Source organism: Coloeus monedula, assembly GCF_965178545.1.
Source record: "Coloeus monedula genome assembly, chromosome: 3".
Taxonomy (NCBI): domain Eukaryota; kingdom Metazoa; phylum Chordata; class Aves; order Passeriformes; family Corvidae; genus Coloeus; species Coloeus monedula.
Window position 1 is genome coordinate 28744985 of NC_138783.1, and position 67772 is coordinate 28812756.

The 67772-nt window shown below is 49.8% G+C and overlaps 7 protein-coding genes across 9 annotated transcripts in view; 5 read left to right on the forward strand and 2 right to left on the reverse strand.

Annotated features, from left to right (window-relative positions):
• Positions 1–986: 986 nt before the first annotated feature.
• Positions 987–8759, forward strand: ATN1 (atrophin 1; the record flags this gene model as incomplete). Its single annotated transcript, XM_082278315.1, has 9 exons — positions 987–1028; positions 1227–1364; positions 1735–1848; positions 3131–5148; positions 5282–5504; positions 5613–6330; positions 7609–7752; positions 8021–8201; positions 8726–8759. The coding sequence occupies exons 1-9, from the start codon at positions 1002–1004 to the stop codon at positions 8757–8759; spliced, it is 3597 nt and encodes a 1198-aa protein (XP_082134441.1). The 5' UTR covers positions 987–1001.
• Positions 8760–10317: 1558 nt separating this feature from the next.
• On the forward strand, positions 10318–11380 carry LOC309570947 (protein C10). The gene is made up of 3 exons (XM_082278032.1): positions 10318–10626; positions 10733–10909; positions 10990–11380. Exons 1-3 carry the CDS (start codon positions 10569–10571, stop codon positions 11136–11138), a joined length of 384 nt encoding a protein of 127 aa, XP_082134158.1. The 5' UTR covers positions 10318–10568; the 3' UTR covers positions 11139–11380.
• A 269-nt stretch (positions 11381–11649) lies between these two features.
• On the forward strand, positions 11650–27585 carry PTPN6 (protein tyrosine phosphatase non-receptor type 6). Of its 2 annotated transcripts, XM_082277324.1 has the most exons (17): positions 11650–12680; positions 17780–18934; positions 19171–19293; positions 19602–19796; positions 21824–22043; positions 22805–22921; positions 23090–23206; positions 23596–23692; positions 24090–24169; positions 24261–24410; positions 24518–24649; positions 24924–25078; positions 25378–25445; positions 25823–25974; positions 26695–26792; positions 26904–27025; positions 27140–27585. In XM_082277324.1, the coding sequence occupies exons 2-16, from the start codon at positions 18927–18929 to the stop codon at positions 27010–27012; spliced, it is 1821 nt and encodes a 606-aa protein (XP_082133450.1). In that variant the 5' UTR covers positions 11650–12680; positions 17780–18926; the 3' UTR covers positions 27013–27025; positions 27140–27585. The 2 variants fall into 2 exon arrangements, with proteins under 2 accessions (XP_082133450.1, XP_082133449.1); XM_082277323.1 differs by having other exon boundaries at positions 26904–27585.
• A 3633-nt stretch (positions 27586–31218) lies between these two features.
• Positions 31219–37882, reverse strand: PHB2 (prohibitin 2; the record flags this gene model as incomplete). 2 transcript variants are annotated; one of them, XM_082277606.1, is made up of 9 exons in its annotated part: positions 37709–37865; positions 37544–37628; positions 37373–37452; positions 36783–36967; positions 34536–34665; positions 33962–34065; positions 33458–33535; positions 32841–32917; positions 31219–32613 (listed from the first exon to the last, which is right to left on the reverse strand). In XM_082277606.1, the coding sequence occupies exons 1-9, from the start codon at positions 37833–37835 to the stop codon at positions 32604–32606; spliced, it is 876 nt and encodes a 291-aa protein (XP_082133732.1). In that variant the 5' UTR covers positions 37836–37865. The 2 variants fall into 2 exon arrangements, with proteins under 2 accessions (XP_082133732.1, XP_082133733.1); XM_082277607.1 differs by lacking the exon at positions 31219–32613 and having other exon boundaries at positions 32837–32917; positions 37709–37882.
• Positions 37883–38092: 210 nt separating this feature from the next.
• EMG1 (EMG1 N1-specific pseudouridine methyltransferase) lies at positions 38093–42230 on the forward strand (the record flags this gene model as incomplete). Its single annotated transcript, XM_082277404.1, has 6 exons — positions 38093–38230; positions 38359–38460; positions 38760–38901; positions 39261–39319; positions 40913–41062; positions 41838–42230. 6 exons carry the CDS (start codon positions 38093–38095, stop codon positions 41949–41951), a joined length of 705 nt encoding a protein of 234 aa, XP_082133530.1. The 3' UTR covers positions 41952–42230.
• A 145-nt stretch (positions 42231–42375) lies between these two features.
• LPCAT3 (lysophosphatidylcholine acyltransferase 3) lies at positions 42376–56468 on the reverse strand. Its single transcript, XM_082277403.1, has 13 exons — positions 56311–56468; positions 47876–47983; positions 47655–47761; positions 47411–47504; positions 47290–47327; positions 46255–46433; positions 45739–45847; positions 44962–45048; positions 44512–44678; positions 43767–43914; positions 43076–43234; positions 42830–42956; positions 42376–42719 (listed from the first exon to the last, which is right to left on the reverse strand). The coding sequence occupies exons 1-12, from the start codon at positions 56405–56407 to the stop codon at positions 42840–42842; spliced, it is 1410 nt and encodes a 469-aa protein (XP_082133529.1). The 5' UTR covers positions 56408–56468; the 3' UTR covers positions 42376–42719; positions 42830–42839.
• Positions 56469–63126: 6658 nt separating this feature from the next.
• C1S (complement C1s) overlaps positions 63127–67772 on the forward strand; it is an 8385-nt gene continuing 3739 nt past the window's right edge. Inside the window, exons 1-8 of the mRNA XM_082277429.1 lie at positions 63127–63263; positions 63708–63772; positions 64170–64374; positions 65469–65646; positions 65896–66021; positions 66685–66884; positions 67095–67248; positions 67481–67596. Coding sequence (XP_082133555.1) covers positions 63768–63772; positions 64170–64374; positions 65469–65646; positions 65896–66021; positions 66685–66884; positions 67095–67248; positions 67481–67596 — 984 coding nt within the window. The 5' untranslated portion in view covers positions 63127–63263; positions 63708–63767. The remainder of the gene's footprint in view (positions 63264–63707; positions 63773–64169; positions 64375–65468; positions 65647–65895; positions 66022–66684; positions 66885–67094; positions 67249–67480; positions 67597–67772) is intronic.

Below are 67772 nucleotides of genomic sequence, written 5' to 3' on the forward strand. Positions count from 1 at the left end.
ATTTCCTGCATAACACGGTGGTGCATGAGTGCACGTTCATGTGCTCTGGAGAAGGCAGGGCTGTTCAGTGCCCTTCAGCAAAGGCCACTGGGGCTCATGACATGGGGCTAGCAAGTGACAGCATATGGCCAGGTAGGGGTAGCGTAACCTTGTACACTGACAACAAGTGCGAAGAGGAACTAACAAAGTCAGAAAAATTGTCATTGGGAACATTTTAAAGCACTTTCCTGTTATTTTTTCCCAAGGAAATGAAAATACTAAAATTATTCCAGTAGACAGTTAACATCCTGATAACCATTCCTCCTTGTGCCCTCCAAAGCAGCATTATTGGGCCCCAAATCATAGAATTGGATAATCATAGAATGGTTTGGATTGGAAGGAACCTTAAAAGATCATCTACTTCCAACACCCCTGCCATGGACAGGGACATCTTCTGCAAGGCCAGCTTATTCAAAACCCCATCCAGCCTGGCCTTGAACACTGCCAGGGTTGGGGTATCCACAGCTTCTCTGGGCAACCTGTTCCAGAGCCTCATCACTCTCACAGTAAAGCGTTTCTTCCTAATATCTAATCTACATCTGCCCCCTTTCAAGTCTGAAGCCATTAAAAATGAATACCTCTCATCACGCACATCACTCCTAGAAGTTGGAAATCAGATATGGCAGTGGGCAAATCTTTTCCCACACTAATGGGAGAGTTTATTGCATTCTTGGTAGACATCCTTGAGCCTCTAAATAAGAAACAATAATAATTTTGTCATATTTCCATAGCAAACCACGAAAGGATGTTCTGTAGTCCACTCAGTCTTTCTCCCCCCTCATCTGCTTGTCTGCCTTTCAGGATTCAGTGGGATCTTATTGTGTGGCTGGTGTAAGCCCCCCTTCCAGAAGAACTGCCCATCTCCGTTTCCTCAGAAACAGCCGGAGGGGGTTGCGGAGTCATAAAAATTTATGTTTTCATCAAACCGGGCCAAGGAGAATGGGGGTCCCACACCCAAAAGAATGAAGACACGACAGAACAAGGACTCAGTACGTGAGGTGGGAGAGGGGGGTGGGACACGAGAGCCAAACTGGAGCTGTGGGTTGGGACTGAGGCTCCCTGCAAAGCTAGTGGGAATGAGTTTGGCACAGTGGAGTGCAAGGGGTTCGGAGGCTTTGGGAGGGTGGGGACCGGGCAGGAGTGGTGGGAGAGGCAAAGCAGGACTGACACAGTGATCCCTCTCTCAGATGTCAATGCGGAGTGGACGGAAGAAAGAGACTCCGGGGCCCCGAGAGGAGCTCAGGTCACGGGGTCGAGCTTCCCCTGGCGGCGTCAGCACCTCCAGCAGCGATGGCAAGGCTGAGAAATCCCGACAAGCGACAAAGGTAGTATCAGCTGGAACATAAGTGTGGGGTGGCCAAGGACTGCCCAGACTGGGTGGGATCTGTTTGAGGATCCAGGGACACAGACCAGAAGAGATCCACCATGGAACCCGTGCTGGGTTAGCTCCCTGAAATGGGCAGAATCCCTCTGCTCTCGTCCTCACTATCTTGCACTTTCCTAAGAACTGGTGTCCAGTCTCACCAGACCTTTTTAGTCCTAATTTTTGCCATATCCTGGCTCCATGTTGCTCTGCTAGTGTCAACACAGGTGCCATGGTGGCTGTGTCTCACCTGCTGCAGTCTGTGAAGGCCTGTCTGGTTGAGAGATCTCCCCGTGACCCTCTGCCTCCCTGTTCTCCTTGTGTCCTTGCAGAAAGGCCGTTTGGAGGAATCCTGCACCCCCAAGAGCAGCAAGCAGGGCCGAACAGAAGAGATCTCAGAGAGTGAAGGGGAGGACACCAATGCTCCCAAAAAAACCAAAACTGAGGTGAGTTCTCCCTGCTATGGCACGTCCCAAGTCCAGAGCAAAGGAGTCTCCAGTTCTCTACCTGTGCTACTCATGTCCACCCAGCTCGAGGTTCCTGCTGCTTAGGAGCCCTGACACCTTGGGTTTTACACTGCAGCTCTTCCAACCTAAACATCATCTGCCTGGCTACAAAAATGCTGCCAGGATTGATGACTGAGCAGATGGAGGCTCTCTGTCTCTTTTGCCTTGTGTTCAGGGGGCTGCTGTGCTCTTGGAGCTGGGGATATGCCCTGCCTTTCCCAGCCTAGAGGCAAGAGCCTGGCTCCATGCACAACCGAAGGCTGGGTCAGAATCAATCTCTTCTGATCCCCCAGTGCAGTGTGAAATGGAGGTGCTTAAGTCATGGTGGGTTCCAGGTGGCAGTCATGCAAAACCTGCTCACGCACACACAGTCGTGGCAGGACTTTTGCAAAACACTGACAGCACCAGGCTGGATTGGTGGTTGGAAGAAGACTCATCTCTTGTGCCTTTCTGTTCAGGGAACTGGCCTTAAAGGCCTGCAAACCTGGGGATACTTGCTCATGTTAAGAGGTCATTGTAATTAAACCACCTTGGTAGCACGTTTGTAATTTCTCCACATGGACAGTCTGTTCAGCTCAACAGTGATATTTTTTCAGCTTAGCCTCCCTTGCTAGAGTGGCACTTGTTAATTACCCTTACCCATGATGACTGCTTGATCACCAATGCATATTGCCTGAGGGAACAGGTGGTGGGGAGGAGCAGGGATTGGGAAGCACAGGGGGAACTCCTGGAAGTAAGGAGTGGAACAGTGAGAGGAGTCTGGAGGGGAGCTGGTCTCCTTGACCAGGGAGAGCTCTGCAGGGGCAAGAAGAGTGATTCTGGGTCTGGGGCCTGTGCTGGGACCACTGTGGTGTGTGCTGCTCCATGCCACCGGTGATACCATGTTCTGGCCAACAGCCCATCACCGGTGTTGTACCTGTTCCCTCTCAACCTTGTGTGTAGCAGTTCCCTGCCCCCTCACTGCCTCTTTACACAAGGTACCCATTGTTATCTCCTTCCTGAACATGGAATGCTCATGAGAGACCTGAGAGCACTGGAAAGGAGGCAGGACGACTGGTGTCATTTATACCTTGCCAGACAATGTCTCCTTTCCTCTGTGAGGTTTTCTAATGCTGGGGTTGGCAGAGAAAGGTCAGAAAACAAGTTCTCTGGGAACTTGAAGTGTGTCACGTGTGGTCTGGGAGGCCTCATAATGCCCCTTTCCTCCTCCTTCCTACTTCAGGAGTTGCCCTGTCCTCCATCCCCGTCTGATGTTGACAGCCTTGATGGCCACAGCTTCAATGATGAGATGAGCAGCGACCCACGGGACATTGACCAGGATAACAGGAGCACCTCGCCCAGTGTCTACAGCCCTGGGAGTGTGGAGAATGACTCCGACTCCTCTTCTGTGCTGTCCCAGGGGCCGTCTCACTCCTACCACCACCCCCCGCTCTTCCCCCAGAGCCCGCCAGTAGCTGCCCCTCCCGACAGCCTGGCCCGCCCACCAGAACCCAGCTTTGGGCTCCCGGGCGAGGTGCACCCCCAAGGACCCCCCGCAGGAAGTTACCATTCCCAGCTGGAGGGCCAGGCCTCCCGCATTTTCCAGGCTCAAGCCCCACAGACACCTTCCTCCTCCTCTTCCTCTTCCTCCTCTGCTGTTGCTGCCCCTTCTGCTCCCCCTTCCTCCTCCTCGTCCTCTTCCTCCTCTTCGTCCTCCTCTTCCTCCCACACTCCCCTTTATCCTACGGCCAATGTGGTCCAGGTTGGGGCCAAAATTGCCAGTGGAGTGGGAGGGCTCCCAGCACCAGGGGCTCGTGAGCAGACCCTCAGCGCTAAGCACAATCCACCACCCACCACGCCAATCTCACTGGCATCGGTAGGAGGAGGGCTTCCCCCCCAAAAGACGCCCCCAGCCAACCCTCCAGCTGCCCCCCCGGCCTCAGCCCCTTCCTTCCCCCACGTCTCCTCCAACCTGCCTCCCCCACCGGCCCTGCGCCCCCTCAACAACGCAGTGGCCGCCTCCAGCTCCCCAGGGATGGTGGGGCAGGCCCTGAGCGGCCACTTGCCCTCGCCCCACAGCATGGGGCAGGACAAGGCACCAGCCCTGGCCCCCTCCCGCTACCCCTATGCCCCACCACCGCTGCCGCCCTCCAGCTCCTCTGCCCAGTACCCCCAGCCCTCCCCGGGCCAGCCCCTGCCCAGCTACAGTGCTTCCTATGGGCACTCCTTTCCCCCGCCCAGCGGCCTCTCTGTCTCCAGCCAGCCCCCCAAGTACACCCAGCCCTCCCTGCCCTCTCAGCCTGTCTGGAGCCAGGGGCCACCCCCTTACAGCCGGCCCCTGGGCAATGCCGGCTCCCACCCTGCTGCCCCTTTCCCTGGCCAGTCCCCCCATCACCAGCAGCCACCCCAGCAGCACCACCACGGCCATGGGAGCAGCGGGGGTGTCTCCCCAGCAGCCGCAGCTCCTCCCCAGCCCCCCGGGGGCTATGCCCACGGCCTGGAGTCCAACAGCCATCATCCTTCCCATCCCACCTATGGGCTGCGCCTCTACCCTCCGCACAGCCAGGCTGCCTACAGCCAGGCTCCCTCCGCCACTGCGGCCGTCGCCCCCTCTTCCTCCTCCTCCTCGTCCTCCTCCTCTTCCTCTTCCTCATCCTCCTCTGCTGCCTCTTCCCAGGGAAGCTACCCCAGCATGTGCACGCACCCACCGGGGCAGAGTCCTGCCACCTACACCTTCCCCCCGCCGCCACCCCCCTCCCCTGCCCATGGAGCCGGCCCTCCAGTCACCTCCGCTGCCACCACCCTCTCCACCGTCATTGCCACCATGGCCTCCCCCTCTGCAGCCCCCTACAAGACAGTCTCACCCCCGGTACCCCCGTCAGCTGTGGCCCCATATGGGAAGCGGGCAGCCTCCCCTGTCCCCACCTTCCAGCCCCCGGCCCCTTACAAGCCGGGCTCGCCCCCCACTTCCTCAGCTGCCCCTTTCCGTGCAGCCACCCCTCCTGGCTACCGGGTGGCCTCTTCCCCTGTGGCAGGGGGCTACAAAGCCCCCTCACCCGCCCCCTCTGGCCCACCTCCCTTGCCAGGGAGCATGGCTGCCCCGGCCCCCCCAGCGCCCCCACTCCCCCTCAGCGCTGCTCAGATCAAGCAGGAGCCGTCGGAGGAGTACGAGCCCCCGGAGAGCCCTGTGCCACCTGCTCGCAGCCCCTCACCTCCCCCTAAGGTGGTGGATGTGCCGAGCCATGCCAGCCAGTCAGCCAGGTGAGGGGAGACTGGTTTGTCCACAGGATGGGGAGGGACATATGGGGCAGGGAAGAGGAAATCACCCCAAGTCTGAGGTGCAGCTATACCCTTTTGCCTTTTTCATGATGCTCTTCACATTCCTCATCCCCAGATTCAACAAACACTTGGACCGTGGCTTCAACTCCTGCTCCCGCACAGACCTGTATTTTGTGCCCCTTGATGGCTCCAAGCTGGCTAAGAAAAGGGCAGACTTGGTGGAGAAAGTGCGTCGAGAGGCTGAGCAGAAGGCCCGTGAAGAGAAGGAGCGGGAACGGGAACGGGAGCGGGAGAAGGAGCGGGAGCGGGAGAAGGAACGGGAGCTGGAGAGGAGTGTGGTAGGTCTGGGGGTCCCACTGCCGCAGCGCAGCCGGGGCGGATGCTCAAGGGCCCCCTCGGCCGCTCCCCGCTGGGACCCTGAAGCCGGTCTCTCTGCTCTTTTGCAGAAGATGGCCCAGGAGGGCCGTCCGGTCGAGTGCTCGTCCCTCGGGCCAGTTCCCCACCGCCCCTCCTTCGAGCAGGGCAGTGCTGTAGCGACTGTTCCCCCATACCTGGGCCCCGACACCCCGGCTCTGCGCACCCTTAGCGAATACGCCCGGCCCCACGTCATGTCCCCCAGCAACCGCAACCACCCTTTCTACGTGCCCCTGGGCGCCGTCGACCCGGGCCTGCTGGGGTACAATGTGCCAGCCATCTACAGCAGCGATCCGGCCACGCGGGAGCGGGAGCTGCGGGAGCGGGAGGCCCGCGAGCGAGACCTGAGGGACCGGGACCTGCGTGAACGTCTCAAGCCTGGCTTTGAAGTCAAACCAGCCGAGTTGGAGCAGCTCCATGCCGTGCCAGCTGCTGCCATGGATCCATTCCCACGCCACGGCGGGCTGAGTCTGCAGACGGCCCCCGGCCTTCATCCTGCTTTTCCCTTCCACCCAGGGCTGGGCCACTTGGAGCGGGAGAGGCTGGCGCTGGCAGCTGGCCCGACCCTTCGTCCCGACATGTCCTACGCCGAGCGCTTGGCGGCTGAACGCCAGCACGCCGAGCGGGTGGCTGCTCTCAGCAATGACCCTCTGGCCCGGCTGCAGATGCTCAATGTGACGCCTCATCATCATCAGCATTCCCACATCCACTCCCACCTCCATCTCCACCAACAGGATGCCATACACGCAGGTAAGGGCCGCATGGTGGTGGTGCCCTGCACAAAGCCCTGCTTTCTGTCCTACTGTGCCTTCCTTGTGCTCCCTCCCTCTGGACCTGGGGAACCCTAAAAGCTTCCAAGACTAAACTTTGAGGCCATAGATCTTCAGCCAGAAGAGTCCAATGTTGTGGGTGTTCTTCCTTGCCCTTGCTCCCATCCCACCAAAGGCACTGACACTGTTGATCAGTGGCCAGCAGAACTGTTTGCACTGTGTCCTTTTGTTCTGGATCTTTGGGGCTGCAGTACAAGTGCTGAAGTCCCACTGACTGCCTGGGTGGTGCTGCTGTGAACTGCATTTCTTAGGCTGGGGTCTGCAGAGGGAATGGGAGCCCTGCTAGAACAGTTTTGGTAGTATCCTTAGGAATAATGAAACGCTGGTTCTCAGGTTTGCTCCATTGGCTCTTGCTGCAGATAGTGGGATGGGATGGGATGGGATGGGATGGGATGGGATGGGATGGGATGGGATGGGATGGGATGGGATGGGATGGGATGGGATGGGAAAGGAGGTGGGCTAGTTGTAAGGAACTGGAGCCTGCTGTTTTTCAGAATTGAATGGTGGTCCCTTCCATTTCCACAGCCTACAGGAAAGCAAAGCAAAAGGTTTAGGGATGAAAATCTCAGGGAAGCAAAGCCCAAGCTACAGTGCAATAGGAAAAAAGTGTTACACCTGCTCAGGTGCTGTGAGCAGTTAGTGGGGTCTGGTGTCAGTCAGATGCTGGCTCTGAGCAGCTGCAACTGCTCAGAGATGACACCAGGCAAATGAATGTCCATTTTCCCTATGATCCGTGGCTGGGCACCTTACTCTGGCTGTGAGTCCAAACCACTAAAAAGAGAATCTGTCCTGGATGAGACCTAGAAAAGAAAGCACCCAATACAAGTATGCATGTGAATACTTGTCTGGCTGTCAGGGTGACAGATAGGTATGATATGGGGTGCAGACCGGATTGCAGAGCAGGTGCTTGCAGAACCCTACTGGACTTCTAAGGAGCTGTACTTTTAAGGGGCAGTATTTCTTCCTGATGAGTGTAGGGACAGAGCTCTGCCAGACTGGTTCACGTGAAGTTCGATGCTGGCAGAAAGAGTAACACTCAGAAGGAGATGACACTGTGGTGTTTAGCAGTGAAATCATTCCATCCCTAACACACTCTGACCCTCTCTCTCTGTATCTGTTTTGTGAGGCCTTGTGCCTGTCTCTGTGTTACCTGCTACAAAGCATGGGACAATTACGTTGTGATATCTTTTCTTCCCAGCCTCAGCCTCCGTTCACCCTCTAATCGACCCCCTCGCCTCGGGATCACACCTCACCCGGATACCATACCCAGCTGGAACCATCCCCAACCCTCTCCTGCCTCACCCTCTACATGAGAATGAAGTGCTGCGCCACCAGCTCTTTGGTAAGGCAATTCACAGGGACTGCTGTTCTCCTCCAAAAAGCATCAGCAGAGTTCCGAGGGGCAGGGGCATCATGAGGGGTCACAGGACCAAACTGAGGTCTGTTGAACAGAGCTCTGGCATGGTGTAGGACAGGCCCACGCTGTCAGGATGAGCAGGTCCTGCACGTGGGCAGGGGTGGGAATGGGAGTGCAGCAGGGTGTTGACTGAGCTGTGGGGCCTTGGATAGAGCATTAACTTGTCTCTTCTCTGTGTCACCTTTGGCTGCAGCTGCACCCTACAGGGACCTGCCGGGCTCCCTCTCAGCGCCCATGTCGGCGGCACACCAGCTGCAGGCCATGCACGCGCAGTCGGCTGAGCTGCAGCGCCTGGCTCTGGAGCAGCAGCAGTGGCTCCACGCCCACCACCCTCTGCACGGCGTGCCGCTCCCCACGCAGGAGGACTACTACAGGTGCGTGGAGCTGCTCTCTCCTCACAGGAACACCTCGAGGCCCAGCCCTGGTGTGGGGCTGGCACAGGCAGTGGGAACAGGGAAGCATTGCCCCTGGAGCAGAGTGATCTGCCCAAGCACACACAGTGAGAGCAGGGACGCTTTGCCAAGGGGAACAGCTGTGGGCTGGCCACCAGGAAGTGGCAAGTGGCCATTCAGTGGCTAGTGCCTTGTGAGGTCTCAGCTCCTCCCCTCTGAGTGGGGGAGATAAATGCAGTTATGACTAACCAATACCCCTGCCAAAATCCAAAACATTTATAAGGGTTCGATGGTTTTGCCAAGACAAGATATTCACAAGTGCGTGGGTAGGCACACTGGGAAAGAGAGAGGTACAGTGCTGCACCTTTTCAGTAGTACCTCCTACTTCAAGGATTTGCAAAACTTCACAAGCCAGCAGTGTTGTCTGGGTCTAGATGAACAAAGGCAGGGGGATAAAATTGCCTTTTTCCCTTTCACTATCACCTTGTTCCTCTTTTTTATCCTAGCCACCTGAAGAAGGAAAGTGACAAACCCCTTTAAATGGACTTCTACTGTCAATGTGACATCATCATGTCTTTCTCTCAAGAGGAGCAATCAGTCAACCAAATCCTGGGGGAGGGGAAGCTGCAAAGTGACACATCCTGATCCCACCATGCAGTAGAGTACAAGAGAAGGTGACAAAAAGTATGGGATGGCATCCTGGGAACAGAAAGTGGAGGAGAGAAAATGGGGAGGGACTGAAACACCACTAATGGACCTGAAGCGATCGGTACGTGATTTCAGCTGAGCTCTGAAGAGAAGAGAATCAGCATTTGCACAGAGCTCAGAAAGACAAAGACTGATGTGAATTCAGGGTGGCAGCAGCTCCACCCTTTGTTTTGGGGGAACAGTTGCATTAAATAAAAAGTGCAGAGCATTGCAAGACTTCATGTACAGGATGCTCCTGCCTTTTCTGCTTCTGAAAGGAGGAAGTGCAGCCAACTACAAACCCAAAAGAGTCTTTTTTCAAGATGCCTCCTCAACACCCCACCCCCCTTTAGGTGTAAGATACTGCTTAGCGATACAGAAAAGCAACGTGGAACTTTTTCAGATTAGCCAGAGCAGCTTCCCATTCTCCAACATCCCTTCAGATACAAACAAAGCGTTCCAGGCCCCTTCCTGAGCAGCCTCTCCTGCCTGCGGAGGGTCCAGTCCCAGCCATCAGGGTGCAAAGCACCGCAGGACTGTTTGCAGGACGGTGGCTGTGCTTTCCCTGGCTGACAGGAACGGGCACGGCCACGAGGTGCAAAGCACCAGGAGACTGTTTTGGAGACTGCCATCACCACCGTGACCCCTCTGAGCCCTGTGGGGAGAGCCGGCGTGGCCGAGCGGTAACACTGCGTCCTGGGACTGTCTGTAAGATGGTGGCTGCCCCTTTCCCCTCACCCATCCTAATTGATGTACTTTTAACTCATGCACATCCTATTAGACGTGGCAGTTTTATGTAGCAACTTGTGACTCCCTTGCCCCCGCGTGCGTGTTCTGATTTCACAGTTGTATCTCTCGATTGGTCCCCCATATATATATATATTTACTTAACCATTAAAGGAAAAACCAACCAACAACCCAGCTATGGAAAAGAAAAGAACCACCTAAACGACGTTCCCCACGCACTCCCGAGCCCCGACACACATTCTAATAATTTATATATATAAATATATATATGAAGCTCTTAAAAAAGGAAAAAAAAAAGACAAAAAAACCCTTCCAGAAACGGAACTCCGTTGTGTTCATTTCTTTTCACTGGGGCCAGGAGGGGAAGGGTAGGAACACCCTTTCCCGGTGAGGACTGGGCGGGGCTGGGAGTGGGCACCGCCTCGGGAAAGGCGCGGAGGGGCCGCTGGGCAGAGCCCCGCCTGCCGCGGGGAGGGAAGGGGCGGGGCGTGCGCGCTACGGGCCAATGGGAAACCGCTAATTTGCATAGGGCCCGGGCGGCGCGGCGGGGCGCGTTCGGCGGCGGCGGAGGTCGCCGGTGTCGGGGCGGAGTGGGGCGGGCAGGCGGCACCAGGTCGGGGATCCGCGGGGGAGACGGCAGGAAAACGGGCGGGCTAGGGAGCGGCCCTCGCCCTCACCCTAACCGCGGGGTGAGTCGGCTCGGACGGGGCCCCTCGCGGCGGGCTTTTCTCCGGCAGTGATTTCAGCTCTTTTAGAATTTGTCCAGCAGGTTTCCCGCGCTCGCGGGAAGCCGCTCCCACACGGCGGTGTAATGGCAGAGCGGGGCGGGGAGGCGCAGGCGCGCGCGCGGCGGGCCGGCTTGGAGCCGCCGCTCCTCTCTGCGGGACCGGAGCCGCGGCCGCCCCGCCGCCCCCCATGGCGGCCTCCGCGCAGCCCCCGGTGCCGCCGGCGCTGAGCGCGGAGCAGGCGAAGGGTGAGTGCGGGAGGCTCGGTGTCCCGGGGGGGCCGGCGGCAGAGTGGCTGTGTCGCCTGGCTGGGTGCGGGAGGACGGCGGGGGGCTGAGTGCCCGTGTCCCGCAGCGGTGTTGGCGGAGGTGATCAAGGCGTTCGGGGCGCCCGAGAATGCGCAGCGCATGGAGGAGGCTCGGGACAACGCCTGCAACGACATGGGCAAGATGCTGCAGTTCCTCCTGCCTGTGGCAACCCAGATCCATCAGGACGTGATCAAGGCCTACGGCTTCAGCAGCGACGGCGAAGGTGGGTTGTTCCCCCGCCGGGCAGGATGCTCCGAGCCCGCTGGAGCAGCGGGGCATCCCGCCCATCTCCTTTCCTTACAGGGGTCCTGAAGTTCGCCCGGCTGATCAAGTCCTACGAGTCGCAGGACCCGGAGATCGCGAGCATGTCGGGCAAGCTCAAAGCCATGTTCCTGCCACCCATGACGCTGCCGCCGCACGGGGCCGGCACCGGCGGAGTTGCTGCCTCCTGAGCCCTCGGAGTTCTCCCGGTATTCGGCTGGTGCCCTCCTTCCACGGTGCAAGTCCTGTCAGCCCTGGGAATGGGGCACTTGAACAAGGCAGACGGTGACCTGGAAGGAATGGGATGCTTCGTGTCTGCTCGTGTGTCTGCTCGTGAATAAAACGTGTGTTGAAAATGCTTGTGTTTTATGAATGACCGTGAGCTCAGCAGTGCTGCTCCCTGGTGCAGAGGCAGGTACAGCAGTGCTCTCTGCATGACACCTGCCATGCTGTTTTGGGGGGCCCCGTATGTACCATGTTCTGTAAAAAGGTTTGTGCAGAGCCTTGGTGTGAAGGATTTCATATCAGAGAGACTTTTTTTTTTTTTTTTAATAAGAGGTATTAAGTACTTTACAAGGGCAAGCATTTTCAGATGTGCTCTTTGAAGCATACTAGGAAGTGTGTCCCTCAAAACGATCTAGTGTTGTTCAGCAAATGCTGTAAATGCCATTGAGGCCCCTGTACCCAGCAGGGTCAGTGCTAATTTACTCCTGCCCCCAGTGCTTGTGGCTGCCTTGTTTTGTGGCTGAATGTGCAATCCAGCACATTATCATTAGTGAAAAAGGCAGCAGAGAAAATGCAGCAGGGAGTGGCAGAGCGTGGGAGGGCTGGGCTTGCCCCATTTGGCTGTAGCCTGCATTAGAGCAACATAACATAAAATTCTTACCTCACTTTTTTCGGACTGCAGAGGGGTCAACCTAGTGGTGCAGCCTTGCTCCATTGCAATGGTTTTTTTCCAGTGTGGTTCGGAGGGACATCAGGTATGTCTGCTTGTAGCCTTCTGCCCTGTGTGCCTGTTGCCCTTGGAAGAATCGAGGTCTTTGACTCAGGGGCACAGGACTGGGGGTGAAGGAGCCAAGCCTGGGAGAGCAGGGAGCTGCAAAGCCAGGTGTGAGAGAGCTGCGTCAGGTTCTGCCTTCTGTGCTTTCGGTTACAAACCGGGCAGGAATGTAGCCAGTGAGGGCGTGAGCTCAGTGGATGGGAGGCAGGAAGAGCAGTCGGTTCCTTCCGTCTCTATCTACCTCTCCGAGCTTGGCCTTGGCCTTCCCCCACCCCTCTGATTATTCAGTAACTACAGTCCAGGAAGTGCTTTGCAAATGGTGAAAATTAGGCCCTCGGCTTGAGGCCTGAGGTTTGCCTGACCAGGAGCTACCTTCTTCTTAGTCCGCCTGGGAGCAGGCGGGGTTTGGGACTTCGCCTGTGCGGATCGGACACAGGTGAGTCACGGGAGCTGCTGCACCAGCAAGCACTGCCAGCTGCTGCTCCAGCACCCCGGCGCTCGCTGCCATGAGCATCCAGCCCTACCGGGAGGGTGCCAAGCCACCTCTCCTCTATCGAGGTCTTTGATCTCTCTCCCAAATCCATCTCAAGATCCTGTCTTGGTAATTCCAATATTGCTTTATTTTCTTTAGTAGGACCCCCTTGGTTGAGGGCTGTGGTACTTCCTCCACCAGCTCCTGTCATTCCTTCATCAGTGGGGATCTGAGAGGCAAGACCCTGATGCCATCCCGTGGGTGAGTGCTGTGAATGCTAGTGTACTAGTTTGAAAACAAACCAGTGGGTGATTCCAAGTCAGAATTAGAATTTAATAGGAAAATTTAAATAAATGCAATAGTACAAGAACACTGACAGAGTCAGGATACAACCTGACACCCTGTTAGGGTGGCGGCAGCAGTCCAGATGAAGTGGTCCTGTTAAAGCAGTGATCCTTTAGGAAAGGGTATGTCCTTCACCTGAAGGCCTAGTGGTAGCTCTCGTCCTCTGGGAATCCAGTAGGTAAGGGCTCCTTGAGCTGTTCCAGATCCCAGATTATACCCACGTGGGAATGCTTGGCTCCTCCCCCCTGGGCGGGGCATCTCATAATGGGCTGATGAGTCATGGGGTGTGTCCTTGATTGCACGAGGGCGTGTTCAAGGATGAGTCGTGGTAGGAGGTAAGGAACACTGCCCCACCTGTTTTAACAGCTTGTGAAGCTGATAAGAGAATACGTACTAGGTTACATCTTACTTTGTAACCTAGAACAGCTAGTTAGGGCAAGAAAACAAGAGTCGTTGGTGAGAAAAATAAAAAAATCAGCAGTAGAAATCTGGCACAGAAGGGAAAAAAACCTACTTTCGAATAGGAGCTGCGGGATAGCCAGAGGATTGGAGCTCGCTGTGCTAATTTAGATCCTTACTGTTGCTCTTCTCACTTTGATAATGAGCAAGCAGGGTTTGTGATGCCCAGTCTGCTGCAGTTCCTCTGCCACCCTGCAGCTTTTCTGAATGGTCTGAAAAACCAGTCTGAATTTTCCCCCCATTCCGTACTCCAGGAAAAATCCAGTCCGGGTTTTCCCCCCATTCCATATTCTGGAAAAAATCCAGTCCGGGTTTTCCCCCATTCCGTACTCCAGGAAAAATCCCGTCCGGGTTTTCCCCCATTCCAGGTTTTGCCGCGAGACGGGTCAGCTGCCCGGTCTTTTAAATCCTGGTTATTCCTTTATTTGCTGCAGTCTTGCTGCAGTCTTTCTAGCCCTTTATGGAACAAAGAGCAGGATACACAGTCCTCACAGTCCAAATTTTTTTGCTGCAGTCTTTCTAGCCCTTTATGGAACAAAGAGCAGTCCTCACAGTCCAAACGGGCACTCTGCTCTGGAGAGTGCCGTGGCACGAGTGTCAGGATATGGGATTCATGCTGGTATAACTCTCTGGTAAGGATTTGGGCAACTACAGTGGTCCAGCACTGTCCTGGAGCCCCAGGGCATAACGGAGAGCGTCTGGCTTTGGCAAGTCACAGGTAGCCTTTGCTCTGCACTAATGACTGAATTCCAGCGGAGCTCCGAACAGCTGGGAATGGTTGGCTCCTCCCCTGGGCGGGGCATCACACAGTGGGCTGATGAGTCATGCGGTGTGTCCTTGATTGACCCTTAAACAGAGAGCCCCTGGAGGGGGTGTCAAGGGAGAGTCATGGTAGGAGATAACAAACTGCCCCACCTGTTTTAACAGCTTGTGAAGCTGATAAGGGAATACATACTATTGGTTACATCTTACACTGTAACCTAGGACAACAGCGAAACCTGTTTGAAGTAAGTAACAAATGCAATTCTCATTCTCAAAAAGAGCTCCTAATTAGCTCCCCCCAAACACGAGGGAAGCACGAAACAGTAAAGTCGTTATCTGAGCAAGAGGGTACACAATATAACGGAGAAAGAAAATGAATGTGATACTAAAGAAAGAGCCTGCATCTGCTTTCGTAAAGGCACTTCTGGTCCTGTAAAACTGGGGGGTTTTGAGGGACTTAGCAAGTTCGTGGATAAGGCAGGTCTGGCCAATACAATTTGCTTGGATTTAAAGTATTTAACGAGATTTTCTCATCAAAGTCTTTAAATGAAGCTGAAGTCATAGCATTAAAAAAAAAAAAAATTGGATAAAGAATTACCAAAAAATAGTAAATGGAAGGTGGGAATTAACATCCCATTTTTACAGTGAAGGGAAGTCATCAGTGGTCAGATCACAGGGTAATCTGAAATATACACTGTTCAGAATATTCCCAAGTGACCTGGGACTACAGCTTGGTGAGATGAGAAAATGGGATGATGGTAGAAAGTTGTTCAGGGTAATATGGTGGGAGTTGACTTGTGAATAATTTTAGAAGACCTTACGGCAGTGAATGAGTGAGCAGTAGAACAGCAGATGAAATTTCATATAGGCTTAAGTAAAACAATGTTCATACAAAAAAAAAATTAAAATTTGCATAAAAAACAATGGCTGGGAACTAATTGTAACCTCTTTGGAATGAGACTTTGATCATAGAAATCCATGAGATTGTTAGCTTAATGCTTGGCTGTGGTGCAGATCAGAAATCATCACTGACCATGACTCACCAGCATTTTGAACACTGCAGTTCTGTGCCCACCTTCACTCTTATCTTCAAAACAAGATGCCAGAATTGGAAATATCTCTGAGAGGGACAGCAAAGGGGGTCAGAGGTGTAGAATAGCTGTGTACAAAGAACACCTTAGTAGGGCTGGAGTCTTCAGCCTGGGAAAAAGCTGAGGATGGATAGGGATGTTTTAGGTCACGAGCAGCTTGGAGCAGGAGGAGAGAAACAGGAATCACCCACTGATTTTCCTTTTTTTTACAGCAACCAGGTGTTAATAAAAAAGAGGCAGGGAGAAGGCTATAAGCAAGTCAAAGGAGGGAGTGTTTCTGTAGCTGGGCAATGGAACTCCTTGCCAAAGGATGCAAAATTTGTTATGGATTTGATGGTTAACTCTACAAGTAGCTGTTAATAGAGGCTTAGGAAGTACAAGGGCAAAAAAATCCTCTACACATAGCCTTTCCCTCTGCTCTTCCTTTGATGACTGTTTTGACCTCTGGATTGCTTAGTCCCACCCCCTGCTCACAGCAGAGCTCTCTCCCCAGAACTAGCTCGGGTAGCCCAGGGCCTTGTTCAGGTGAGTCCTGACACCTGCCAGGGTGGAGGTTCCTCAGCTGCTCTGGGAACCTGTGGCAAGTGCTGAACCACCCTTGGGGGGGAGCACGTGTGCAGTTTTTCCTGATACCTAATCAGAATTTCCCTTGCTGCAAGTGATGCCTGTTGCCTCTTGTCCTTTTGTTGTGTCCCACGAAAAAAGTCTGACTCATTATCTCTAAACCCCCACGGCCCCTTTTAGGTAGTCTCAGACAAGTGTTAAATCCCTCCTTAAGCATCTTTTCTTCAAGCTGAATAAACCCAGCTTGCTCGCTGCTGTGCTCCAGGCTCTTCACTGCCTTAGTGGCATTATGCTGGATTCTTTCCAGTTTCTCAGTGCCTTTTTTTTTTTTTTTTTTTTTTTTTGCAGCAATCCAGATGTGTGTGTCTTTTAATTAGCTATTTCATTTATCTTCTCCTGTAAATTTGTTACTGCGCTAACTGTGGCCTGGTTCCACAAGGGATTTACCAAGATGATTTTCTAGCACCTGTGTTGTACTGAAAGCCAAACAACAGTGTAAGAGTAGTCTCTTTGCTGAAATCTCTTGACCTCCTAATTATATTTTAAAAATGTTTTAGTGGCTCAATTATAGTCTTATTATATTCAGTGGCTCAGCTGTTCCATTCTGCAGCCATTTGGGAGAGCGACCTCGAAGATACCAACTGATGGCTTCTCTACAGTGATATTTCCCCCCCTGACTGGTAGTTTTTAATTAGGCAGCCCAGATCAAAGACACCAGGGCAGCTGCGTGCATCCAGTCCTTTCCTAAAATGAAAGCAAGCAGAAGCATAAACTCATCCTGTAAATTTTGTGATATGGGATTTGTGTCCACAAAAATGCTGTCAAGAAATTGCACTGCACCCTGTGGCTTGTCCTTCTGGAGGATACTGGGTGACATGGGACAAGTGCTCTCTCACCCTTTCTTATTCTGGTCTGGGCTCTTTGCTACCTTGTTCTTTCCCTGTTCCCTTGTGTCCAACTAATGTTCAGTTCCTCAGACAGATTTTCTCCTTCAGTCAGGGTAGGGTGTAGGGATGTCTAAGTTTTGGGTTTTGTGTGCCTTGGCTTCATATTGACTCAACATACTCTAATATTCTTTTGATATCAGGAATTATCTTTCAGGACTTCTCCCTGGAAGTTCCTTCCTTTTCTCCCTTAGTGTGCTGGTTTGGCCAAATTTAGAAATATATCCTCTGAGAGAAGGCACAACCACCCCTCCCCCACCAGGTTCGGGAAAAAATAAATTTTCCTCGAAGGAAAGTGAAAGAGATAAAAACTATTTATTTAACAAACACATGGAAAAAGGATAATAATGCTAAATAAAATCTCTCGCTGTGGAGAAAAAAACCTGGGAAAAAGTGTTAGAGTCCTCCCTTTGGTCTCCTCGGAGCTGGGGCTTGGCCCAGGGCCAGGCCCTCTGTGCCTGGTAGAAAGTCCTCCTGATATGCACTGAGGTTGAAGCAGTCCAGCAGAAAAGGGAGAAAATCTGAAATTCCAGGGAAGGAAAAAAGTTCAACTCTCAGTCTCTCTCCAGAGAAAAAGAAACTGAACAACTGGCCAAAAGCTGACCGGGGAGCAGCAAGCCGGCTGCTTCCTCGCTCCCCTGCCTCAGCTGGAAAAAAACATCCCTATCTCTGTGTGACCTTGAACAAGCTGCAAACTGCTTTGAAAAAGTTTTGCTCAGTTTTTCCTTCAGGCTCAGTTTAGAGGCACAGAAAGGCACAAGAATTAATTTCTGGGCATAGGGCAGCGATATGGGATACACATCATAAAGTTACCCCAAGACACTTAGCTATAAACAACACTTGCTTCCTGCTAGACTGACTCTGATTTAAGTGCTGTCTTTCAGGTGCAACTTCTACAACTTTGTGCCGAAGTTGTTCCCTTGAATTGGTCCAGTGCATTTAAAATCTCCTTGGTTTTTAATATCAGTTCTAAGTCAGTACCTCTGGCTCCCTGCAGCTCACCACACCCCGGCTTACCATGTGCACGAAACCAGAAGCATTCTAAGGAAGCTGTTGTAGGTGCCTGGGTTGCCTTTCTAGCAATGAAGTTTAGCTTCCCACTCGTCTCTCCTGTACTTCCCTTTGTTGCTGGTTTCTGTCTTGGCCACGAGTTTTTGTCTAGGTCGTAGTTAGCAGCCTGTTCATCTTTTTGCAGGATTTCCCAGTCCGGTGGTGTGTGGGGAAGTCTGCAGCTGCTGCTACTGCTACTTGAAATGAGCAAGGCTCTTGCTGTTCCTGCTGCCCTGCCTGAGATGGCCCCAGGGAAAAGTCAGGCTCCTTTGCCAGCTGGATTGCACTCTTAGGCCACTGCTTAGCTCCCATTCTTTCACCAGACCTGCAGACCTTGAAACCAGCGTTGTGGGCAGGGCAGTCATGGGCCACAGCTGGAAACAGCTAGGTAACTGGAATGGTTAGTTTTCCTTCTTTTTGTACTAGGTTGTCAGCTTTGGCCTCAGTATGCCGTGCTGGGATCTTAAAGGTCCTCGGCTCAGCTCCCTCAGTGCTGTGTGGGCTCCCTGTAAGTAGTAGCTGTTTGTCCTGGTCTCTGCCTGCCTTTCTGGGCAGCTTCACCACCACCTCTCACCCTTCCCATCCCTTCTGAGCTACCACTCCCTATGCCAGTCCCATCCCACGGCAGGCTGGTTTCAGGCAGGCACTGCTGTACTCAGAGCAGTAGCCTGGACCTTGAAGTCTGCAGCTCTAGATTCACACGGATTCCCCCTTGTGTCTGTACAGAGCGTGTAGGACATTTGGGAGCATTCATGTTGCTCATTGGCCTTTTGGAGAAGAAGGGGAACAGAGGACGTGCAGAACTGAGTTTTGTGAGCACGGCCAGAGCCCAGGATGCATGCGTAGAGTCAGCCCTTGTGTGCTAAAGACAGGGACCCAAAAATAATAGGGGGTATGGGGAGGAAAGACACAAAAGGAGAAGCAGAAGTGTATGCAAAGCAGCTGGGGGCTGCGGAGTGGATGGCTCAGAGCGCTTCCTGTTCCCGGAGTTGCGCGTGCCCCGCTGTGTACGGGCTTGCACCTGCCTGTGCCCAGCAGCACTGCACAGCAGGCCAGAGATCAAGGCACCTATCCAGGAAAAGGTGGATGGAGAGGGTCTGAATGGACTGACAGTAGACTCCAGGAGAGATACATGGCCAGCTCCCAAGAGGCGCAGGAACAGCTTGGCGTTGGGTGCACCAGCACAGACCTCCGACTTCCCTTTCCTTACCAGCGCAAACTGATTTTTCCTCTGTGTTTTTTGAGTTGCTCTGGTGGCAGCCACTTGGCCACCTCTTCTTTCTCCCTCCACAATGGTGAGGTAAGAGGGTGTGAGAGGTCTCTGTGTGTAGGGAACGGGACCAGGGAAGCAGGATGGATCAGGGCAGGGATCGCCCTTATCTAATGGGAACCGTCCATAGACTGGGGGAGGAAGGGATGCTGCTGCTGGCTGTCACCTAGGGATGCTGACCGGGGACCATTCTTCACCCTACGGATCTCCACAATAGCGCCTGGCCTTTTTTATTCACTTGGTCTTGCTTTTATCTTCTCTGCTAGGTGGTTTCACCGTGACCTGAGTGGGCTAGAAGCTGAAGCCTTACTGAAGGGACGAGGTGTCCATGGGAGCTTCCTGGCCAGACCCAGTCGGAAGAATCAGGGGGATTTTTCTCTTTCAGTCCGGTAAGTAACTTGGACCCCAGCTTCTGTCTTTGCAGTGTTACATACACAGATTGCCTAGATCCTCACATGTCCTGTGGCATCATCTTCATCCTGTCTCTATTCCTTTGAGTTCTTTTCAAGCTGTAAAATGACCTCAGCTTCCCAGCATCTTCTAGACCCTCCCTCAAGTTGCCCAAGGAGCTTCTCTTTCCAGCCATCTCCGTTCACTGGGATGGTTTGCTCTGGTTCCATGGCGGGAGGTAGTGCAGGACGCTTTTCTGCCCCTTTTCCAACCCCCTCATTGGACTGCCCTGTGCTTTATTCCACAGGGTTGGTGATCAAGTAACCCACATCCGCATCCAGAATACCGGGGATTTCTATGACCTGTATGGAGGGGAGAAGTTTGCCACCTTGTCAGAACTGGTGGAATACTACACACAGCAACAGGGCTCGCTGCAGGACAAAGATGGAACCATCATCGACTTGCGATACCCGCTCAACTGTTCTGACCCCACAACAGAGAGGTACAGGGACAGCAAGGCAGCTGCTGTGTCTGTGATGAGTTGTTTCATGGCCTCCTTTCTGTCCTGCCTGCATCCCCAGGGCAAATCCTGCAAAAAGTACCTCCTGCCTTTCTTAGCCTCCTATGTGTCCATAGGGGCAGTGTCCCCAGGAATAGCTGTACATACCTTGATCCATCACGGCAGACCTAACAGGGCTCTATTTTTACTTCTGGTTTCCGGTTGCCTTTGCTATTTATGTACTGTTTCTAAAAGCAAAGGTTGTGGTGTCCGCTGTGGGTCTGTAGGGGGACATGTTGTGTGGAAGCCCTCAGTCTTGCCCCAGACCTCCCTGGTTATTCTAGGCCTGGGTGACTCACGTAGCTGAGAGCAGGACCATGTTCCCCTGCTATTCCTGGCCTGCTTAGTCTCCTTCCTGTCCCCCGCTTTGCATGTGTCTCTGACACCAAGTTCCTAAATCAAATCAGGTGGTTTCGCCCTTGCCTTTTGCTTTCATGCCCTTTGATGCAGCTCGGGGGAGCTGTTGCACCCTGCTCTGAGTGGACAAGTCCTTCTTGGACAGGTCCTCCTTGGGCACCTGGAGGCAGGGAGCAGAGATATCCTGGCTGAAACATCAGGGTACCGGATCAGGCTCTAGAGGGGGCGGGTCTGCTGCTGGCTGTCCTCTCCAGTTAAGGCCATTGCATCGTGGCCCTGCAGTTTCCTCCCTTCCTTCTGCGGTTGGAAACTTCCCCCCCCCCCACCCCGGGCTCTTACGAAAGCTCCTCTCACTCTCTCCCCAAGTGATTTTCCGTCACGTGGCTTTGAAGAGCTGGGCTTTGCTGGGGGAGGGAGGAATGGGACGTATTAACCCCATCCTACCAGTGGAGGGGAGGCTGGGAGACCTCTTTGATGTGCAGGAGGGGCCAACCGATCCCAAGGTGGCATATGAGCACGTGGTGGCTGAACAGTTCTTTGGGAGGAGGTTCAGAAATTAATGACAGCCATGCTCTGAGAGTCACCAGCTGCTTCTTGCAGTACGTGAGGTGAGGGTCAACAAAAGTTACTTGCTGAGGCCAGTAACTGTGTGAGCCTCTTGCTGTGTGTGGAGCAACCCCTTGCAGAGGAGAATGAATGAATGCCCCAGCTGCTTCTGTGACTGGGCTGTGGCATCCTGAACTCCACATCAGTTCTGGGGAACGAATAGCCCCCTAACAATGTGAAGTTCACCAATACCATGCCAGGCCTTCCCTGTCAGCTGCTCTGTGAGAAGCAAATTGTTCCCACAGCCCCATGGCAAGGCAGGGAACACCTTGGTCACATGGGGATGCTCCTGACCTTGTGCTAGGAGGAGAGAAGGAGCTGCTGAGTGTTTGCATTGAGGACAGGAGTGTGCACGTGGATCACCTCCTGGCACTCACTCCCATGGCCAGGGTGATTGCTTCAGTGTGATGTGTCCAGAGAATGAGAATTATCCTTTGAGTGAAGAGGTGACTGAGTTTCAGAGAGAGGAGTTGCTGGAATGGTTCCTGAATGGATCTGATCTCAACACAACCATCTGGGTGCTGCCAAATCCTGATGGGAGAGTTTCTGTCTCCGTCGGGGTTTATTTTTGTTTCCCTGGTGCTTGAGTTCCCAGAGCCCCTTGCAGCAGTAAGGTCACAATCCCAATAATACTGTGAGGTGCTGAAACACACAGACTACCCTCTCCCAGCTGGTGTTCCAGCCAGAAAGTGTCACTTACCTGTGCCTGTGTGTGTCACAAAATGGATCACACTTGGTGCTTTCCCACTACGTCCTCTGGTACCAGACTTATGCTCCCTAGGTCCCCTCTGCCTCCTTCCTCTTCTTGCCAGCTCTCTACCTTCGTCTCATCTGCTTTTCCCAAGATCCTGCTACTTCTTCCCTCTCTCATTCCTTCCTCTCTGTCTCCCCCTTCCTTTCTTCCTCCTTCACCCTTCCCCAGTGTTGTTGTTCTTCACTCATCAGCTCAAAGGAATCCACTTCCTGCATCTCCACCTCTTTTCTGACCCTGTCTTGTTTATTCCTAGGTGGTACCATGGGCATTTGTCAGGCCCTGCAGCTGAGTCACTTCTCCAGGCCAAAGGCACCCCTTGGACCTTCTTGGTGCGGGAGAGCCTCAGCAAACCGGGGGATTTTGTCTTGTCTGTCCTCACTGACCAGCCTAAACCTGGGTCTGATGCTCCAGCTGGGGCAACCGGTGCCTCTGGGACCCGGCTCAAAGTCACACACATCAAGATCATGTGTGAGGTGAGCAGTGGGAGGGCAAAAGGAGAGGCAGTGGTCTGATGGATGTTACCAACATGGCTGTCACAATTTCTCCTATTTCTTTCATGTGGGATGAGGAGATTCCAAGGACCTTAAATGAGATTGGAGGGCAATACACCTTCTCTGGGCTTCCATCCACTGAGAGCACTACACAGAGAGCACTGTGCCATGAACTCTGTGTTCTCAGGGCAAACTCATCTGACTTCCCTGCCAGAGGAAATGCTTTCCTGGACGGTGCAGGGTGGTGCCTGTGGATCTGCAACCCAGCATTGCCTTTTTCCTGAGCACTACCATCTTTGTCTATGGGACAGGCTGAGAGACTGGTGGCTGTGCAGCCTGGAGAAAGCTCTGGGGAGACCTTACAGCACCTTCTAGCACCTAAAAGAGGCTTATGAGAAAGCTGGAGAGGGACTTTTTACAAGGGCATGGAGTGATACAGCAAGGGGTAATGCCTTAAAACTGAAAGAGGGCAGGTTTAGATTGGATATTAGGAAAAAATACTTTACTGTGATGTTGGTGAGGCACTGGAACAGGTTGCCCCGAGAAATTGTGGATGCCCCATTCCTGGAAGTCTCTGAGGCTAGGCTGGAAGGGGCTCTGGACAACCTGCTCTAGTGGAAGGTGTCCCTGGCCATGGCAGGGGGGTTGGAGGTAGCTGCCCTTTCTGATACCTTCCAACCCAAACCATTCCATGATTCTGTGAATATTATGAGTTAGACATTACACATTCTTCCTCTGTTTAGAATGGACGCTACACAGTTGGAGGTGCTGAAATGTTTGACAGCTTGGCAGATCTGGTGGAACACTTCAAGAAGATTGGAATTGAGGAGATGTCTGGTTCCTTTGTGTACTTGAAGCAGGTAAGTCCAGTTTCCTGTTTTTAGGGGCCCTTTGGAGGCACTGATTTGCTGTTTGTTTCTGCTTTTTGTCCCTTCCCTTACTTTTTCCACAGTGCACAGAGGACACTTTGCTCTCCAGCAGCATCTCTCCCTCTCTCCCTCTCACCTGTTGTGTTTTCCCATCCCCAGCCCTACTATGCTACGAGGGTGAATGCTGCTGACATTGAGAACAGAGTGCAGGAACTGAACAAGAAGACAAGTCTGTCTGAGGAGACGTCCAAGGCTGGATTCTGGGAGGAATTTGATGTAAGAAACTTCTGGGGGACATTATTTGGCTTTCTGGGAATTCTGCATGCACCACCTCATTCTCCATCCTCGATTTCTTCCTGTACACAGACTTCTTGTGTGTCTTGTCAATTTATTTCTGAAAGAAGTCTCCGTTTGGAACCTGTCCCCCTGGGGAGTGAGTCTCATCTTTAAGTGAACCCAGTGAGGTAGAAATGTGCTTTTTTATGGTTGGGAGAATGAGTCACCAAGACAGTAAGGGCACAGACCTTGGATTTCTCAAGTCTATGTTTGGTTTTCACTTCACAGCATGCCCATGTGTCATCAGAGCCACCACTGTGCCTCCTAGTGCCCACCTCCCCTGTCATACATTGTGACCTTGCCATGACTATTCTTTCTTCTGCCCTCAGAGCCTGCAAAAACAGGAAGCCAAGCACCTGTTTGACCGTCATGAGGGCCAGAGACCGGAAAACAAGAGCAAGAACCGATACAAGAACATCTTGCCCTGTGAGTCTTGCTTCTCCACTATAAAAAAACCCAGATGGACAGAGGCAATGAAGAGCTGTCCAAGCCATCCCTGCCTCAGCCCACTCTGTCCTCCAGAGCAGGTTACGAGGTGTATGGTGCTAAGGGTTTAAGAGCTGATGAGGGAAGGCACAGCCTTTTCCTGTCCTTGAAGGAAGGAGGGAGAGTTGCATCAGACTCATTAGCTTCTGTCATCTGTCACAGAGGCAGAGGGATGGGAGGACAGAGTGAGATTGGTTGGAGCCCAGAGAGGGAGAGCTGAGGATACAGGGCATGCACTGGGAATCATGACTGAGGTGGCACAGGGCAGTGAGGGAGCTCCGTGTGGCTGTGCATGGAGTATCTCATGGTACTGTTCATCCTTTCACTGCACCCCCAGTTGATCACTCCAGAGTCATCCTCCAGGGAAGGGACCCGAATATACCTGGATCTGACTACATCAATGCCAACTATGTCAAGGTGAGGCTCTTGAAAGATGGCTGTGTGCCCAAAGCAGGGGAAGGTCTGTCTGCTCCTGCAGCCCTCCTGACTCTCCCCTGTCTGCACTCAGAACACCCTGATCAGCCCAGATGAGTGCACCAAGACCTACATTGCCAGCCAGGGCTGCCTGGATGCCACAGTCAATGACTTCTGGCAAATGGTGTGGCAGGAGAACACGCGCATTATTGTGATGACAACACGGGAAGTAGAAAAAGGCCGGGTAAGTAGCAGTCTGCAGGTATCTCTTTTCCCTTTCAACCATCACCCTGCTTTTTCTCTCCCTCCTGCCTTCTGCCCATCCTCACCCTGCCCTCCCTGCCCACACAGAACAAATGTGTGCCTTACTGGCCGGAGCTGGGCAGCACGAAGGAGTATGGTCCCTACCTTGTGGAGAACACTGGGGAGCACGATGCGCTGGAGTACAAACTCCGGCACCTCTGTGTGTGTCCGAAGGATAATGTGAGTGTGTCTGACCAAGGGCTCTCATCCAACCCCTGGGTCTAACAGCCACCATACACCTAAACCTGGGAACTGCTCAGTGCTGTGATGATGCTGCTGTTCTGTCATTCTTGGGGCTGCTGTTCCCACCTGGTTTGGGCTGGAATCACAGTGGTGGAATCACTAAGAAGTGTGCAGGAGACAGAGATATTCTCTCTGGCTTCAGACCCTGGGACAGAGGCCAGGGACAGGGCTGGGTTGCAGTTTTACCAGGGGGGTGCTTTGCTATTCTCAGGGCAAGGCTGTGCGTGAGATCTGGCAGTACCAGTACCTGAGCTGGCCTGACCATGGTGTACCCAGTGAGCCAGGAGGAGTCCTCAGCTTCCTCGACCAGATAAACCAGAAGCAAGAGAGCATCCCCAACGCAGGGCCTATTCTGGTACACTGCAGGTTGGTACAGAGGCTGGAGTTTGAAGCATCCTCCATCCCTTATCTAGGGTAAGATACAGAAAGTCTGTCCTGCTGCTTCCAGCTGTACCCCAGGACTTGTGAGTGATGCATATGCCAGTCCCAATATTTGCTTTTTTCCTCTTCGATACCCTTAAACCCAACTCTCTACCTGTTGAATCTGTGACTCTTCTGTGGCATTGCTGAACAGCTGCTACAAGAGCCACATCCTTCTCCAGAAGCAGCAGCATTTTGTTTCGGGAGCTGTCTTGCTCTGACCTCTGCTTGTCCTCTCCTTGCAGTGCTGGGATTGGCCGCACTGGGACTATCATTGTCATTGATATGATCGTGGAAACAATCTCCACCAAGGGTAAGAGCACCCCAAAGGATCTCTAAGTGAACTGGACTACCCATGAGGGCTTTGCCCTTAAGTTCAGCTGCAAAGGGATGAAAACTGTCAGGTGTCAGTGGGAGAAAATCCTGCCATGCCCCTGAGAAGGTTGTTCTGCTGGATCTCTGTACCATATCCACTTATTATGGCTTCAGCCTTCCCTGAGCTTTGGCTCTTCCTCCAGGGCCAGACTTGAAAGATGCTGAGCAGGGGGAGAGGTAGGAGGTCCATACAGGAATAAAGAGTATAGATGGAGGTAGAAACTTCTTAACTCATCTCCACTGTGGCTGCTTTTGGTAGAGAACTGGGAGAGGGCAGTGAACATGTCCGTAAATTTTTCTGGTGCTCCTTGCTAGGGCTGGACTGTGACATTGACATCCAGAAGACCATCCAGATGGTGAGGGCCCAGCGATCTGGGATGGTGCAGACGGAGGCCCAGTACAAGTTCATCTACATGGCCATCTGCCAGTTCATAGAGGCAACCAAGAAAAAGCTGGAAGTTATCCAGGTGAGGAAAGGGGCTCTACTGCCCTGTGAGCCTAAGCCCTGCATGGTGCTGGTTTGGAGCCCAAGTGCTCTCTTTCACAAACTTTAAGCTAACACTGGGACCTACACAGACTACAGTGGTGCAGTAACATCAGAGTCCCTGTTCCTCTCTTCTAAGACTTTTAAATTCAGAGGACAAGTTCATTAGCAGTTCAAGAACCAACCCCTTCTGAACTGTTAGACAGCAGTAAGTTTTAATGCAGTTACCTCAACTATGTTCTGAATAACATCCCCAAGTGCTGTTTTGTTACAAACTCAGTTTAGGATAAGCAAAGACTTTCCTTTCCTCTTCTTTCCGCTTTGTCTTTCACATCCCAGTTTTGCAGCTGCAAGACCTGTTCCTGCTATTTGGTAAGTGGTGTCTTTTCTCTCTCCTTGTAGCCTCTGGCAGCATCCTGTAACTCCTGCTGTTTTAATAATCTTTAGCTGAAATTTGGCACTTTTAGGCACTCTAGTGCCTCCAGAGATTTGTTGCCCCACTGTTGCCTCCTGTACAAGGCTGCATTTGCAGCTGCTGCTCACCTCTGGCAGTGGCGGACGGTGTGCTGAGCCCTTCAGCAACCCACCAACTTCCACTGAGATCGTGGAACAAAGTGGGGTTTAACAGCCAGAACTCTTCCATGGTGCCTCAAATGCATCTCCCAGACCACACTCTTCTAAGCCTGTTTTTCCTCTCCTGCAGCTTCAGAAAGGCAAGCCAAACGAGTGTGAGTATGGGAACATCGCCTACCCCCCTGCAGTGAGGAACGTGCATGCCAAGGTTTCACGGAAACCCTCCAAGTAAGAGCTCACCTAAAGCAGAGATCCAGCTCTGCCTGCCTCTGGCAAGTCTGGCTTGGCTGGCTTTTTCCTCTTCCCCACTTTTCCCCTTGTTTTTACCTGGTCTTACAGGCAGAAAGAGGAGTCAACAGTGTATGAGAACTTGGGGAAAAAGGAGGAGAAGGTGCGGAAACAGCGCTCCTCAGAGAAGAAGATGAAAGGCTCACTAAAGAAAAAATAATCATACGTTGCAGGTAGCTCCATGGGGGTTTTGAACCCGGGGTGCAGGACTGGAGTTCACATCCTGGCTGGCCTGTCTCGCAGTCCTTGCTCTTGGAATGAAGCCTTCCCCTTCTCTTCCATGCCAGCTTTCAGTGCCCTGAATCAGAGCGCTTTCCAGCTCAGCTGACCGACTTCATGGTCCCTTGCCTGTGCAGGCGAGCAAAGTCTCTTGCTGCCCCCTCATCATCCATTAGCAGGAAAAGGTCACTCCCCTCCTTTCCTTGCTCCCTGAGCACTGGGGCTGAAACTCACCTCTGCTGTGTCAGCTTCAGTGGAATTCTCAGGGAAGGGCTAAGGAAGGTCATCCCAGGAGCTACATCTCTGCCCACTGCTGTGAGTTAGAGTTTAGCCTGTTTGTGTTCCCTGAAGCCTCAGCTTTTCAAGTATGGAGGTTTTGGCCTGTTTCAGCTCAGCTCCTCTGCAGTTCAGCAGGAGACTTCCTCTTTCCTTAATACCAACCTTCTGCCCCTCTTATCCTTTTGCTATTTCATCCTTCACCTGGATGCTGTAAATATACCAGAATTTGATGTGATGGCCATGTTTTCTTCTTTGTTTGTAAATAAACTTGTATTTGTTTGACTACCAGGTCCCAAAAGGTTTTTTCCCTAATTTCTCTGAGTACTAGCCGTACTCCTGATTTCACCTGCAGCCCTGCAAAGACTTACAAGGATGGCTCCAGCTTAGTTTTTCTGATTTCCTGCTGCCTTCAGGCTTCTGAACAGAAGCTGTGACCAATTATGGTGGCTCCTTGCTGTGAGGCTCAAGAATTGGTGGTCATCAGCAAAGTCTGAGCACGGAAAGTCAGGTGTGACAAACTCTGACGCAGCTTTTGCACCTAAATTTTACTTGTCGGTTTTCAATACATGAACACACAAAGCCACAGCTGCTCTGACCTCCTGCTGGTAGCAGTGCCACTTCCAGCAACAGCCTGGACCAAAGGCCTCCAGAGGCCCCTTCCCACCAGGAGTTATACACAGTACATTGGGAGGAAGGACACTGCTTGCTGTCATTTGTTATAGCAAGAAACTTGGTTGGAAGCATTTGGAAGATGGAAGACACTTTGTGAGCAGACCCTCTTTCCATGTGCCAGACTTTAGCATCCCTTAGCCTGGGAGCCAATCAGCCTGTGTGTGCACTTCCCAGCTGGCTTTGCAATTCCATTGCCACTAGAGGCAGAAACAGGAACGGGGCAGTGGGGAAAACAATGGGCAGAAATAAAAATGGATGGAGGTCTAAGGAAACACCTAACTTTGCCTTAGACTCCTGGGTAGCTTCAAAGGACAGGATCCAATTGTCTTCCTTCTTAAAAAGCTGCCGCAGCCTAAAGCAAGGCAGACCAAGGGTTGGCTTAAACTCTGTCTGAAGCTTGAAAATGAAGACATCTGGTGGAACAAGCTCAGGTTACTGAGAAGCTCATTTGTGTTCAAATCCCTGAGCTTAATGTGTCCATAATGTCCAGTCTACAGAAAATTTAGACTGAACAAGAGCTTTCCTGACTGCACATCAAGAAATACAGCACTGACATAAGCAGCTTACCCTTCTTTACATAGGCTCTGTTCCACACAAATACTTTGGGGTGACTATTTGAGAATGCATTTTCAAAGATGGTTCAAAGAATTTGTGCTTCCTTGATGTTGAAAGTCAAAACATATGGGTATTAGTTATGGCTCTGAGTGCCAGTAAGTTTTAAACCAGGAATCCACAGGTTGTATCTGTTCCTTTAAACATCTTGTGCTCTGCTTCACCAGAGGAAGAAGTCCCTAAAGGCCTCTCTTCTTCACTGGAGAGCTCAAGTTGGAGTTGTTTGTCAAAAGAGATGGTTGGCTGTAAACAGACATGGTCTCCTGGGTGGCTGTCTTGACCATCATGATTGTGAAATAGCTGAGTTTAGTATCTTGGTGATAAGAGGCAAAAGTAAGTAAAGCTACTCCCCTGGACCTGGGCAGAGCAGACTTTAGGCTACCAGGGAAGCAGTTAGTAAGGTCCCCCGGGAAATCTGCTTTTGAGGATAGTGGGGTACATAAAAGCTGCTCACTTTTTAAGGGCCTCCTTCCAAGAGCACTGGAACAGGCAGTAACAACATGTCAGAAGTCTAGCCAGTGAGGCAGAGGGCTGGCTTGGCTGAGCAGGGATCTCTTTCTGCAACTTAGCAGAAAGTGTATGGACTTTGGAAAGAAGGACACGTTATGCAGGAGGGCAGACATGCTCTCTGCCACTCCAGGGAAAAAAATGCCCAAGCTCGAGCTGAAGCTGGCTGGTACTGTGGTGGGTAAGGAGGCATTTTGGAGTATGTTAACAGCAGAAGGAAGACTAAAGGAAACACTGGTCTGTCACTGGATGAGGTGGGTCACCTCATCCCTGAACAGTGATGAAGCAGAGACATTTAATGCTCCCTTTGCTTCTTTCTCTGACACTGGTGACGGGCCCTTGGGTGTCCAGAGCCCTGGGCTGGATGACCATGGCTGGGGGAGTGATAAACTCCTGGCTGACCTTGAAGTTGTATAGGATTTGCTGCTGCAACTGAATGCACATGTCTATGGATTCCTCCCAGGGTACTGAAGACTTGGCCAATGTAACTGTGAGACCTCTCTCAATTATTAATCAACAGCCTTGGGAATCTGGAGAAGTTCATGTGGAAGCTGGCAAATGTTGTCCCAATTTTCAAGAAGGGGAAGAAAGAGGACCTTGGTAATTATAGGTCAATCAGTCTCACTCTGGTGTCTGGTAATAGTGTGGAGAAAATTAGTCTGGAGGCTATCAAGAAAAAGACTTGAAAAGACAATGCAGTTGTTGATCAAAGTGTGCACGAATTCTTGAAGGGAAAGTCATGCCTTACTAACTTAATAACCTTTCACAACAAGGTTACCCACCTAGTAGTCAAAGGGAAGGCAGATGTGGGGTTTTTTTTGGTTTTGGCAAAGCTTTTGATAGTCTCACCATACCCCTCTGGACGGCGGTCAGTGTACAGCCAGACGTGTACACAATTTCATCCCTATGAAATTTAACAGGAACAAATGACAGATTCTGCACCCAGAATGTTGTAATCCTGGATGTAAATATAGACTGAAGGATGGGGTGCAGCCCTGCAGAAAAGGATCTGGGCATTCTGAGTGACGGCAGGCCCTGCCAGGTATGTCATGCTGGGGTGTACTAGGCACAGAACAGTTAACTGGCCAGAGAAGTGAGGGTCCCACTGCACCCAGGTCCAGCCTCACCAGCACTACTGTGTGCAGCCTAGTGCTCCACAATACAAGGAGGATATGAAAATATTATAATGTGTGCAAGGAAAGGTGTGACTTACAAGGAGCAGCTGAGGATACAAAGTTAGTTCAGCTTAGAGAAGACCAAGGGTTGACCTACAACCTCTTCATCAGAGGCAGCAGAGAGGGAGGTGCTGATCTCTTCTCGTTGGTATCCAGCAACAGGACACAAGGGAATGGCTTAAAGCTGCAGAGGGGGAAGTTCAGATTGGATATCAGAAAAAAAAGTCTTCATTTACAGGGTGACCAAGCTCCCCAGGGGAGCAGTCATGACCCTGAGTCTGTCTCTGTTCCAAGATGTGTTTAGATAATGCTCTCACCTATGGTCTAACTTCTAGGTTGCCCTGGATTTGATGATCCTTGTGAGTCCCTTCCAACTCAGGATATTCTATGATTCTATGACCCTGTGACACCTCCAAGTCCTAAATCTTAGTATAGGGCAGCCCAGAGAAACAGGGAAGAAGCTACCCCTAAAGCACGCAAGATCTTGCTGTTGAAACCCAAGCAAAGGAGAGTTTAGTCAGTGGAGGAAGCTCTCTCCTCCTCTTTCCAGCCAGGAAAGCAAAGAGGGGGAAAAAGCCCAAGGTGTAACAATGGGGGTCAGGACACAGTGTAGAGATGCTTCTGTGACCTGGAAAAGCAGGTAAACCTATCCTCATGTGTAGCCCTTGCAGGCAGCTGAGGAACCAGCCCTGGTCACCCCCACGGCCGTATGAGCATCCAAACCTCTTCCTCCTCCTCTCCCCACACTGTAATGATCTGCCAGTGACCACGAGTGTACTTCTTTCTTTTGTTTCTTTCCCTTCATCATCCTCATTCTATTTTCAACCAAGTAAAATCTCCATTCCACCTCCCATAAAATAACCTCTTTTTTTCCCATGCACTAAGCACACTTAGACACAATATAAATTTGATTGGTTTGTTTTTTTTTAATTTTTACAAATACTTGAAAGCGTCACTGAGCAGAGAGTGACACAAGTAAGATATTCCAGCAGTGACAGGCACCCAATGAATGGCATTGTCCTGAATTCAGTCCCAGGTTCTCTTGGGATCAAGAGTGAAAGAGAAACAAAATTTACTACAAAAAAAAAAAAAAAAAAAAAAAAAAAAAAGCGCCTGGTGCTGATGGCAGAAGAACTCCCCCACTTGGCCAAAAAAGAATTTGACATCCTACAGAAATCTAAATATTAATGAGGATTAGAGGCAAATTACTACATCCACATGGGTTAATACCAGTAAGCCCCTTTGCCCCCTCTCCAAATTTAACTGGTGGGATGAGGAAGGAATTACAGCTGCCTAGAGGCACAGCCCATTCCTGCAACTGAATCACCACAGATGGAGCAGGGGCATGGGGACCAAATCTGGCTACTGGATTAAAAACTTCATAGTGAGGACAAACAATACTAGTGGAGGGAGTTCAAAGATCTTCACTCTTCTCTTCTGCTGGTCAGCGACGCTGGTTCTAGGAATCTTCAGCTTCTTTCACTTCTTCCCTTTGAGTAGGAGACTGTCACTGAAAGGGAGACAGAAGGGAGTTATCAGTCCAGAAAGCACAAGCAAAGCTGTACCACCCCCCAGTATGGATTCTGAGGTATGGGGTGTCACACTCAAAGGATCTGGACTTCCTATCAGTCTTTCCTATTATGCATGGTTTTTTTCCAAAGCTCCTTAAATCTTCTGGAACAAATATGACAGAATCTGGTCAGAGGTGAGGATGTTATAATCAAAATTCCCACAGAAAAGAAACCAACTCTGGTTTCCCTTCTCAGTTCTGAGAAATTGAAGCTTTTAGTTGCATTCTGTTAGCTCAGTTGGCACTGCCTTTTTCAGTAAACATTGGACAGATTAGGCAAAGCCTCTGAATTCCTGACAGCTCTGAAAGCAGGAAATGGGGTTTCCTCACATGAACTGGAAAACTTTTGGAGAACAAAAGCATCTTCCCTAGAGATCAGCAGCCCAAACCAACACAAATTCCCACGAGCCTGCCTCCTCCCAGCCCCGTTTGCCATAACCACAGGATGCCCTGTATATGTGATAGATCAGAGAACACTGAAGATGCAAGGCTCCTTATGAGGCACACATGGAGCTCCAACTACTGCATACTCCGTGTGTGTCTTTGTGTGGTCCCTGCAAGGAGAGCTTCAAGTTTCACATCACAAACGGGAACTGAGGTAGAGATTGGAATAAACTTCCTGGGGCCAAAAAGGCCCAGGCCAGAAACATCCCAGGCACCAGGAAACAGCAACACCCTGGTTCCAGTACTAACAAAAGGATCAAAATATACAGTGCCTTACCTTCCTCTGTGTCAGCAGATGCAGTAAGGGGTGGAGGGTGGGGAAGAAAAAAACCAACAGTAAATTGATTAGCTTTAACAAAAATCCCCACTTCCACAGTAAGAGGCTGCTCCCTGCTTGGCTGTATCCTCTGGCACCAGGCTCCTCTCAGAAAATGATCCTGAGAGAGCTCCAGAGAGGGGAGCAGCTTCCCAGGTAGGGTGCAGACAAACCCAGGCACCCAGCCCCTTTACCTGGTGAAGCCCTCATCCTGCAGGTTCAGTACCAAGTTATCTGCTGTGAGATACACACGATTTTGTGAGGCAGCAATCTGAAAAGGAAATCCATTACAAACATGGCATCAAGGACTGAAAATGCACATGGAGGAATAGCACTAGGAACCTATCTCCCCCTCCAGATACAGTTCTCTTGTTTCCTTCACTTAAGACCTCAGTTAAATCAACACAATTCCCCAGAACAACTCCAGAACTTCCTGACTTCTCATCCCAGAGCCATCAGACTTTCTAAAGAAGTGCTCACTGTCTCTCTGTCACAAAGACCTTTGATCCCACATTTAGCTGTTCCCCCTTCTCAGCTGCAGGTACCCAGATGCTTTTGGTGGCTGCAGCTGAGGGTGGGTGATGGAATCTGATGTGGATCTGGCCTTGTCGTATGAAGGGCATGAACTCTGAGCCTCACATCTAATTGCAGATCCTTGCTAAGTCTTAAGCTCTACTTGAGCAGAGAAGGGCTGGGCAGGAACAAAGATCAGGACAGGGCAGATCACATTCGCCTTAAATTCATCATGTGGCCACTGGGCTGGGGGGACAGCACAAGGACTGCAAAAGGACAAAGGGAATTCTGTGCTCACCGTTTTTGAGATGTTTTGAGCAGCTCGGATCTTACGTAGCTTGATGTAGCCTGGATTCCTGCTGAGAGCTTCCCCGAGGTACAAGGGAACAAAAGTTAAGGAAAATCTTGCAAACAGAAGCCGCTTACCCTCAAGGAATTCTTCCAAAGCCATATTAAAGAACATCTTAGTGGGTGAAAAGCAGTCTCAATCCCAGTAGCATGGGCCTCTGGGTAGGCATGTTTTTACCCGCCCAAATGAAGAATGTTATGGATTATGGTCACGCACAGCCAATAAGAGTTAAAATTTACAACAAGGAGCGCAGGCCCACGGCCGTCTCTGCTCTGACCTGTAGCCTCAGACAAACCTCACTGCAGCCAACTGGAGAAGGGGGGGGAATAAAGAACAGTGACCTACTTGAGGCTATCATCTGATCACAGTCTCCTAAGCATGAGCCCAGTGTGACACTCTCAGGACTGTCAAGCTCACAAGCCACATCCCACAAAGTCTCCCGAAGCAGGATATCATCTTGGCAGCTGTCGCTTCCCCCTCGGCCTGAACTATCTTCTGCTTCTGCTCCTGCTTGGCCTTCTCCACCAGGAACTGGGCACGCTGTGCCTCCTGCTGGGCTGCAGGGAGAAGGGACACAGCCATTGGAACCACACTGTGCCTTCCATCAGAACCTGAGAGCCGAGGCCCGGAGGTTCTGCTTCCCAAAGAACCGGTAACACTCTGGGACCACATCCAAGCACAAAACGTATCTGAGAGCACTTTACCTTCTCTTTAGTAAAACCCACAGCGCCCAGACCCTCCACACGTAACCCCACAGTGAGTGACAGAGTCCCAGTCTGAAGAGGAATCTTAGTCTTGGGAACTCAGTCCCTCTGATGGTCTATCCCACTAGCTATGGCTTTCTGGTAACACCTGTAAAATAAACCTGTTCAGCTCTGTTACTAAGCAGGCTGAGGTTTGTAACCCTGTACCTGTACTGATACAGTGACACAGCAGTGACACACTGGCCCAAATTCCACTTCCTTGTTTAATAATTCAGTGAAAAGGCAAATGCAATCCAGCCTTTTCAGGCACCAATGGAACTCACCCACTTGCTTAGCCTCCACAGCTGCTGTGTATTCACGACTGAAACTAAGCTCTGTGATAGCCACATCATCCAGGATGAGGCTGAAATCCTTGGCTCTCTCTGTCAGTTCTCGCCTAATGAGCAGAGACACCTGAAACACAAACACAGCAACAAGAGTAGTACCAGGCACGGGGTGTTCCTCACTTCCTGCACACTCCAAAAGCGAAGCACAACTGCTCCTCACAGTGTCGGGACAGATGTTCCCAACCCAAGCTCCACACCGTGGACATCAACACCACCTCTGAGTAACATATCTACAGCCACACAGAGCATTTTCAAAACTCCATTACAGCTCATCTGAGGTTACCACTTAACTGTTCTGTGCAAGTAACACTGTGAAAGTAAAAAACCTTGAAAGCATCTTTTGCTTTCACATCCCACCACATCTAGTTCCACAGTTCCCACAGTTCTGGCAACAAGCATTTCCTTCTCCACCTTGGGTTTGCCACTGTTTGCAGGCTGTGCTTTCATAGCTGTATTCCAACACAGAAAAAGAAATGACCACATAATTTTTTTTAACCCATATAACATCTCTTAATTACAGTAGCTACTTGTCTAGTGTAGCTACTCCACTTTTTTTGGCTGCTTTGGGTGGGTGCTGCTGTTAGATACTTTGATTTTTTCTACATTTACTTGCCAGCACCTTTTTCAGGCAGGCTGACAAGTCCTGTGCCAAATATTGACTTAAACAGAAACTATTGCTACAGTATCACATGCTTGGCCAGTCGAGCATTTGCTTTTACTTTCACTGCAGCTGTTTCTGAGCGGAACTCTAAATAACGACAGAAACCTTTCCTGTGTGAACTGTGAGAGCACAACTGCATAAAGTCACTTAATTTTCTTCTGATTATCAATCCCTTCAATACACATCACTCTATAATAACAAGCACTGGATGGATACATGACAAAAAGGCAAATGCAATTCAGTTTGTTCAAAAATTTCAGAGATCAAAGAATGACTCTTATTTGAGATCACAGGTGCTTAACAGCCTTTGCTTCCAACAGAGCTGAAACCCTCACAGATATTCTTTGCTGTCCCATCCTCTCCACACATTCTCTTTCTACGTGAAGACCAACAAACCCCTTCAGTGCACTCCATGTGGATGAGCACAAAACCCTGAAGCCCTTGACCAGAGGGATACAGATCATTTCTCATAACACCACCTGGATACACAGTTCTCTTTGCTTCTTTTGGCACAGATCAGAAACTAGTTAAGAGATGCTTTGTATTTCATCTAACAACTTTTCCTCTTCAGCACCCTCCTGGCCCTGCAGGACCTCCTCTAAAACCTTTTAAAACAAGACCAGCACCTCCTCTTTGTGCCAGCTGCCATAGGTGATGAGAACTCCCAGAATCCGCGCCAATCAAATTATTACAATATAAACTTTCAGAAACAGGCATTTTAAAGCTAAATATTTCTACTATTTTGCAACACTCCCCCAAGATGACACTTTTTCTAATCAGTGCCTGCAGGGAAGGTGCTGAGACAACTGAGCCAGGCTCTTCTCAGTGATGCCAAACAATAGGACAAGAAGCAATGGGCAGAAACTGGAACACAGGAAGTTCAACCTGAATATAGGAAAGAACTTCACTGTGCAGGTGACAGAGCACTGTAACAAATTGCCCAGAGAGGCTGTGGAATCTCTCTCACTGGAGACATCCAAGAACTACCTGGATGCAATCCTCTGCCACGTGCTCTGGGATGACCCTGCATGAGCAGGGAGGCTGAACCAGAGGACCCACTGTGGTCCCTTCCAACCTGACCCATTCTCTGAGTGTAAACAGAACTATTTGCTACCCTTCTGTAGCACTGATCACCGACACGTTAGTGCTTTCTTAACTGCTCATTCCCACGGTTTTACAGATCTTTCAAAACTGTTTAATTTGCTCTGACAGCTGTTCTGAGCTCTGCATTTCTAAAGCCAGTTCCAGTGTCACCCATGGGCCATGATGTAAATCAGCTCTCCCTCCCTTAGTGTCACACTTTGGTGCAGTTTTGCACTCTGTGTACCAAGGGACCCAGTTTCCTCCTCAGAAGCTGGCAATACAGTATTTGCACCTGCACTGGAATCACGCTGTAGGTGGGACGTGCTTTCCACGTAGATGCACTACCCACCAGCCAAGTACAGCCATCCTTCATCTGTCACAACATTCCCCACACCCACAGATGTGCGAGCCAAGCCAAGCCCGAGCCTGGCAGGGCTCACCTGTGCTCTCTGTGTGATGAGCTGCGAGGCGTTGAACTTGGCCACGACGCTCTTGAGCACCTCGTTGACGATGGAGGGCAGGACACGCTCCTCGTAGTCCAGCCCCAGGCGCTGGTACATGCTGGGCAGCTCGGCCGCGTTGGGCCGCGTCAGCACGCGCAGAGAGATGTTCACCATCTGCAGGTCTGCGGGGACAGGGAGGGGTCAGGGGGCTGCTGGCAACCTGCAGAGGGACTCTTCAGCAGCAGCTGGAGCGATGGCACAAAGATGATGAGCACAAAGTGGGAAAGGGGACACTTTGGTTGGAAATTAGGAAGAAATCCTTTAGGGAGGGGGTGATGAGACACATGAACAGGCTGCCCAGGGAAGCTGCGGATGCCCCAGCCCTGGAGGTGGCCAAGACCAGGTGGGATGGGGCTTTGAGCAACTTGGTCTAGTGAAAGATGTCACTACCTGTGGCAGGAAATCGGGACTAAACGATCTTTAAGGTCTATTCCAACCCTTTAACATTCCATAACCGTATGAGGAGCGCCAGCACTAGAGCCGAATTCCTGTCCCGTGCCTCCTACCTCGTGGCCCCTCTTTCTCACCTTTGGAACCTGTGGGGGAGGAGATTTTCCGCGGCCGCGCTCGGATGTCGTAGATGATGGGATACTGGAACCAGGGGATCCTGCGGGGGGCGGAGGGGCGTTAGGGGCGCGGGCCTTACGGGGCCGAGGGCGCCGGGAGGACCGGGGGGGGCCGGGGGGGTCGCACCCTACCTGAAGTGCAGCCCCTCGGCCAGGATAGTGTCTTGCTGCACGCCGCCGATGCGGTTGAAGAAGATGGCGCGCTGGCCGCCCTCCACTGCGGGGAAAGAGCGGGGGCTCGGTCAGCACGGGCGGCGGGCGCGAAGGCTCCGAGGGGTTGGGGGGATCTCCACTCACCAATGAAGACGGACTCTCGCACGCCGTAGGCCAGGGCGCCGGCGCCCAGCAGCAGCTTGAGCGCGGTGCCAACGCCGCGGGGCCCGGTCGGCAGCCGCCCCGCCAGGTCCTTCAGGTTCTGCGCCATGGCCGCCCCGCCGCCACCCCCGCCGGGAAGGACACCGGAAGGAGCGACCGCTGCGGCGCTCCGGCGGGAAACCGCGGCGCCGGGAGCGCCCCCGCTGCCCCTTCCCGCCCCCAGCACTCGCCTTCCGGCGCGGCGGCCGCGGCGCTCCGGAAGCGGGTCCGGCCGGAGCCAGATAGAGGGCGCGCCCCGGCGCCATCTTGGGTGGCCGCGGCGGGAAGGGCGGGGCCGGGGCGGGGCCGGCGGGGTCGCGTGACAAAATGGCGGCGCCCAGGCGGCCACGTGGGGACGCGCAGGAGGAGGAGGAGGATGAAGGGCGTGCGCTGGAGGCCAAGCGGCCCCGCGGGCAGCGGCGGCTCCTGGTCGTGTTGGAGGGGGCGAGTCTGGAGACCGTGAAGGTGAGGGTGGTGGGGGGGAAGGTTGGGGCGGGTCCGAGCGCGCCGCGGATGCCCTCGCTCCCCGCGGATGCCCTCGCTCCCCGCGGATGCCCTCGCTCCCCGCTCACTTGTCCGTGCTTTGGCCGTAGGTGGGGAAAACATTCGAGCTGCTCAACTGCGACAAGCACAAGGCACTGCTGCTGCGGATAGGCCGGGACCCCGGGGAGGTTCGGCCTGACATCACCCACCAGGTACCCGGGAGCCCGGCAGGTGACTCGGGCGATCGTCCCTCGGATCTGGGGATCCGCTTCTGCCGCTGGAGCCCGGGGACGAGTTTGGCCTCCCCCGCTACGTTCGTGGCTTTTAGGTTTATTCGCTGTTTGAATCTGGGCTTGATTTCTCAGCATTACAGTAGAACTCCAGATGTTGGATGAGCTTTCAGCCTCAGCATCGGTCCCTTCTGCATTTGTGGGGGCTAACCTGCAATTTTCGTTAGAATTCTCTCTCTTGTGCCTTTCTGTTTCCAGTACCGTGTGCTTTTCAATTTCAGAGTCTCCTGATGCTCATGGACAGCCCCCTGAATCGGGCTGGTCTCCTGCAGGTTTATATTCATACCAAGAAGAATGTTCTAATTGAAGTCAATCCCCAAACCAGAATCCCAAGAACTTTTGATCGGTTCTGTGGTCTTATGGGTAAGTGATTCAAACTTTGCACCAGCTATAGAATAATGCAGGAAGGTGGTCAGGATTGGAGGAACTTCGGGAAAAGTCAAAAATTGGCACCAACCTTAAAATGTGAAAGTGAGAAAAGAGCAGAGAAGCGAAAGCCTCTTTCTGTGATGTTCCAGAATGCATTCCCCAGCTGTGTGTTCCTTAGCACAGTGGGGAGTGCCTGCAGGAGGTTGTGCTGTCAGCAAAATAACTTGTTTCAGACTGTGATGGGAACTCTAAAAGTGGGCTTTTTGTGTACCTCAGCTCAGGCAAAGCATGGGATTCCTCGAGCAAATGAACACACAGCTGAAGTGCTTTTTTTCTTGTTTTCTCTTTGCCAGTTCAGCTGCTGCATAAGCTCAGCGTTAGAGCAGCTGATGGGCCTCAGAAACTGCTGAAGGTAAATATTTTGTAACTGTTCACAGCTAATGTTGCAACATTCTAACAGTGAGGTAGGAGGGATTTTTTTTTTGGTGGGGGGGGAGGTGTTTTTTTTGGTTGGGGGTCCTGGTTGTGGGTGTGGTTGCTACTCTACCCCATCACATCATGGCTGGGGGTCCTGGTTTCAGGGGGGCTCTCCCACATCCTACGTGGCTAGCATGTGCTGTAGGAGCTGCTGCTGCAGGAAAGAAGCCCCAAACACTGCTGTCTTTGGAGCTGAGGGATCTGTTTGCTCCCATGAGCCTGACTACCATGCCTGGGCATTGATGCTTTTTGGGTGCAGCTTTTAAAATGGCAGAGAGAGGTGGAAACGAAGGCGTGATTAACTTGAACAGCTTCTGCAGTCACAGAGGGAAAGACTGGATAAACCACAGGGACAAAGGGTTTATCACAATACCAGATTAGTGGAAGAACTACCCTTGTTGCTGGAAATGCCAGAAAATCAGCAGCCTGAGGAAGGTGATGGTGATGTCATCTTGGCAGAGAGCGCTTGGCCCCAGCCTGTGGATCTGCCTGAGGACACGGGTCAGCAGGCAGGGAGAGACAAGGTGCAGCCTTTCCAGCCTTTTCCACACAGGGCTCTCATGAACCTGGCTCGAGGAACGTGCCAGAACAAGGAGCTGCTGGGCTGGAGCAGGACCTCACTGCGCCGCTCCTCAGACAGCAGCAAGACTCCCAGATGTGAAGAACTAATCATCAAGAACTGATCAAGGCTTAAATGTGTTTTGTAACTGTCTTCTGGAAAATCCAGATTCCCCAAAGGAGAGTGGTTTTAAATCCCAACAGCAGCCTGTTTGCCAGCTGAGACAAAGATACCTAAAGGTCCCCCCTGCCCTTCTTCTGTGCCTGCTTCAAGAGCATATTCTGGATATACACCAAGACTGACAACGTCTGGACACACCTGCTGGGGGATCCCTGACCCTGCTGCGGTCCAGTGTGTACTTTGTGGCTCCTTTGCAGGAGAAGGTGGTGTTTGGGATGCTCTTCTTGGGAGCAGTGCTGTGCCTCAGCTTCTCCTGGCTATTCCACACTGCCTACTGGCACTCGGAGAAGGTCTCGTGGACTTCTTTGATTTTCAGAAATTGCACTGCTGGTCATGGGGAGCTCTACCACTCATTCCACTGCTCCCCACAGCCAAGATTCATCTGCCTCTCCATCACCTGTATCCTGGGCATATCTGCCATGACTGAGCCTCAAGCAAAGGCCAACCCATCCAGGATTGGTTTTGCTCAAGGACCTCGGTGTACTTGGTGGGGAATGCAGGGGGATGGGGAAACAGGGTATGTACCTCAAGAGGATTTGATTTTTGGGTGAGGACAGTCTGTAATGTTGAATTGTGTAGGTAATGTTGGCTGTGGAATGACACTGCCACTGTATTTTGTAAATACCAGGGACAATGAGGACGGACTGCTCCAGATGCACCACTCATGAGCTCCTGATGCAGCCTGCAACCAGCTGATGAATTTTTTGCTTGTTGTTTTTAGCCAACAATGGATCTAGCTATGTGAGGTCCGTTACCTCTACACCCCTTTTAACTTTCTGCTTTCTGCAGGTGATTAAAAACCCAGTCAGCAACCATCTGCCTGTGGGCTGTATGAAGATTGGTACCTCTTTCACAGCGTCACAGGTGTCGGACCTGCGTGAGCTGGTTCCTGCAGCAGAGCCAGTTGTCATTGTGGTGGGAGCTTTTGCCCACGGGTCGGTAAGTGTGTGTATGCCTTATCTGGGGTTGTAAAAAGGTTTCAGTCTTGTTCTGAGTATGGAGGTTTTATCTGCCCTTTTTTTGGCTTGGTTTGCCCCCCACCCAGCCCCATTATTCCCCGTAGGCTTGTCAAAAAAAGGCCCAAAATTGCAATGCTTGGGACTGTTCTCCCTCCCCAGGGAGCGCATTAGTGAAGGCTAGCAGTTTCTCTGTTGGAGAAATGCTGTGCCTCTGCAGTTGTTAGGGTTGGAAGGGATCTCTGGAGGTCATCTAATCCAAACCCCTGCCAAGGCAGGGTCACCTGGAGCAGGTGACACAGGAACGTGTCCAGGTGGATTTTGAATGTCTCCCAGAGAGGGAGACTCCACAACCTCCCTGGACAGCTTGTTCCAGTGTTCTGCCATCCTCATCATTAAGAAGTTCTTCCTCCCGTTTTGGTGAAACTTCGTGTGTTTTAGTTTATGGCCACTGCTCCTCGCCCTATCGCCGGGCACCACAGGAAGGAGTCTGGCACCGTCCTCTTGGCGCCCACCCTTGAGATATTTATGAGCGTTAATGAGATCCCCCCTCAGTCTTCTCTTCCCGAGATGAAACAGGCCCTCCAGTCTCTCCTCATAAGAGAGATGGTTCAGTGTCCTAATCATCTTTCTAGCCTCTGCTGGACCCTCTCTGGTGGCTCCTTGTCTTTCCTGTACTAATGGAGACGGGGCTCAGTGAAAACTTTGTGCAACTTGGTTATTTTGTTTTTTCTATTTTTCTCCCCCTCTTCTTGCAGGTCAATGTTGACTATACAGAAAAGATGGTCTCCATCAGCAACTATCCCCTCTCTGCTGCCCTGACATGTGCTAAAATTACTACTGCCTTTGAGGAAGTGTGGGGAGTAGTATGAGCTGCTGCTGCTGTCATGATGGACTTGTGTACAGTGACTTCACATTCTGGAAAGGCTCTTTAACTTGGGTGTGGACCTGGTGCAACTTTGGGCTCCTGGAAAAGACTTCAACTTCATCCTTGCAGCTTCTGAAGCAATGAGACTTTAAACAGACTGCCCCAATGACCTTTTTTCCTCCTAATTAAAGGTACCTTTTTTGTTTAAAAAGCACTTGTGAATTTTACTTTCTCATTTTTCATATGTGGGCAGGATGGATCCCCTTATAGAAGGGACTTGGCCCAAATTTGTCACAGAACTGGAATTCTTAGCTGTGCCCTGCTCACCCTGGTGTCACTCGGTCCTGTAGAATCGCCTTGCTCGGTGGCATGTGACAGCTCACACTCCCACACCGAGGCACCCAAGAGGAAAGGAGCTGAAGGCGACGTTAAAAAGACCAGGAGCAATTTTTATCTTAGATGACAAACGTAGAAAAGTCAGAAGGTGGCTCCAATCCAACGCAGCACCTGCCGTGAGTGTGGTACAATCATCTGGTATCAGCGGAGAGACGAGTGCCGGCCGCAGGGTGGCAGAGATAAGGCAACAGACAGAAGGTGGAGAGTCTCAAGGAGGCTTGCTCAGATCCCCTCCTTTTGGGTCTCTGACCCTGTGCTTTCTCCTTCCCCCTCCTTGCGTTGAAAAAAAGTCATACTTCAACACAGCAAACTTGGCAGGTGATGCTTTGCTTCCGGAGTGTTAAATCAACTCCTACGAATGCACAGGTGGTACAATCTGAAAAACAGAGGAGCCCTAGATTAGCTTTGGTTGGTTTGATGTTTGCCTTTCGCCTTGGGCTGCAGCATTGCTGTCCCACTTCACCTCCTGGTCTCTCCCAGCCTTACCTTTTGGCTGTTACTCTGCTCTTTTTAGCTTTTCTTTTCGTGGCACAATTAATCTGCGAATGTAAGGCAACACCAGCAGTAAGGTGAAGAACAACACGTGGCCGCAGAAATAAATAGACCTGTACACCTGTGAAGAGAAAGGCAAGGTTGGGAATCAGCAACCAGCTCTAAGCCAAGAACGCAGGAGAGGTGATGGAGGGAACAGGATTGACCACGTGGGGTCATCTGTTTGTGGCTACTAAGTACCTTCATCCATTTGTCCCAGGTGAAAAGGCAAAATGGCACCAGGGAGTAACCCATAAACATCCAGTGATTAGTCTGCTGCAGCACGTAGAAGATGGGCCGCAAGACAGTGATGGAGGCCAACGTGCTTAGGAAAGGACTGTCCCGAACAAGGTTCATGACCTAAATGAAAGAAAAAAAGTAGAATTCTCAACAGTTGGATGTCCTGTGGCTGTATATGCAGGCTCTGGAGTCAAAGTTCTCTATACAGCTGTGTAAAATGTGTTTTAGTAAGCAGCTAGTCAAAAAAAGTAGCTGAATACCCTGTCCTGGCCAAAGTTTCAATTAAGAAAATACATTTTAATAAGGGATATTATTCTCTTAGTACTGGAGATTAACAGAGGCATTCAGCTCATGTGCTTGTCCTCCAGTCTTTCCAGCTGCCAAGCACTTCAGCTGCCCTCTGCTCATATGCCAAGTTTTCCACTTTTCTCCCTGTCAGCTTCTGCAATCTATTTATGGTTTGCCCACCCAGAAGGCAGCAACCTACTGAACTCTTGAGAACAAAACCCTGCCATGCTTGAAAACCAATTCCAAAGCGAGCAGTTATTTTTCATATTTAATCCAAGTGAATCCTTCAGTGTGGCAGTTTCCAGACTCAGGGGGAAAGGCTAACACAGGTTCCCTGCGTTCTGCTAAGTCAGAAAAAGCGCACCTGTCTTTCCACGATGACTATAAGCAGCTCCATCTGAAAGCACACCAGGTAGCCAGAGTGCAGCCCGTGCCAAATGGCCAGGAAGAACAGGGCCAGTGCCTGTGACAGCAGTTTGTTGCCCAGGAACTTCAGGCGCTTGAAGATGTAGCTAGAGCAGAAAAGAAACAAAGTGCTTCCAGGTTATTGTCTGCCCTCCCCTGGCTGCGTCAGGGATGCAGGGCCCAGGGGACCCAATGCCTCTGTGCACCCTGAGGTGACAGGAACAGCATGACCAGGGCAAAACCTACATCAGAACAGTGTTAAAGAAATCCCAGCTATAAGGAGAAGAAGGGGGTCATTACATACAATTTAGCTGTGTGTCCCAGCAAGTGCTGAACCAAAACCCTCTGAGTTTGGCATGGGGAGCACCACGAGCCATGATGCAGGAAGCAGCTGTCAGAGCAGCTCTGTGGCTGGCTGAGCAGGCAGGCAGCCCCAGGGGCTCACTGTAGTCCTATTCTAGTCTCTGCTGCCATCAACTGCTTGCCTTTATTAATGAACTGCCCTTCCAGGTGGATTAAAAGATCTCTCTAACACAGTAACCCAATAACCTGTTTCTAAGGGCATAGCAGCAAAACATGGAAGAAGGTGCACAAACTGAAAACTGGCAGATTCTTCCTTGAATGCTCCTGCTCAGCCTAGGGTCTTGGTTCTGCTGACAGAACAGAACTGAGCCATTACAGAAGGGGAATTTTGTCCTACTCACCGGGCCACCCAAGCATTGGTGTTGATGTTGAAAGAAGCAATGGTCCCTGTGAACAAAGGTGTTGTCTCATACAGCCAGACCTTCATGTTGGCACAGGCATTCCACAAAGGCTTTCCATTCTGGTCTTTGCCATTGTACCCCAGACCAGCAAGGATGCAGACACCCTCCTATCAAAAAATGCACAAGAAAGGTAAGATGAAAATGCTGCCCTTTTTTGGCTGGAGAAGCAGAGCTTAGGAAGTGCTGACACTTCACTGTGTTGAGAGCATCACTAGAGATGGAACAAATGGATTAAAAACTGCCTTTTAGTTAGCTAGCCTTTGCTAACTTGGAGCAAGCTGAACTGACCTGCACTGATCTCCAATGGATTTCTTCCATTTAGTGCTAAGTCCAAGAGGCTTGGACCTTTATTCATTTGTCTTTTGCTTCTGGAACGACATCTAGACTCACCGTAACGAGCCAGCAAGTTACGTATTTGTAGAGTATTATTTTGCCCCAGATCAATATGTAACCACAACGGAACCAGAAAGGCTTCTCCTGCAGAGATAAGAGTGAAACAGAATAAAAATAAAATCTGGAGTTGAGTGGCCATAATGACACAAGGTAAGTGGGATCTCATCACTGTCTTTTGTTATAATCTGATGTGTATGTGTTAATACATATGGACTGGGCTGCCAGTTGCAAACTTACACATCATTCTCCTTCCTTTGGTAATATTTGGCTGTACTGAAATAGGTAGAGTTTGGGAAGACTCCAGGATTAGCATAATCACAGTGGAATTTACACAGAAATGCTGATAATCTGCAGGTAGAAATTATTTGTTAGGAGTTTTCCAAGAACCTCAAAGATTCTGGTGAGCCTTACAAGTTACTCTAGTGAGGTTCTTTGCATGTAATGGTTAAATGGAAGGTCATTAAAAGGTCATAAAGCACATATGTTACATTTCCAAAACCAACAGTAGCATGTAAGATCCATTATCTATTTGTAAAAGTTTTCATTTGTTTCAGTTTTGCTTAACACATTCCTGTTCTGCATCAGATGGAATCCACAGGACAGGCAATAAAGCCAAATCAGCTGTGGAAAAGCTTATCACTAGTTGCCAACTTATTTTTGAACTGAGGCAAAAATAAAAAAAAAGAAAAAAAAAATAATTCCACTCTTGTAGATCCAGAGCCCCCCAGAGAAGGGGAATTCTTCCACACCCCACAGGGCCAAGTGAATACATACCATATAGTCATCTGAGATGAGGTATTCATCAGAGATGTACAGGCTGGACAAGGTGTAGGTTACTAGAAACAAGAGACCCAGGCTCAGGCGCTTGAGAGCAGGCAGGAAACTGAGAAAGAAAAATATGAAGGTCAAAGAAATGCCTTGGGAAGAGATGATCAAACCCATAGGTTTAAAAACAGGTGGAGAGGAGGAGGTAGGGGAGACAACAATAGGGAGTCACCACATTCCACTGCAGCAGCTGCCTCCATTTGGAAGCTGGGATGCAAATATCACCAGGTTGGAACCGAGTCTGTGCTAAAGACGTCAGATGGTTGTTGATGTTCATGCCCTGGAACAATGCTGGGACATTAAGCAGAGTTACGAGCAACTTTTGAAAGACTGCTTGGTCTCATAAATCACTTGTGGTCACAGCACTTCTGTGTCCAGGTAAGAAGGCAGTCTGCTGCAGGGAACGTGGAGGATTCAGCATTCTAGGATCGTAGGAAGGGGAGAAGCTAAGCAGCTTTGTATTACCTATTGGGTCTCTGGCCTGGAACGTCAGTCATCTCACCCCTTGCCAGTTTCTGATAGTCTGTCATGGAGAACTGAGGCCCAACCATGAAGGCACCATAGAAATAGGAGAATCCTGAGACCTCCAGCAAGGTAGGAACTCCCCGGACAGCAAATTGCCGCTGCTCAGGGGTCAGGAACTCCTGCACCAAAGGGAGTGGCATTAACATCATCCCAGGGGTTTCATACTAGCTCTGGATGTTATGTCCTCAGCCTGCCTCCTTACTGGTCTCAGTTCTTGCTCCCCATGGACACAGAACTTTACACTTTGTACTTCGCATCCATTCCTCTCCCCAGCCCTCTCTATCCCCACCTCCTCTAAACAGCAACAAGATCCAGGGTTGAGGCCATTTGCACAGATCTCTATTCCCAAATAAGCTCCAAACATGGAAGGGATCTACTGACATGCATCCCTGGCAGCAGAGTAGGCATAGTAGAAGCACTGTATCTGACCTATTCCAGTCTCTGACTACAATTTCATGTACTCTCCCAAGACCTTATCGTGCTACAATTCCTACTTCTTGATGCAAAAATTGTCTGTAAGTACTTCAAGCTTCAGCTTAGGAAGTTTCAGCTTGACCTCATTCTCTTGCAGTCAGCAGTGATTCCATGGATGCTACAGACTTGGTCAGGCCTCAAAGAGGAGATGGGGAATGCAGGTACTTGAAGCAGGATTGAGACTGTAGCAAGTGTAGTGCCCTCTCCCACAATCTGTGCTGTGCAACTTCTCTGTTTCATCCGCTCTAGAAATGGGGTCCTAACAAATGGTAAAGGACAACCATTGAAACAACTTCTGTCCATCTCTAATCACTATTGTCTCTGTTCCAAATGATTTCATTCCACCCTAGAATTCAGTGCCCTCAGACTCTCACAGAAGCTCCCCTCTCAGCTGTGGCTTTTACCTAACAATGCAGCTTGCTAACTCACATCCTTTGAACTTCATTTTCTGATCTCTAGCATGGACAGCATGGAATGATGGAGAAATGATGTCTAACTCACCGGATCTTTTCCTCCATCATAGTAATCGATGGCCAGACCTAGAGGTGAGAAACAGTGACTTGAAGCCCTGGGATGGGCACAGCTTGCAGAGTGCAAGAGAGAGAAGAGAGGTGTCACTCACCAATCAACTTAAGTGTCAAGACACAATGTGGCATTGTCCACTTGATGTCATAATGCTCTGTGGCTGTGAAGTAATATCCAGCCATAAGGTATGTCTGAAAGAAACCATTGTTTCAGTTATTCAAACTAATTCCTCCAGCTGGTTTTTATCTGCCTCCACTTTTCCACCCACAGTTGCTACTGAAGTGCAAAACTGAACAGAGGCCTCCCTTCTACAAACCCAGGGAGTAGGGAAGAGGGTTTACCATCTGAAAGAGGAATGTGGTGATGACGGCAGTGATTGTGCGACCCATTAGTCTCAGTATGAGGAACTGGATTAGGACACATATCAGGGAATGAAAAAACTGCATCCCTGTGGGCAGGAAAAAGAAAGAGAGAGATAAGAAATAGAAATTACATTTATAGGTCCTTCCAAATTGCAGCATGCCCTGGGTCAGGCAGCTCTCTCTTCCCAAACTCATCTTACCAAAATTGAAGTAAGCAATTGACAGTCCTGTGAACACATTGTAGAGATGAACGAGGTAGGGCTCCTTCTGGAAGAGGAAATAGCGCTGGAACAAGGCAAAAGGATATCCTGAGTAGAGGGGGGGAAAAAAAAAAAGGAAGAGTTGTAAATAAGTTTAGACAAGTATTTGTCAGGAACTAAACTACAGCCTTCTTGAACATGTCATTAGAAACATGTACTTTACATGATACATTATCAACCCAGGCCATGGTATTAAGTCCTGATACTGTGTTTGCATCTTGGGAGACAGACTCCAGATGAATTATTCTGTACAGAAGAAAATACTTTTAACAGGAACATAATTACAGTAAAACTGACATTGAAGTGCAAAAAATTACAGGATTACAGTTTCTGGCCTCATTCAATATATGAGATGGATAATGCTAAAATACATGAATCAGACTTCACCCTCTGATTCATTTCCAAATTCTGTGAGAAATACAATGAATATGGCAAGAAACTAGATTTAAAAGAAAAGGGGGGGGGAGGGAGAAACTTTATGGTCAATACCATTACAGTGTCCAAAAAAATCAGTCCCACTCCCACTTCAATGAGTTCTTTCAGCTTTAATTTCAGGACTCCTCAGGTAACCTCCAGTAAGATACTCTAGCTTTTCTAACTCTACATCTTTGGATTTGCATCTGATTTGTGAAGTACTGGGTACACAAAGCTGTAACTAAAATCCACTGGTACTACGCGTGTAGTATTTTTGGAAAAAAAAAATCAGTCAGAAGCATTTCATATGGAGCAGCTAAGAAAAGTGGAAGGGGTTTTTTCCTTGCATTTTGTGCGAGGTAACTCCTAGTCTAAATTAGGAATGCCTCCAGATTATTCATCTGTGGCTCAAGTGAGAAGCAAACATTTGTGAAGCACTCTGGTAGTACAGTGAGAAGCATCACACAGAACACCACAATTCAATTAAATTCTGTTGTCTAGGTGAGGTTCACAAAGCCTGCAGTCAACATTGCCACGTATTAGACAGTAAATATAATATGTCTTAATACACAGTGGCACAGGAACTGTTGCCCACCGCACGTCTGTACGTGCAATACAGTGTTTCTCAAGGCATGTGCACAAGGTGCTGAACTGGGATACCAGAAGCCACTTTTAATTCTGGCATTTTGTAACATTACTGCTTTATTTTGCAAGCCTGTCTCTTACCCTGCTCAAAAAAAGGGGAAATTCAACACATACCACAATACTGGCATCCACACTACTTATCATCCTAGCTGAAAGCGGCAGCAGTGGATAGAGTTCTGCTACCTGCACTAATGGAGTAGTAGTGGCAGGAGGTGGTCATGTTTTATAGGGAGCAGTAATGAAAGGTGATGAAATGCACATTCTGCTGAGAAGTGTATGATGGATGGAAGGCTTCCAACAAGCAAGGCCAAGTCTAGTCACTACTGTGAGAGGAAATGAGAAACTCTGTCACGTTATGTAAAGTACATGTCTGGCAGTCTGTCAGTGATAACAGGCTGGAACCATTTTAAGGTCCTCTCTGTCCCTGCAAATCCCTTGGGAGGGAGCCCTGGAGCTGGGGACTTTTGGGCTCCTTTCTAGATCCTGGAGGGCACCATGTTCTAATGTGTCCAGATGTGTACCTACTGCCTCCTGAAACCCAGCTGCTGCTCCCCATTTCCTCAGCTTCCTGCCACCCCTCTTCTGGTTTTCCCTGCCTCCTTGTTGCTGTTCCTTCCTCCTTTTGTGTCCCATACCAGTTTCCATGCCACAGGCTGCTTTCTGGCCAGCCCCACATACCATGGCCCTCCGCTCCCAGAGCCTGGCAACCTCCCTCCTGCACATCCAGCCCTGCTCTCCCCTTCCAAAACAGCGGCTCCAAACCCCCCTACAAAATGCCTTACCCAAGCCATCCCTCTCCCTTCCGCTCTTCCACACTTTTTACACAGCACACTTCTGTCCCATTCCCCCTCATTGCTGCCCTGAACACCAGCTGAGGGGGAAAGAGGGAATTGGCAAAGAGAGTTCCTCTCATGAGCTCTCTGGGGATACGGGAGTAACTCAAAGAATTAGAGCAATTCACATGACTTAGGAAAAAAAGAAAAAAAAAGTAGTATTTTCTACTGGCCTTTAACTCAGAAACATACAAATGGGGATCCTTTGTTCACGAGCCAATTTTCCTGCTGAAGTTTAATAAACATAGGAAGAACTGGCTTTGAGAAATGGAAAGTGGTAAAAAAATATGAAGTTTTACTATCAGACTAGATCAAAAGTTAGAAATCTGAGGTTTACTGTGGAAAAATGTTTCCCCCTTCTGAGCAAAGGGGAGAAAAATCAGATCAGAAATACAGGCAAAGCACAATTTATTGCTGTTCATCAACATGCATAGTTTTAAACCTACATTTTAAAGGGTCTCCCACTCTCTCAAAAATCACTAATATTTTGGAAAACAGTCAATTTCTATCAATTTTTTTCCCTCTAGCCATTTCTATAGAAATAATTAAAGTATGACTGAATACTATAATGTAGCTAGTGTTCCTACTCTTTCAGACACCTGTCTCACTTGTCAGTCGTGTTCCTTTTTAGTTCTACACAGGAGATCATGTCATAGTCTGGGGGTAACGCTGCTCTGAAGGAAAAAGAATTATGAACCCTTGCAAATAAAAAGCTACTAATACACACTGCATCTATGTTTCTAGAAACCACAAACTTAAAGAGTGGCCTTGCACTACGTGGCTGCTGTTCCAGCTCAAAAGTCACAACATCAGCCTAAATTCTTCTGATATCCAGAGTAATTTGTTTGTACTCTGGAGTGCAATTTACCTACAGCTTTCCTGCATGAGATAACTATGTGGTTATAGTTTATAGCTTATCTAGCTATAAACCAGATAACTATCTGGTTTATAGCCGGGCCATTTACACACTGCAGATACGAACTTTAATCCCCAAATGGCAGTGGATACCGAGTAGCAGTGGTCATTCTGATGTGGCCTGTGCCCTTTTGAACACTCTTAAACTATCTATTAAATAACAAACAATTTCTACTGGTAACACCACCAGTACTCCTGCCCCACTACCATGTCCCTGAAGCAGCCTGAACTAGCACAGCAGCTGCTGGAGTTATGGTTGCCTTCTGGCAAGCTTGATGTCCCCTTTGGATATGCCAGCAGCAGGACGCTGCGCTGCTTTGCTTCTGCCATTCAGAGCATCAGGACAAGAGTCCCTGCTGCCAAGAGGCTCTGCCCAGCAGCTCCCACTCTGCCAAACTCCCCTTTCACAGCTCCCTGAGCAGAGTGGACCAAGGTGGGAAGCGGCTGTAATACTCCTGGAGAAAACGGCAGGGAACCTCTGATCCAAAGTCATTCTTCCCTACGCACCACGGAGCTGAGAAACAGTCTGCACACACAGTTGGGTTTTGCCTCTTGGCAACTGAGAATAATTTTTTTTTTTAATTCACAGGAACAAGAGGATGATCTCTGGTTAAGGACAAGCTCAGCTTGGTGGCCACAGACATTGGGAGAGTAATGGGCCACTGCACAAAGCCCAGGTTGTCCACAGATACAACAATCTAATTGAGCAAAAGAAGTTAAATCATCAAGAAGGTGGATTAGGCTGGAGAAAAGTTCTACTAATCCCAAGCAAAAACAGTGCTGTCAGGTTTGCCATCTTCTGGACTGGGTGATTAAGATGCCTCTCTTTTTCCAGAGATAAAGCTGCAAATAAGAATTCCAGAAACATTCTTTTCATCTCTGCTCCCTTTATTTCCCCTTTTATATGCGTTAGCTCTGTTTCATCTTCAAGCCAGTACCTCTATCTTTCCTCTTCTCCCTTTTGCTGAACAGTTAACTCCTCCTTTGTTAACATCCAGCAGGGCAATTGTCTCCATTTTTTTATGAGAATGCTAAAACTAAAAGGAAGGGGACAATAGGAAAAAAAATGTGTTAAAATATCAGCCTGACCTAATATTTTGACTTCAAAGTTATTCCTTTATGTTTCTAACACTGCAAAAGTGCCACACCTTGTTTAACACCGGGTGCATAAGCATGAGTATTTTAATTCAGCTCAGGAGTTTACTTTGAAAGTCCACTTATGGCGCTTTAGCTTGCATGACAGAACTGTCTCAAAGCATGTGAACAGGGCTCTCTTCACACGAAACTGAACTGAAAACACACCCTAGACAATGGGTGCTCAGTGTGTATGACCTGGCTGAGGCAAATCCAGAGTAAATGCTCAAAACCCACAGGCAAGTCTGCTCTATAGGTCCGCTCCTACGGCACCATTTTTCTTGCTAATGTAGACACAGGCAGTGTGCAGCATTACACAACTCCCTCTATTTTTTTATTATTTAAGGAGTAAGATGTACTTGAAGTTAAGAGCTTAAACAAGGCAGCACAAGAGTGCTCTGTGACAGGGCTGGTTTATGACAGGACAGTGCTGCCTCTTAAAACTTCTCCCATCTCTTACCCACCAGAATCAGTTGTTCACGGGCCCTGCTATAAGGTTCTTGCTTGGCTGACCAGCTGGCAACTTGATTTGGGATAAGCCAGCAGCTTTGGGTGACCACAGGAAGAATTTCACTGAGCCCAAAAAATCTTCAGGATGCAGGGAGCATGAAGCAGAGCATGTAAAAAAAATTGATGAGAGGTAGAAGAGAAGCAGATAAGACAACTTGTGAGTGAAGGAATAGGCTTCTGGCACCTATTGAGTAAGAATGTGTTACTTTCTGCAGGTCCCTGCTATGTCTGTGGATGAGGGAACACTTTCCCAATGCTTTTCCTGGCAGGTCTGGGCAAACCAGCAGGGTAATTTCTGGCTCAGGGCTGTAAACAGCATGTTGGCCCCCCTCCATATTATGCAGGTAGCTCACAAGGCACTGTGTAATATTACGGTCAGATAAATAGCTTTAATTCTTTGGGATCGTACAGCCATGCAAGGAACACGAGCAACATAAAGTGTTAAACACACAGTGCCATAAGGCCTCCTGTATCCTGGCTTATGCCTTGAGCAGTGACAGCAGGGAAGAAATCTGTCCCCTCTCATGTGAGGACAGGAGCAGCAGCACAGAAACCCTGCTATCTCCTTCACACCACCGGAGCAGCTCCAGTGGGAACGCTGGGCCCTAGACCTATTGAAGACTGCAAACTAGAGTTCATCTCTCAAAGACATTCTCATATGATTGACAGACATTAGAGTACTGACATACCACAATTTCTATAGTGGCAGGGTCCAGAACTGTGCTTCAGGTATTCCTCCTGTTGATACTGCTGCCGAATTGCAGACTAATTTCTTCAAAGGCAGTCTATGCAAATTTTTATGTAGGGGAAGTCTGCAGCAAGTTTTTCATCTTGTACAATCCGGGTAAGGGACTCTGTTGTAGTTATATTCTCTGCTTCAAAACTGCAGCATGTATAAACCTGTCTCTGATTTAAAGACAAAGCTGTGATCCCCATAATTTGCTCAGCAATGTGCCGTTACTTGTTCACTGAAACAATGTGGTGCTCTTTAGGACTACTCCAGTTTTAGTTCTTGGATGTTCTTCCTTCCTCCTTTCTCATTCTCTTGTTCTCTCCTGTATTTAATTTTTTTTCAGTCATGTCAGAATGCCAACAGTTTTAAATGACCTCTTTTGGTTAGTTCAGATCATTACTAAGCGAACACTTATTCTGAATCAAGATAGTAAATTCAGACTATTTTTTCAACAATAATTCAGCTTTCTCCAGAAATTAATGTAAGAAGTCAGAAAGTCCTTTGTGATTCTTCCTGTTTTTCAGAAGACTATTTTTACCGGTTTGTGGTGATCTGAAAGTGACACCCTAGAAACTGTTGTCACAGTAAAACTGCACCGTGTAGATGGCAAACTGCATCACAGAGGAAGAAATAAGCAACAACTTTTTAGTCCATCTTTGGAACCATGCTTCATCTTCATGGCCTTGTTCTGAAATAATTCAGCAGTATTAGCTGCAGCCAACAAAAACAGTTCTCTTCCGGAATCTATGTAAACACCTGAAATGTAGGAAGTGAACAAAAAGCCATACTTCGTCTGTCCTATTGCCACTTCCAGCTTCTAGAAATGCCTTTTATTTATACCCCATGCCATCCTATGAAGTGGCCATTGGCACTAGCTGCATTACCAATGAGCTTAAAAGGACTGTAAACTAAGCTGCAATTAAACGAACATTTCTTTGTGCTGGGCTAAGGAACTCCTCTCACTCTCCTCTCACGTTGCTCTGGAGTAGTGTTTGGCCCTTCCTTTTAAAGTAATGGTATAATGCTTTACCACCACCCATCCATTAAGCAGGAGAGCTGGGGGCAGTCCTCTCTGCCTGAGTGGTTCAACCTGCAGGACCTGCAAGAGTGCCAAACTACAGGCCAGGCTGTTTTGCATGCCCTGAAGCCTTCTGTCTGAAGTTATGCCTTCCCCTGCATGTAATCAGAAGATACTGAGCTAGGGAGGAAGGACAGGGAAATGTACAGCTCCAGCCTCCTGGTTTGGTACATCCATTTGAGGTATGCAGGGGACAGACGTGAGTGGTTTTCTAGAACCTGATCCCCAGAATTTGAATACAAATTCTAAAGATCCATTGAGACTTTGCAAAACAGATAGTGGCCTACCTCGGGCAGGGACACTGTGGTACCTCAGTGGCTTATTGTCAACACTGCACACGGAACATTTGTTACAGCACACAGGAGTCTCACGCTTCCTTAATCTACTGGCTGCAGCAGGCAGCTCTTATCATCATTAGGACAATAGTTATCTGCTGTTCATATCAAAGAAGTGGTGGTGTTCACCCATAAGACACTGAGTAGGAAACACCCTTCCAATGTCGTGTCCCAACTTACTGCTAGCAAGAAGCAACTCAGAGAGTATGATCAAGGTGCATTCTGCAGAGCCATCTCTGCTGTGTCTGCCTCCACACACGCTTTCTAGGACTTTTTCTGCATCAGCACTTGTTAGACTGGTCCCTTGGCAGATCTGGGTGACTAACCTTGTAGTGAACAATCTGCTTTTTCTGGTTTAGGTTTCTGCCAAGCAAGTAAATTCAATCAGATCACAATTAAAGGACCAGAGAGAGACGTGGGAGAAAGGAAAGCAGGACTTTTCCCGTTCAGCAGTGGGGAGCTGCTAGACTAATTAATGCTGGCATGTGTGCATGTCCTGTATGTTTCCTATTACTTCATTTTTTTCTTTACAGAAGTTCGGTTTAACTAACTTCTACATTGAGTTCAAAATGATAGTTCAGTCTCCTGCATCTACCCTTCACGGGAAGAATGTTTTGCTCAGTTTGATCTCACACATCATAAACTAAATCAGGCAGAAATAAGTCTGGTGCAGACCATGGTTATGAAGTGACACAGTTCTTCTTGTTTGCATTTCCTTTAAAAATATCGTACTTCTACTTAGCCAAAGCAACTTTATTTTGACAGATGACACAGTAGTGGCTGTATCACTCCAAATATACTTTCAGGTTCAGAGGAAAGCTTGTATTTCTTTTCTGCTAGGTGACTACACCACCAAATGCTTTCACAACCCAAAGTTTCCCTGAGCATCCGCAGAGATTTTGGCAGATAGCATGTATACATACACTTGAATTAATGTTTTGGGAGCTAAAACCTCCCCCTCAATCGCCAGCCCACATCACAACTCTAGCCCTGCCTTAAGCATTTCGTATGGGACTTAAGTATCTCATGTTTACATAAGCGCAGGCACTGTGTGTTTTGCAATACGCTTCGCGCTGCAGGTGGAGCACAGGACATCACCCCAGTGCTCCGGGCACTGAGCTGGAAGGTTTAGCTCACCCCACCTGGTAGTGCCCGTGATGACACGCCACTCTCTCACAGTGCCACCACTGCCGCAGACACTGGTGATGTCCCCGGGCAGTGACGTCCCTGCACTCGGACGGGACAACACGTGAGGGGCTGTGGAGATTCCCGGGCGGACATCCCTCCGGACACACGCTTACGGGGCACTGGACGCACATGCATCACCGGGCACGCACGGGACAATCGCAAACAAAGTTCTCGAGCCCAGAACACGGACCCAAACCGGGGTCTTTCGCAGGCACCCCGGGCTTCTCCTTGCCCCGCTTCCACAGGCGGCCTGCCAGAACCGCACCCCGACCTCCTGCGGGGAAACCGAGCGGGCTCCCCCTCTGCACCGGGACGGCGGGGGGCTCGCCCCGGGAAGCTGCTGCGGGGCACTTCCCGAGCTGCCCGGGCGGTGCCGGTGGCGGCGGGATCTCGCCCGCCGGCTCGGCGCGCACACGTGGCCTGGCGCGGCGGCGCTGGCACAGGTGCGGCTCCGCGCCGGGGAGGCGATGCCCGGCCCCGGCCCCCCGCGCAACGCGGCACGGCGGCGGAGCGGAGGGGTCGCCCGTTCCCACGGCGGGCGCGGAGCCCCGCCCGGGTCGCCAGCCCCGTCGCCCCCCGCCCTGCCTTACCCATGAGGATGGACAGGATGAGGCGCAGCGCCTGCTCCGACGAGCCCAGGGCCTCGGCCAGCCGCGCCAGGCTCCAGCCGGACCCCGCCACCGCCATCTTCCCCGCCGGCCGCCCCACTGGCCGGTCGCGCCCCGAACCCGGCAGCGGCACCAGCCACGGCGGCCCCCGCACCGCGCGCGGCCCCCTGCGCGCCCATTGGCTGCGGCGCGGCCGGCCCCGCCCCGCGGCGCCTGCGATTGGGCAGCGGTGGCAGCGGGGCAGGGCCCTGCGCGCACTAAGGCAAAGGTTACCCGCGAGTGGGCGGTGACGCGGGCCGGCCCCGCCGGCCAATGATTGGCGGAGCCGCCGCCGGGGGCGGGGCCGGGGGCCCGCGGGGGGCGGGGCCGGGAGGGCGGGGCGGGGCGCGGCTCCCGATTGGCTGCGACGGGACAGGAGAGCGGCGGGGCGGGCCGGGGGTTATTCGCGGACGCGAGGCGCGCGCGGGGAGGGCGGGCGGCGCTTGGGCCGCGGCCAAGGTCTGGGTCTCGGTCTGGCTCCGGGTCTGGGTCCGGGTCTGGGTCTAGGTCTAAGCCTGGGTCTGAGTCTAACTCTGCTTCCTGGCTTTGGGTCTGGGCCCTGGGTACTGGCTGTGGCTTTCACCTTGACCTCAGTCGTGGCCCCGGCCACAGCCCCGTCCCTGGTCTTGGCCCCAACCTTCGCCTCACCTTCAGCTCAGGGCGCTGCTTGAGCTTCCCCAGCTCTGCCAGGTCCCGCTGGCTCACAGAGGACAGAACCCCTGTGCTTGGCTCATGTGGCCTGAAGGGATCTGCTTCCCACACCAGCGTTAAGGCAGCGCCTGTGCTTTGCCCTGCACCTGTGACACCCGACTCTGTGTGCCACAGTGGCAGGCACAGTAGCAGTGGTGCCCAGCAACAGGGCAGGGAGCAGTGGCCATAAACTAAACTACAAGAAGTTCCACCTTCACGAGTAAGAGCTGCTTTACCTTGAGGGTGGCAGAGCACTGAACAGGCTGGCCAGGGAGGCTGTGGAGTCTCCCTCTCTGGAGACATTCAAAACATGGTGGATGCATTCCTGTGTCACTTGCTCTAGGTGACCCTGTCTTGGCAGGGGGCTTGGACTGGATGACTGGAGGTTCCTTCCAACCCTAACGATTCTGGGATTCTGTGACTCTCTAGTCATTCAGCAGCTGGGTCCACACAGAATCCTCGTAATAGATAGCCTTCTCTTAGGTGTGTCCCTTTATGCAGCTGTCTATGAGTGCACCCCAAGTTCTCCTCAGCTGAAGTTTCAGGTGCAATGGATGTGATCCTCTTCCTTTGTTTGTGCTACCATTTCCCTGCTGGATCACTTGTTTGGACAAACTCAGAGGAAGGGGCAAACACAGACTCGCACAAATGTTCACATAAAAAGAGACCTCTGGAGTTCTCCGATCCAAACTGCAGCTCACAAGCAGGACTCAAAGCTGGAGCCATTTGCTCGGGGCATTGCCTGGGTAATTGCTGTACATTTTCATGGTTGGAGAGCTCCCAGCCTTCCTGGGCTCCTGAACCAGTGCTGAATCATCCTCTTTATCCTGGTCCATCCTCCTTATCACCACTCTTAAAGTAGCAGCACCACCACCTATTAGATCCTATTTCTTGTCAAATCTGACTGGGAGAGGGACTGACAGGCAGCATGGCCACACAGACCTCATTTACTTAGGAGACCAGGCTGAAGACCTTGCCTGTCCCTGCCCTTCTCTTTTCCAGGCTAAACAAATCCAGATTTCTCGGTATCAAAGCTCTAGTCACCTATCCACTGGGCCCTCTCCAGTTGGGTCACACCTCTCTTGTTCTGGGGAATAAGGAAGTGTGTGAAGAAGGGGAGATCCTGGCCTTCTACTCCGAAAGTCCTCCAGAGGCAGTGTAAGGTGCAGAGTGGCAGGCCAGGATATGTAGCAAGGGTTTAAAAACCCTCCTGGATAGCTGACTCAATCAGGTTAGACTTTACAAACAGCTTACTGTATTTGTCCACCCTAACTAGTGGACAAATTTGCCAATTTTTTTGCAAAGTACAAGGATTGGCTTTTCAAGGAGTATCTATCTCTTATTTTCATGTTAAATTGTGTGTTTATGGTGTTTAGGCCACTTTCCTAAGTAAATGAGTTCTACATGAGCATGACAACTGTCTGTCCCTCCTCAAGTCATGTTTGACAAGAAATGATCCACTTAATTCTGTAATTTACTGTTGTTGGAGAAGAGTTTCAGAAGCAGCATCTGTTCCTGAGATTGCCTAACAATTTCCATTGCAAGATTATTTCCAGTTGTTTGAAATGTTGCTATATTTGACCTGTTTAGATTAAATGCCTGATAGCCACTGGAGCCAGAGCACAGTAGCTCTGAGAGTGTTTGGAGACTCAGATCATGATGAGTGTACCAGTATTTTTCAGTAGTATTATTATTTTAATACTCAGGGCAGTGTTATGCTTGAGAGGAGTGGGTGTAGCCAAAAATCTTGGTTTACTGTCCTTTAGATATACCATGATTTTGTAACATTACATGGGTATTAGTGTGAAACTTGAGGTTCACATGAGCTCGGTGTGGCAAGATGGGAATGCAGTTGCTGAAGCTTCTGCAAATCCATTTCCATTGACTGTGTTCCAGTGGCTCATGCAGCTTTCCCACATGCCACGGCTGCGCAAGAGCCCAGATGCTTCTTCAAGAGCTCCTGCAGGACTTCCCTTCCAGGACCATTTCTTGTATGCTGAGGAACTGAAACAGGAAAGTTGTGCCCTGCTGTGCCTCTTCTCCCAGGCAGGCATAGGAGCCTATCCTGATTGAAATGGCCATGGGAGAGAAGCTGGCTACTTGGGGAAACGTATCTGGGCAGTGGGCTTCAGGCTGAACACTGATGGGGAGGAGGAAAATACTGGAAAAGCCGGAGTCAGAATAAAATTAAATATGACAGGAGCCTGCTGCTGTCCATAACCATGTCAAGGGAAAAGCACAGAGAGGGTGGGGAGAGAAATAACCATTAGCAAGAGATGGAGTATAGAGGGAGAAGAGAGACTGCTCGGAATAACAGGCAGAGAAAGACATGAAAATAAATTTTCATTAGAGGGGTGAATAGGTGGCCTTGGAGCCAGTGGGGGAAAAAGCCACAAATGGGTGAATGACAAACCAGAGAGACAGAGAAAATGGGATTTGGTGGATGTTGGAGGTGGGAAGGGAACAGTGTACTTGAAATCATGTCACCTTTTCAGTGTAAAGGTTACTGAACAAATCAATTGTAGAATCACTGGGGCTGAAAAAAGCCTCTAAGAACATCGACTCCAACAATTAACCCAGCACTGCCAGGTTCACTGCTAAACCATCTCCCCAAGCACCACATCTACGCATTTTCTGAACACTTCCAAGGATGGTGATCCCACCATTTCCCTGGGCAGCCTGTTCCAGTGCTCGACCACTCTTTCGGAGAAGAAATTTCTCCTAATATCCAACCTAAACCTTGGCAGCTCGAGGCCATCTTCTCTCGTCCTGTGCGATGTCAGACCCCGTTTCTCAGGCACCGCCGGCTCCGTTCCCTCACTCCCGCTCCGCGAAGCGGGGCAGCTGCAGTTCGCGGCCCCCGGACGCGCCGTGCCGGGCCCAGGAGGGGTCACCCACGGCGGGTCAGGGACTCATCCCCGATAGCCATTCTGGGGCCGGGCGGGGGGGCACTCCCGGGGCCGGGACTCCACGGGGCCCGCCGGTCTCTGCTGCCGCCTCTCGGTGCCGCCGGGACTGAGCCGGCGGGTTCTCCTGCGGCGGCAATGTCGCCACCGCAGTTTCCAGCCAGGTGGTTTAGAGGCTGAGAGAACTGGCTGCTCAGCCTGAAAAAGAGAAAGGTCCTTCCTAATCATAGCACCTTGCAGTGCCTAAAGGGGCTACAGGAGAGCTGGAGGGGGACTTCTTACAAGGGCAAGTAGTGATAGGACAAGGTAGAATGGCCTTAACCTGAAGAAAAGTAGGTTTACAATGGATATTAGGAGAAAATCCTTTACAGTGAGGGTGGCAAGGCACTGGCACAGGTTGCCCAGAGAAGCTGCGGATACCCCATCCCTGGAAGTGTTCAAGGACAGGTTGGATGGGGCTCTGAGCCCCCATGGTTCAGTGGAAGATGTCCCTGCCTGTACCAAGGGGGGTGGAATGAGGTGACCTTTAAGGTCCCCTCCAACCCAAACCATTCCATAATTCAGTAAAAGGAAGCCCAAGTATTTAGGAATATTTTACTGTAATGGATGAAATACCCAAGGGTGTAGGGGAAGGAAGTCAGAAGGCAGAAGGCACCTCAGTGTGGTACAGTGCACTGAGCAGAGTATTCCCAAGTCCCAGGTTTTACTGGGAGACAGTGGAAGCTTTGCAATGAGACTCAGTGAAGGAGGGAATAAAAGAGGTGAACAGACTCCGGTGCAAATGCCCCTGGTACAGTTTGCAGAGGTGGAAATCAGTGAATTGTACTGAACGGTTCTGAACCAGAACACACCTGCACTGCCAGATTTTCCTGGGTTTTATCACAGGCTCCCAATTTAATGACTGGCAGCAAAACTGGCCTGGGTCATGAGAGGGAGGTGGGAAGTGCAGTGTGCAAGAAACCCACAGAATCCTCTTATTGGGAGAATGGGAAACAGGCAAATTACTGCCAAGGTCTTGGTAGATTGAGGATATTTTACTTCTTATATCCTTATACCCTGCTACTTGTATTCCCTCGATTCACTTAGTTAATGTTGTTTTCTCTTTTGATGTTTATGCCCTTTTTTTTAATGCACTGACTCAGTGTTTCCAGATGGAGATGTGTGTGGCTTTTCTTAAGAACTTGGGAAAAGCTTTTTTTTCCCAACTTCCTGAGGGAAGACAAGCCAGTCAAGCCTGTTTTAAATGGTAATTTTATGAGACCTGGAACACCACTGCGCTTCGTAACATCTGGCAGACAGGTTACAGCTACACAACTCTGAGTCATTTTAAGAAAATGGTTGTCTTATGCAATTTGGGAAAAGTAGTATGTGGTCATGTAATTTAGGAATTTTAGAGAATGTGTGTGCCTCTGAGCAGAATTATATTGCATTGGTGAATTTAATGTTATCACTTATTAACCTTAATAGCATGATTTTGCCTCTTTTAAATTGTTATCTGACATAGTTGCAGTGAGTTGTGAAATATAGTACCTAACTGTTTCATCTTAAGAGTTGAAAAGACAATACAGATTTAAGAAAATGCAATCAAATGTTGTATTTGTATTCAGTGTATATACATATCAATATTACCAGTCTTCTGCATAGTTATCATTATGCAGATATGTGACCAGATAAAATGCAGCTACTTCTTTATTTAATTATCTTCAGCAATCTTTTTCTTAATTAAGAGAAATTAATTGATTATTAATAAATTTTCCATAATTAATTTCTAAAGAATTATTAATATTCATACATACAGTCATCTACTACTGCTATAGACGAGTTGAATCAGGTTTATATGAAAATATAGAATTCCCTTACAATAAAATGACATGCATAATATATCAGTTCACACTAATTTTATTTCCACCATGCCCATTTCAAAATATGATTGTGGCTTGAAGAGTCACTGGCAGGGTTTTTACATTGCACAGCTCAGAGGAGAAAACATCTCCCTGTGATTTGTTGTGTATCTTTCATCACTGTTTTCCTGGTTCTCAAAATTCCAGTTCAAAACATCATGCTGTGCTCCCAAGAGACATCAGAAGTGAGATGACACTCTGTTTTCTTTCTCTTTCTGTTCTCATTTTGACAGAGAAAACAGACTAGGCATGTTCTTCAAGCAAAGGCTTTATCCTGACTACAATGAAGTCAGTTATGAGTCATCTGGAGGTGTTTCTCTCCCTTGACAATATAAAGGACTCTTTCAGATGGGCTTTGCTAATGCACTTTGCCTATGGCCTGTTGAAACTTGAAGCACGTTTTTTCCTGTCTAAAACAAGCTCTGGAGTCTGCTGTGCTGGCTGTAAAGGGTAGAGGCTTTGGAGTTTTAGATTTTCATTTACAGTCCAGTCCCAGTGCAGCTGTTTCGTGAGGAGGAGGGGGTTTCTAGAGTATCAGTGACAGATATTTCACCTTGTATTTTGGTCTTGGCTAGTGGGCACTGGCTGGGCTAAGGGTCCTATCTGGTATAAGTCTTTGAACTCCTTTCTTCGAGGGTCTTAGATCTATCTTGCTCCAGGGCTAAGTCTGGTGAATATGAACATGATGAATATGCTCTTTCTTACATGAAGCTCACTTGGTAAATAAAAGCACAGTTATGTGTTCCCAGCCTTAAATGTGTCCCCATACTGAACCCAGCAAAGCCATGTACTCCTACTCCTGCTGGTAGCCTCTCAGAGAGGCACAACATTGAATAAGCCACTTTTTTTCATTTATTTTTCCCCTGAAAAAGGGTCTCTGAAGCATCTGATGAGGAGCAGTAACAGCAGCCCTCTGGCCATCAGGTTGCAGTAAGCCTGAACTCCACCAAAGTGATCTTTGGACATGATGATCAAACAGGGTTTTCTGTGCAGAAGCATTGGACTCTCCTTTTTCTACATCCTTTGGATGTTGCTTCCAACTTTTAAAAGGGAGGGGAAAGAAGAGGAGAGGGAAGGCAGCTGGAAACTCTATTCCCCTCCCTTTTCCCCAAAGTCATCTGATTTCCCGAAAATACAACCAGACCAGTGCGCTCCCCACAGCAACTCCAGCCAACGGAATTGTGCAACTCTTTCTGGGAATTCCCCTTCCTGCCGAGAGCTTTCAAAGCCAGCATCCCACAGATAGAGGGTGCTGCGATATTGCGAATTAGAGCTCCTTTCCCCAGACCTCAGCTTTGGGTGCGTTTGGAGGAGGGTGTTCACGGGAAGAAAAAGAGAAAGAAAGAAAGAAAACCGAAGGGGAGAGAGAAGAAAACCAGACGTGAGCTATGGAGAGAAGGTAAATATTGCAGGCATTAGAAATGAGAAAGGAGGATATTCCCTAGCGTCGTTGTCTGACAGCTAGAAGAGTCAGGACAAGCTGCTCCCAAACCCCAGGGTCTGAGCGTGATTTTTGAGGCTCTGGGAAGAATGGATTGTTTACCTGTGGGGGACGTGTTCTCTGTCTTAATTTGCTGTGCACCAGGTTTTTTATGACTGATGGTCATAAGAGGAGAGTGTGAGCACTGGTGAGTACCAAGACAGAGATTTTGTCCGTAGGGATCTTAGCCTTCCTTCTTGATGCTTGGGTTTGCTCTGTGCAGGAAGGGACAGAGATATGAACTTGCTTTTCAGGCAAAATCTTGATCTAGTCTCCCCAAGCTGGGATTTTATGATCTTTGACCTGCTTTGCAGACATGCAGACACACAGGCAACAGTAACCAATCACAGCTTTTTGTCCCAGATTGTAATTCCAAAGTCGAGTTCCTGAAGGTTTTCAGAAAGGAAGAACTGCTTTTTCCAGATGTGGTGAGTTATTAAATCTCAAGGTTTATTATTAATTGTGTTCTATAAATCATGTAAGGCTGTACTGATTTTCAAACCTGAAAATAGCCCAACTAGCCTCCAGAACAGGGCAACGAGGAGGGAAGAGCACTTACAATCCCTGTGGCCAGCTCCTGCAGCTTTACCACCTCTTACAGAGATTGAGAGAAGCAGAGAGCACGACTGAGGTTGTACTTCTGTGTGAACAGCTACAGGAGAAAGGCAAGCCCCACACAGCCACAGCACTGGTCCTTAAAACTCCAGAGTCAGGAGCTCTGCTGCATGCTACATGCAGCCAAAGTCCAGCTTGTTCACTGGGGACTGTGCACAAATGGAAATGGAGAGCCCTCCTGTAATGTCATCTTCCCTTCCCTTTTCTCAGGTTCCTTATCTTCTTCTGTCTCCCCGTTTGGGCTGACGCGGCCTCCATGTATGGAGAGATCTTGTCACCCAATTACCCTCAGGGGTATCCCAATGATGTGAACAAAACTTGGGAAATCCAGGTCCCTTCGGGGTATGGTATTCACCTTTATTTCACGCATCTGGATCTTGAACCATCGCAGGACTGCGAATATGACTTTGTGAAGGTACTGTCCATGTCCTCGAGTGAGGAAAGCTCAAGAAGACAGGTTAGAGCACAGGACAACAAAGCTGTGCACAAAGCTCAGGGCTGGAAGAGGAGTTAGGCGCAGCCTTCCTGTTCTGAGCTCCAAGAAGTCCAGATGACTGGGTGTATCTCCACTAGCAGTCATGAAATCAATTCAAGTTTGCTTTATAATCATGTGAGCATTGTCTGCTGAGTGTCCCATTTATGCCCCCCATCCCATGTTTCTCCAATGTTCTTAGGAAAAGTCTTCTTAGCCATCACAGACACCCCATTATTGCAAGGCATATTCCTAGACATTGAAGTGTAGGTGTAAAATTACCATTTTCTTAGGGCAATAGTTGTCTGTGCCTCAAATCATCTGGAATTAATTGATGAGTGGATGAAAATAGATGATTTATTGCAAGCAGAAACTGATTGGAGGGGATGGAGGTTAAAAACAATCTGTCTGTGTAGGGATAGTGGCCACTCAGATAAAGTGCTGTGGTCCGTTGCACCACAGTTTTTTATGATCTATGCACCACAGATTTCTTAAAACTAGCCTTGCTCCAAGTTGTCCCACAAGGCACAAAAGATCAAGCACTTCCACACAAACAGACAGAAACAAGACCATCCTATCGTGCCATAGCTCTGTGGGAAAAGGGGCAGTAAGGTCAACTGCAGCACCAGTACACCTTCAATGAGGACCAAGGTGGGACAGAACGATGAGTGTGCTCTGTAATAACCTGTGTCCTTTTGCTACAAACCAATCAGCCTGTTAGGCTGCTCTGTGGACTGTCATGGTTGGTTTTGCTGCTTTGAAACACAGTGTTGTATTTTTGTGTACAACTGGGCCTGAAGAAAGGATGTTAACAGCAAACTGTGTGGATTAATTTGTATCTGAGAAATTAAGACAAGTATTTCACAGTTGGGAAGTCAGTAGGAATGAACACTCCTCATGTCTCTTATGAATATAATGAAACTGGTTGTCCAGGGGCTCCATTCAGCTGCACCTTAGCACCTAAAAGCTGAAAGACTCAAGTGTTGGTAATTCCACATGTTGCAGTAGCGAGGTGAGGCGTCTGAATTCTTCTGCAGATCCTGTCTGGTGGCTATGTTGAAGGTGTGCTTTGCGGGCAGAAGAAACCTCGTGCCCCTGGCTCCCGGATTGTGGAGGAATTTAATGTCCCTTACAACACCCTCACTATGACATTCCAATCAGACTTTTCCAATGAGGAGCGTTTCACTGGTTTTGCTGCCTACTACATTGCTGTGGGTAAGGTTAAAACAGCCTCCTCTGAATCTCTGTAGTGTCCAGGCTGGGAGGAAAGCTGACAGAAGGGTTTTCCATACAAAAATGCCTTATTTAAAGAAATCCCAGCAGACAGAACTGCATTCCAGTATGGCCAGTATAAATAATGTCGTAGAGATACCTTTTCCTTATTGTCCACTAGTGTTTGCTTCACTTTTTGCTGCCCTCAGGGCCCTCTCCTAATTTGGCTGATTCATCTTTTCACACTTGCAGACTTGGATGAGTGTATGGATTTTGTGGATGAACCTTGCAGTCATTACTGTAATAATTATATTGGAGGTTACTTCTGTAGCTGTCCACCAGATTATTTCCTCTATGAAGATAACAAAACATGTGGAGGTAAGAGATGTGCGTGAGCTGTGGTCAACAGCAAGAGTTAGTTTAGGCCAAGTGAGATATTGCACTTGGAAGGCCTTATCAACCTTCTCAGCCATTTGTGAGAGGTATATTTTGGGGGAAAAAGCCCATCCCAGTGCAAATCTGAACTGCAGTAGACTGTGGTTTGGGGAATTTCTATTAAAATATTCTTAACAATTTTATTTTTATTTCTGTGTCAAGAGAATTAAGAAACTACTAAAAGACATTCTTTAAAGACTGCAATGAAAACCCTTGTTCGCATACTGCTATCCGTGAATCTTTAAATCTCTGGCAAAACAGGGGAGTTCCATACAGACACAAAAATCACCAAGGGCTTGCTTGGCGTGAATCAAAAAGCTGCAAGATCACAAAAAAATGCATGTTGAAAGGAGTATATTATGAGGACCTGAGCATGACAAAGGGAAGCCTAAATCACAGGTGGAGGGTAAAAAGGAGTTAAAGTCCTTGGCTAACTGGATAGAGACTGGCCCTGGCTTCAGTTTCTTGGGAAGATGCGATGTTGTGACATGGTTATTGCAGGTAGCTGGGCAGACTGGGGATGTGGAGGAAGAGGGAGAGCTTGTCAGCTGCACACATGGACCATTTCCTTTCTGAATCCTACTCATGTTCCTTACTTAATCCTAGTGAACTGCAGTGGAAATGTCTTCACTGAGCCAACAGGGGAGATTTCCAGCCCCAACTATCCCAACCAGTACCCAGAGAACTCTCGGTGTGACTACCGAGTGGCTCTGAGCCCAGGCTACTTCGTGGTGCTGACCATACACAGCAGGGACTTCGATGTGGAACCAGCCGACTCCAGCGGGACCTGCCATGACAGCTTAACAGTAGGTGTGCAGCTTAGGAGTCAGGGTGCTCTGAATCTCCCATCAATCTCCTCATATTCCAAAGATTTTGGGACTGCTTAACTTTATTTTCAATTATGTTGCCTTTTGAAATTTGTGGGAATACATTTGAGTATGTATATATGGAGTGTGTATTTTAACAGCTCTCTCAATACATTTGGCATTTCTCATTTGTTCTTGGTATTTTCACAGATTGTCTCTGGAAAACAGCGTTTCGGTCCCTATTGTGGCAACAAATTCCCAGGTCCTCCTGAAATCAAAACCAGGAACAACATTCTTGACATAATCTTCCAGACAGACCAAGGCACACAACACAAAGGCTGGAAAATACGCTACTATGGGGACCGTGAGTAAATGCTTGGAAATGTGTTCATTCTGCTGCTGAGTTAGGGATAGGGCTTTTCCCAGGTCACATTCGTGGCACACCAGCATGTTAACATGTTCACAGCTGTTGGTATTGAGTAAGAGTATGCCCTCTTACTAGGGGAAAAAAATCACTGGGGAGAAAGAAGTTGGGAGCTGGAAGGAGAATAAATCTTGAACCAGTTGCTCACTCATTTCCACCTATCTTTTCAAAGCTGTAACCTGTCCCATGAGCATTATCCCCAACTCTGTTCTTGACCCAAAGAAGGACAGGTATATCTTAAAGGACATTGTGAAGGTGACCTGCGTGGAAGGCTACGAAATTGTGAGGGTAAGTGAAATAAAAAAGCATATGTCCCCTCAGGCCCGCTCAGCAACATCTTGAGGCCATTCCCTTCAGGTGTCCTGAGTACTGTTGGGAACTCAAAGTTTTCAACACAGCAGTAGTAAGAGGAAACCTCTTCCAGCAACTGCAGTATTTTGAGGCCCTTCCACTGGAGCACGTGT

What these genes read in the sequence shown, in the direction of transcription:
- LOC309570947 (XM_082278032.1), top strand. Translation starts at nt 10,569, where the DNA reads ATGGCGGCCTCCGCGCAGCCCCCGGTGCCGCCGGCGCTGAGCGCGGAG. An exon ending in GAGCGCGGAGCAGGCGAAGG is followed by an intron (nt 10,627 to 10,732) that starts GTGAGTGCGGGA and finishes CGTGTCCCGCAG; the next exon opens with CGGTGTTGGCGGAGGTGATC. An exon ending in CTTCAGCAGCGACGGCGAAG is followed by an intron (nt 10,910 to 10,989) that starts GTGGGTTGTTCC and finishes CTTTCCTTACAG; the next exon opens with GGGTCCTGAAGTTCGCCCGG.
- PTPN6 (XM_082277323.1), top strand. An exon ending in ATACAAGAACATCTTGCCCT is followed by an intron (nt 23,693 to 24,089) that starts GTGAGTCTTGCT and finishes CTGCACCCCCAG; the next exon opens with TTGATCACTCCAGAGTCATC. An exon ending in CCTATTCTGGTACACTGCAG is followed by an intron (nt 25,079 to 25,377) that starts GTTGGTACAGAG and finishes CTCTCCTTGCAG; the next exon opens with TGCTGGGATTGGCCGCACTG.
- LPCAT3 (XM_082277403.1), bottom strand. Translation starts at nt 56,407, where the DNA reads ATGGCGGTGGCGGGGTCCGGCTGGAGCCTGGCGCGGCTGGCCGAGGCC. An exon ending in TAACTTGCTGGCTCGTTACG is followed by an intron (nt 44,679 to 44,961) that starts GTGAGTCTAGAT and finishes ATTTTTTGATAG; the next exon opens with GAGGGTGTCTGCATCCTTGC. An exon ending in TAGTCATCGTGGAAAGACAG is followed by an intron (nt 43,235 to 43,766) that starts GTGCGCTTTTTC and finishes TCTTTCATTTAG; the next exon opens with GTCATGAACCTTGTTCGGGA.